The 72,089-nt window shown below is 42.2% G+C and overlaps 1 protein-coding gene across 2 annotated transcripts; it reads right to left on the bottom strand.

Moving 5' to 3' along the window:
* Nucleotides 1–14,324: 14,324 nt before the first annotated feature.
* CLIC4 (chloride intracellular channel 4) lies at nt 14,325–68,441 on the bottom strand. Of its 2 annotated transcripts, none has more exons than XM_084652160.1 (6): nt 68,244–68,441; nt 41,235–41,344; nt 32,649–32,774; nt 27,589–27,695; nt 19,662–19,843; nt 14,325–18,314 (listed from the first exon to the last, which is right to left on the bottom strand). In XM_084652160.1, exons 1-6 carry the CDS (start codon nt 68,313–68,315, stop codon nt 18,150–18,152), a joined length of 762 nt encoding a protein of 253 aa, XP_084508286.1. In that variant the 5' UTR covers nt 68,316–68,441; the 3' UTR covers nt 14,325–18,149. The 2 variants fall into 2 exon arrangements, with proteins under 2 accessions (XP_084508286.1, XP_084508287.1); XM_084652161.1 differs by lacking the exon at nt 68,244–68,441 and adding an exon at nt 63,592–63,666.
* Nucleotides 68,442–72,089: the final 3,648 nt, after the last annotated feature.

Genomic DNA, 72,089 nt, shown 5'->3' with positions numbered 1-72,089 from the left:
ATCCAATCAGCTAGCAGAGAGTGCTATCCTTGTGGAGGCAAATTCACCCAAGTGGTCTGCAGGTTTCAAAATGAACAATGTCACCTTTGCAAATGGACTTGGCACATTCAAAGAATATGTCAGAACAAAACTAAAAAAGCAGACTCACAAAACTACGATAAAAAGCAGCCATGGTACCTTTCGTGACCTGGAGGAGGAAAGTCAAGCAGCTTATGCTACCTATAGTAGACTAGAAACAAATATTCCCAAAGGAGGTCTCATTAATGTTGGATTGAATGTAAATGGGGGGAGGAGGGGAGTAAGATTTCAGCTTGTCACAGGATGTAGCATGATTATTATGAGCCAAGAAGAGTATGAGACCTTATGGATAGATAATGAACCACCTCCATTGCAGAAATGCAGGATAAAATTAAAAACAGCCACCAGAGAAGCAGTAAAAATCCAGGGAGACACCAGTGTGAAGGCTTGCCACCAGACCTCACTGAGGTATCGACCATTGCTAGTGGTTGCAGGCCCTAACTTGCTCGGTAGAGGGTGGGTGGCTGACCTTTCACTGGATTGGAAAGGAAAAGTGCATCACTTGAAATCAGAAGATGATCTAGTTCTGGAAACTGTTAAATACATCTAAGGAAGTATTTAAATATGAACTGGGCACTTTAAAAGATGCTCCTGCTAAAAATCTACAGAAACCCAAATGTCATGCCTTGTTATTTCAAAGCCAGTTCTCTACCATTTGCCATGAAACAGAAAGTTGAAAGTGAGTTAAAAAGACTACAGGCAACTGGTATTACTGAACCTGTAAAGTTGTCGGAATCAGCTACACCGGACAGCATCAGTGTTGATGCTAGCTGGCTCTGTAAGCATATGTGGCGACTATAAGTTGACTGTAAATAGGGTCTCCCAATTTAGAATACCCACTTCCAAAAACTGAAGAATTTGCAGTTTTAGCAGGAGGGCATTTGTTCACGTCTGCCAACAGATCATCCTGGAAGAAGGTTTCAAACAGTATATCACTGTAAATACTCACACAGGACTGCTTCAGTGTCATCAGTTACCTTTTGGTGTGTCCCCAGCTGCTGCTATTTTCCAAAGAACCATGGAAGGATTGATTCAGGGCATTACACACATGGATGATACTAGTCACCAGTACCACAGATGTACCACAGTGACAAAATTTAGCAGAAGGACTAAACAGGCTAAAGGAAGCAGGTTTGTGCCTGGAAAAGAACACATGTACAGAGCTGAAGGCTTATTTAGGGCATGGCTACACTTGCAGATGGAGAGCGCTTTGAGTTAAGACAGCCTTCGGAGAGCGCAGTCGGGAAAGCGCTGCGATCTGTCCACCCTGACAGCTACAAGCACACTGGTGTGGCCACATTTGCGGCACTTGCAGCGGCACTGGGAGCGGTGCATTGTGGGCAGCTATCCCAGCATGCAAGTGACTGCAACGTGCTTTTCAAATGGGGGCAGGAGGTGGAGTGTGACAGGGAGTGTGTGGTGTATATGTGGGGGGGAGAGAGAGTGGGTTCTGGGGGGGCTGAGAGCATGTCAGCATGCTGTCTTGTAAGTTCAGACAGCAGCAGACCCCTTTTCTTTCCCCCCCCACCTCTCTCTCTCCCTCACACACACACACAGCCTTCCACACTAATGGTTGCTTTGTCTCGAAGCAGATAAGCAGCCGGCTGTCAGAAACAGAGCTTTCAAAGGGCATATCTGCATTTCTGCAGCGATTCCAAAACAATGAGAAGAGAGTGGCCACATAAGGGGATTATGAGACACTTCTGGAGGCTGATCAGAGCGCAGTAATGCAATACCTCGTTCACATTGACGCCGGGGCGTTTCAGCCAAGACGCAACAAGTGTTAATCCTCCTGCCGAGGTGGAGCACCAGGAGCGCTCTACGTGCCCTGCCAGCGTGTACAGGGAGCGAGCTAGGGCGCCCGGGGCTGCTTTAATGCGCTCTAACTCGCACGTGTAGCCAAGCCCTTAGACTTGCTGAATTACTACAGTAAGTTTTTGCCAAGCTGATCAACACTTGTAATGCCTCTGTGTATGTAACTTAAAAGGAAATAAATGATATTGGAAATCAGCTCAGGAACAAGCGTTTCCAGATTCTAAACTATTGCCAAAGCCCTCAGAAGTCCGGGTCCATTAACAAGCTGACAAAGAGCTGATCTTGACTTCAGATGCAACTTCTTATAGAATTGTAGCTGTTTTGGTTCACTGGAAGGAGGCTGGGTCAGAAAAACCAACTGGATTTGCATCCCAGACTCTGTCTTCTGCTGAATATAATTATTCACAGTTAGATCAAGAAGGATTAGCTGCTGTCTTTGGGGTGCAGGAGTCTCACAAACTATCTGGGCGTAGGTTTACAATTTGCTCCAATCACAAACCTCTGATCGCATCGTTTAGTGAGATGAAGGCTGTGCCACAAAAGGCATCCCCCAGAATCCAGAGATGAGCAGTGATTAGAGGCTACGAATACAGCATTGTGTACAAACCTGGTAAGCAGTTGGGAAATACAGATGTGTGAAGCCATTCGTCTTTACCGGAGACGTGAAAAAGTCAAAAGCGAAGAGAGTGTGTTACCAATGGACTATCTTGATACACCTCCCGTGACAGCATCACAGGTAAAATCATGGACTGGTAAAGATCCAGTACTCAGAAAAGGGAGAGAGTTTGTGCTAAGGGGGTGGCCCTAGACCAAAGCTAATCAGGAGTTCATCCCTTATTATAAGGAACACCGTGAACTCAGTGGGCAAGACTGGTGTGTATTATGGGTGACCTTGGGCGAGTTTCCCCCTCTGACAGTGATGTTTTATGACCAGCAGAGGACGCATTGAAAACAGTATTCTATTCAGGTTTTTATACAGCCCTCCCTTGTTAAGCTCTTTGAGCTCTATGGCTCTGAGTATTGTTGCCATCGCATTGCTGGAAGGGACGCAGATACTCCATTGTGGTAGGTGCTGTTCACACACACCTACCACACAAAAAATGGTTTCTTCCCTAAAGAGTTTACAGTGGAAGGTTTGTGAAGTATGTATCTAGACTGTTCTGGAGACAAACATCCAGCCTGAAAAGAAATATTGTAACTTTCAGGGCTTATTTGGTCCTCATCACCATAGTATCCAAGCATCTCATCCTCACTAATGGATGTAATCCTCACAAACATCCCTGTAAGGCAGGGAAGTACCATCCCTTCTTCACAAATGGGGCTCAGGAGCTTGAGACTTGCCCCAGGTCATGCAAGTAGTCTGTGGCTGAGCTGAGTATGGAACTCCAGAGTACCAGGCCAGGGCCCATTCTCCTAGCCCATCCTTCCTGCCCACAGGGGGGTCAACCTGTCACCAGAAGCATTTCTCCCCTCCCCAATACTTAAGGCTTTCTGCACATGCTCCGCAGCTCCGGTATAGCAGGTTCTGTGGAGAGGAACGTGTGTTTGGAAAGCAGCTAAGAACACGGGACACAGAGCTGGGCACAATCAGCAGGAAAGCACTAGCCCCAGGATGCAGGCCTTTGTAATGCTCCCATATAAAATGCAGAGCCCCCTTGCAAGCCCTTTGAGCCCCATGCTGCTGCTGACTCCCCACTGCAAGTGCATCAGGAACATGGGGAAAGTGAAAGACATTTTAGGGTCCAGTGGCACTGGCTGATCTGGCCCTGAATTTAATGGATCAGATACACAGCAATGGCCTTTCCTTCCAACCCCGCCCCCACCCCCAGACACTTTTTAACAGGGGCAGCAGGAGGTATATTAACACCGGAAGTGAAACATTTTTGTGACACCTTATTAATATTCTTCTCTCCAGACGAATAAAAAAAAGCAGCTTTCGGCATTTGGGGTGGGCGAGGGGGGAAGCCATCAAATCCCTAGAGTAAGAGCATCTCTCGCAGTAATGGAATGACATGGGACTATAAAAAATGTTTCCGATTCCATCTGTGGAGCAGCATCACCCCACACGGCTCTGTAAGGAAGCTTCCCCGTCCCAGCTACAGCCTTTGGAGATATTCTACTAGCTTAGGGTGACCTCTAGAGGCCAACATGTTCTGGACATCTCCCAGTCACCCAGCCCGTCAAAAGTGATACGAAAAGAAGTTTGTAAGATAAATGCATGGAAATTTGATTCACAGAGGGGCAGAGCCTGTTCCCATTGAAATCAAATGAAGCTTTTTGTCACTGATGGGGGTAGCAGCAGACTCAGGCCCATGGAGTTCCATGAAGCCACCAGCCCAGCGTACGGGGAAGCTCAGTGGTTAAGGTAACCCTGCTCCTCTGCAGACTTCCTGTGGGTATAGCGGGACTTTCCTGCCTCACGGGGGTAAGTGCGGATGAACTACGTTACAGATAAGCGCTTGCGTGTGCTCAGACGCTATGGAAAGCCAGAGAAGTACCTCAGGCAGGAAAGGACCTCCAATGCCAGATCCTCTGGGTTTTGGCCAAGTCCGATTCAAATATTTATCCTTAAAGGAGCCTGTTTAATAAATGCTCCAAGCACGTCACAGGCATGAGGGATAGCTCAGGGGTTTGAGCATTGGCCTGCTAAACCCAGGGTTGTGAGTTCAATCCTTGAGGGGGCCATTTGGGATCTGGGGCAAAAATTGGGGGTTGGTCCTGCTTTGAGCAGGGGGTTGGACTAGATGACCTCCTGAGGTCCCTTCCAACCCTGGTGTTCTATGAGGAATATGTGCAATAGATGATCAGGACAACATCTGTCAAAAGCGTTGTAGAGGGTTAGGAGCAACTTACTGACTTGTTGGTCTCTCTAACAATTGATTAACCATCTAATAAAGCACCTCAGTCTTTTACTAACCCTTGGTACTGACCTCCTTTGTAAAGTGCTTTGAGATCTGGGAGGAGGAGAAGAGCTAGGTTTTATTATTGTAATAAACTATTTATACCTGTACCGTAGGTACGAAGTGTGCCTGGTAAGCCCATGCAACCCTCATGGACGCTCTAAGGTTACATCGACACTACGAGCTAGGGACGTGATTCCCCTCCTTGTGTACACACACTTGTGGGAGCTTGAGGAGAGCTAGTACAAATATAAATAGCTGTGGGCACATGGGCAGTAGCGGCTGAGGAATGACTGAGTTGCGCCAAGGAGGATTATTCAACAAGTCTGCTCCACAGGGATTGTTTTTGCTGCCTAAAAGGACAAGCGGGAGTGGAGGGAAGCAGCAAATACCACTTGCAAGGCTGTGGGATGCCAGGGAAGGAGGACTCTGGACTGGGCCGTTATGAGACCTGGGTTCTGTTCCCGGCTCTGACTGGACGTGACAGCATGAGCCGGGCACATCCCCTCTCCGTGTCTCTGTTTCAGCTCCATTGCTGTCCTGTCTGTTTAGATTGCAAGCTCTGCGAAGCAGGGAAAGTAGGAAGGATGGTCAAATCAAAGGGGCACTGGACAGGGACTCAAGAAACTGGAGTTCAGTTCCAGGCTAGGTAACGGACTTCCTATGTGACCTTGGGCAAGGTCACTAATACTCCCCAAGTCACAGTTCTCTATGTACAAAACAGGAATAAGATTCCATACCCCGTTGGACTTCTGTGAGGGTGAAATCCCTCACTGATTGTGAGCTACTCTGATACTGCAGTCATGAGGTCACAAGTACCTAGAGAGATGTATGGACAGCGCCTAGCACAATCCAGGCTCAATCTATAAATGCTATTGCATAAATAACCACCAGCTTGGGGTAGGCATAGATCATTCCGGCCATGAATAAAGTCACAGATAGCTTGATTTGAGGGCCAGGTTACACTGTAAACAAGGGTGCGATAAGCAGTGTGCTGGAGCCGGTGTTGTCGGGCTGGTTGAGATAAATGGAAACGCCCTGAATTGAGAAGCTTGAAATGTAGATTGGATGAGGACGAAAGTAGTTGGTCCTTACACCATCTGCAAAGCGATGGGTCGCTACATGAGCTGTAGGACGTCCAAACCAATTACGTTCAAGAAGGATAGATGTTAGTAGCTAGGGAAAACGTATGAAACCTGCATAGGGTATGCTAGGACTTGGAATTGTGGTTTCACCCGAGTCTGGGCCTGGCCAGGGTGGGCCTAGATTTGTTCCATCCTAAAAAGTTAGCTTGCATGATGATCTGGAGTTGAACTGAGTTTTTGGGTCCCAGAGACTAAGATGAAGTGTTCTCCCAGAACTGGACAAGATGTTCTGGATAAACCACATGGAAAAGCTCTTGGAGGAACACTTGGGACCCTCATTGAAGAGGTCAGAGACTATTACCAATCGGGAGTGCTACCTTGGCATTTCTAAGCAGAACAGTTTCCCACCCTGATCCTCATTCTTGGGGCACGCGGTCTCCTCCCAGCCTGTGGCTTGGCATGAAGTTGCGAGACTTCTACTGAGCAGAAGATGCGAGAAAATCGGGCTCCCATGAAGAGCGTCATTCAGGAAATTCCCTGGCAGCCAATCCAGCATAGACTCCCCTTGTGCAATACAAAATTATTGGGATGACCCGGATGCTGTGGAGACCTGTGTGTTCTAGGCTGGGTAGGGATTAGGCTCACAGCAATGATGTAATAAAAATGGAAGCATAACCTCAATTCCTACTTGACTGACAATGTGTCCCTCCACTAGAGGAAATATTCCCAGGCGTTATCCCTGCTGCTCCATCTTCCAGCATTGGCTTGGGGTGGGTTTTTTCCCCACCCCACCTGGTTTCCTCTGCTCTCCACCTTGAAATGAAGGGATGAGTAGGCCTTCCTTTTTGTTACTTGTTCTAGTCTGGCAGTGTGACCCAAGGCACCTTAAGAGTCAGGACTCCTGGGTCCTATTCCCAGCACTGAGGCTGACTGCGTGACCTTGAGCAAGTCACAGCACCGCCGTGCCTCAGTTTCCTCATATGCAAAATGGATACCCAACAGGTGGCCTTGTATCCTGCTCCATTAACCTGTGGAGAGGCTGAACAGTAGAAGACATGTATAGGAATTTAAAATAAGAGGGGCCCAGCTCTCCCTCCTCTGCTAAAAGCTTCCCCTGCCTCTCCCTGGTTTGGGTTAACAGCGCTCCCCTGTAACTCCCCGTCTGGTCCTTAGCAGGTGCCATGAGAGCTCCCCGCTCCTGTCTCAGTCTTTAGCCATGGGGTGTGCATCACCCCAGTTCACAGCAGAGGAGAATGAACCACACTGCTCCGTTGAAGTCCACAGAGCAAGGCGAGGCCCCGAGTGATGCACAGAGCGATACAGAGAGGGACCCCCAGCGTAGCTCTAAAGTTCAGCTCTTCCCAGCCCTGGTGGGCTCTAACCGGTCAGGACTTGGGCTGGCTTAAAGGCCTTTCACTCATCTTCCACTGCGACTTCAGCTCATTATGAAATCCTTACCGCAGGAGATGTTAACAGTAAAAATTTATGGCTCTGAGTTTCCCATTAACAGCCTTGGCTGGGGAAGCACTGGAGAGGGATGAAAGCTGCACCAGGCGAGTTGCATGTCAGGTTAAGACTTCAAAGAACTCTAATATGTCGGCGACATTCTGATGCTCCGAACTGCCCCCCCGCAACAGCGTGAAGTGCCAGCAGGCGCCTCTCCCAGCAGAGAAACAAGCTTAACCATTTAGAGACCCAGCCAACCAAACACCTGCTTCTCAGTCGCACAGGGGCAGCATGTGTTACCAACCGCACCCTATCCATCTCCCGCAGCTGCACTAAGAGGGAGGGCGCTTACCCCCGCCCCGTTCCTCTTCTTCAGTTAAGATTAAATAATGGCTTTACCACAGGATGAGAGCTCTGGGTGGAGGAGTCTGAGCGGCATTACGCCCCCATTCACTCTCTGTCTTCACGGCAGAGTTACTTCAGGCTCTGCCCCAGATGCTAGTGCTAACCCCCTGGCTGTCCACACACAAAACCCTCTCGCTCAAGTTTGGTAGCACTTTCAAGCTAGGCAAGCCGGGCCAGACTGGCCACCTTACACATGAGCTGGTTACCCATATACTTTGCAAGGACAGAGGCTAAGCCACACCAGTGCTGACAGTCCACCAGTGCCTTCCCACAATTCCCTCTGGCTGCCCAGGACAGAAGTTCTCCTACAATTCACTGGAAAAGAATCCGAGTGGCTCAGTTCTCTGCAGCCCAAAGCAGCATAGGGTGTGCCCTAAGAAGTCCTAGTGACTCAAGGGGCAAGTGCAGCTCTCATGAGGACACAGTCAGGGATGGCTTTCCAGCACGGCTACTCACAGCCAGGCAAAGGCAGTCTGGCTGCTGGGAGTGAGCTCTGCAGTAAAGACCTACCCTAACAGAATTACAGTGGGTGTCATATGACTAGGCCCTTTGGATCGGAACATACAAAACCAGAGAGCTTCAGCAAACTCCACTCCATTCCCATTACAACGTCAGCTACTTTGTGTTTTCAGTGTTGCCAGCTCTTGAGATTTCATCACAAATCTCACAATATTTGCTGTTCTCCTTAAAGCTCTGCCTCCTGGAGTCATGTGAATACATGAAAAATCTCCACTTTTTTTTTTTTTTTTTAAAGTTTCTCGCCCTAGTGGCGACAGAGTAAAGCTGGAAAACATGAGCCCTTAATGGCTCCAAACACTAGAAAATGAATATAAAGAGCCCTTGTTATTTTTTAAAAAAATGTCAGGTTTTTTCAAGGCTGTGATTCATGATTTTTGAATGCTCGGGGTTGGCAACATTAACTCCATCAATCAGCATGGCACCATCATTAACAGCTACCCATGAGTGCGTAACAGGATAGGACACCAACACAGGAGTGCAGCCAGCCCGGGTAAATTTGTTCACATGCTGGGGTCAAGGTTTTCAGAAGTGACTCTTGATTCTGGGTCCTCCCCACTTGCCACTCCTTAAAGGGCCTGACTGCAGAGGGAGGGAGCTCAGCAGTGGAGAAGTCTCACACAAGGCACCCAAAAAAAAATAAAGAATCACAGATCACTTGGTTATGCTGTTATGCGTGTGATCCTTAACAGCACGGCTGCAGCGGGACAGCAGAGAAAAAGCCAAGCACTGCCTTAATAAACACAGAGGACTCGAAGAAAAACCTCAATCACTATAAGAAACATTGTGCCTGGAAATTAAAACAAAGGAGGAGCCGACATGCTTGTCTATATCCATTCCCCCCCAATAAAACCAGGAGTCACAGTGGCTCGCAGCGTTTTCCTGTACTGTGCCCCTAGGACCTTGGAAAGGGTCACCGGGGAGCTGGTTCGCGCTGCTTGTTCAGGCCCAGGCTGTGCCACGTAGCATGGAGCCTGCTCTTTGTGTTTTTGAGGCACCTAACGAAAGAGGAGCGTGAACTGCAAAATTCAGTTGTGGATTTCATGCTCCAAAGCACAAGGGTTAAGACTGGATTGTTATTGGCCAGCTTTTACATTCAGATCCAACTTGCAGAAGGGTGGGTGCAGGGGGAGGTTGGCCCTGGCCCTTTGGATTAGCCCTCTCTCTATTAAGCTACTTCCTACTGGCATCCCTGGGATGTAGACAACTATCCCCATTTTACAGCCAGGGAACGGGGGCACAGAGATGCTGACAATTTGCCAAAGGCCGCAGAGCACAGCGGTTAACAGCAGCCCTGTGGTTAGAGCTCCTGGTTCCAAACCCTCTGCTCAAGTCCACTGGATCCTATAGCTTCCAGCTCGATACTGTTCAGGTGCTTTTGCCTGGCGGCATCACAGAGCAGCTGAAAGATGGAAAATCCACTGTGAGCTCCTTACATGCAGGACAACAGGCAAAATTCAGTGGAGGCTCTGAAGGAGGAACATGTTGCGGGGTTCTAACGCCTAGGGGAGCAACAGGGCCTGGACGCAGCCGAGCCACATTGCAAAGGCAATGGATTGGACTTCCGGGGATCAAATCCATAAGTCAACTGCAGCTGTGTTCCACTCCACATAATGCACAAAGCATCATGCAGCAGGGAATACAAGGGCCGTGCAGAGAGTGAGGCAGGCAAGGAGACAAACTGGACTTGCTCCATGGGAGAGGTACATTGAAGGTGTGGAGATAAAGCGACACAGCTATGCAGGCTGGAGCGTGATCACACAGTTTCCGTAGAGGAGGAGGAGGAGTCAAGACTCCTCGGCTCATACATTAAGGGCAAAATTAGTGATGGTTGAGATCCAGCTCCTAGTTAGTCTCATCTCTTGACTCTTGGTGGAGCTTTGAACTAGAGCTGTCTCTACCCCTGGACTCAGTTTCCATCATGGCCACTGTTGTCTGACCCTGAGCAAGTCAGTCAATCCCCATGGCTCACTTTCCCCTCTGTAAAATTGGGCTAACATTGCCTTACCCATCTCCTGGAGCAGTTCAAAGGTTAAGGTTCTGAGATGCTCAAACAAAGGACCAAGCCTGCTCCCTTGACATCCGACGCAGAAGGGATCCTGTCTCACGTAACCCATTGCTCTACTGAAGCATTTGTTATTCCCTACAGAACACTCTTGGTGTGTTTGGCAGAGTCTTGAAGAAGCTTCTCACAGCTCCCTTGATAATGTCACCACAGTCGAATAAACTCCACGTGACAAAGTTTCCCATTCATTCACAATTCAACTTTGCCCCATGGATTCACAGTCAGGGACACACCACCATTAGTCTTTCTTTCCACTCTGCCCTAGATGGATCAACCCTCTTGAGCACTCTGGTTGCCTGGAAGGAAAGGGACATGTCAACCAGTTTAACCTTCAAGCTCACTTACTGAACAATATTACTTTAACCAGAGCTTCCGTATGTGGAATCCTCATTTTAAAAACACTGACAAAAATCCTTCTCCCTGGTCCTACCAAGTCCTCTCTCTTAGCGATCAAAAGAGTTGAAATGTCCCCCGGAATCCACTTTATTCATTCAGTTGTTTTTGAAGTTCTCATGTTTGATCTTTGTCTTTAAAACTTTTTTCATCTCTCTGTCCAGTGGGAAGAACACAGGAGCTCTTCTCCGGATTCAAAGAATCATGAGCTCTTTAATCTGACCCAGGAATGCATCCAGCATCAGTCGACAGAGCTCGTCAAAAATGTAGCCAGACCAACTGCTGTAAAGCTACAGCGAGAAAGTTCCATTTAGCTGCATATCCCACATTATTTGTTTGTACATTGTGGGGACAGGCTAGGATGTGAGGCCTCTTAATTTCAGAAAGTGGCAAACACATTACCTCCAAAAATCAGGCCCCTTTAAGGTACCTTAAACTGGGCCCTCAAAAGTCAGTGTTTGTTTTTGGTAAACTTGGCTACCATACCAGATTGACAGCATAGGTAATTCTACCCTGCACATTCACCCTAAAGCATCCCAAATCACTTCAATGCTCTTTCTATATAGACACATATACACACCTACCGAAATGCAAGTGAATAGTCAGGGCATAGCAAATTACAAAACAAAGCGGGAAGTATGAGGAGGGAGTTTCTGGTCAGGTTACCAAACTAAAGCCCTATGCTCTTCTGAAAAGTGGCCCCAGGCCCTCTGGCATTCCTAGGGCAGTCTGGACTACTCTGCACTTCAAGATCTCAGTTGAAAGTTTTCCCCACCATCTAACCTGCAGGGAACTAGTTTTATTTCACTTGGAAAGCGGGGCTGTGTTAGCCAGGCCGAGCTCCCATCCTCTGGTTCCAGAGAGCATTTCAAGCCTGACACTTCAGATATCTAAACCATCCCCTTTGCTAGGCATGGATTTTTACATACCTTTAAGGGCAGCCTCAGTGCTCAGGAGGATACATGACGCCTTTCAGGAGCTGGAGAAGATAGCCTCTTGCAGCACTGATTGCGCATTACTGTCCTAGAGCCTTTGGACCTACCTACATACGTCCATCAATTTTATGACTGGCCTGAATATTGAAATAGATCTCAAAAAGTGAACGCAAAACTCTTCCTGACCAATTCTTAGCCACCCTCTGAGCAAATGAGGCAAACTAGCTCAAAAAGTGGGTTCCTTAGTCCTCCACCAGGGTGCAGCTAGCAGGCATTGGCAGGGTGTCCTGGCCCGGCTCGCTACTGTATTTTACTGCTGCTTATAAGGGAGTTCAGTGAAGGAGGAAGTAATTAGGAAATTGTTTCTGGAATTTCCATCGCCCAATTATTATAGCAGCTTTCAGCTATTAGTATATTTTAACCTCTCTGCAATAAAAACCTGGAGCCCTATTAAATGTACTAATTGCCAAAGGAATGAACCAAGACAACTCTGGATTTTTTAAAAAATATATATATATAAAAATGTAGTAGCCCTAGGTAAAAATGAAACCATTTTAACAGTTCATAGAAATAAACTAACACTGTTCAGCAAAAACTTCACATAAATAAGTTGATTAGCCCCCAAAAGAATATTTCCACACAAGAGGCGAGCACCAATGCAAGCCCAGCCATTGTGTGTAGCTTCAAGGTGAACCAGTATTCCAACAGTACCAAATCTCTCCTTGGCCAAATACCAAAGGCTAGTGGCCGGCTCAGCATGGGTCATTAGGCTTGGTCAGAACTGGCTGAAGTAGAAAAGAGAAAGGAGAGGACGACAATTCAAGCATACTTCGGTCCTGGCCCTTCCCACTAGCAAATGCAGCGACACTTGCAATCAAGTCATTGGCAAAACTCCAATTGACTTCACTGGGAGCAGGGCCGCATCCTTAGAGACTAGCCTCAGCTGCAAAGTTCGGACCCAAACTTGTCTGAAGTTCAAGGAAGTTGGGATCAGGACCCTCACTGAAACCAACATAGGGTGAATGCTGTGGTCAGGGGTCATACGTGACACATTCATGATGTGTCTTTGTAACTACCCCTAGCTCCCTTCAAGGTTTTAAGCTTTCCCTGCCCACGCTGACCATCTTCATGGCACTGTTTGCGGAGTGGTCTCCACAGCATCTGAGGCCAACCAGCCAGCTTCTTCGGGCTGGGACACTCAGCCAGGATTTTACACAGTAACAATCTAGACACCCATTTTTAAAGCATCGTAAAAGAGAAACAGAGGAGATTGTTAAATAAAGAACAGTTAAACAGACTGAGTGCAGCAAACAGCACTAAGCAAACAAGCTCATCACCTATCTTTTAAGTATTGTGTGGTGCATGGGCAGAAGTCTTCTGTTCTACCCCACAGATTGCTTGTTTCCCTTCATTCTGCTCTCCAGATTTGCAAGGCAGCATATGTCCCACTTAGGTTTCAAGGAAGTGCTGGAATCTGGTAATGTACAAGATTACTGTGGATCTCGTTAAGGCAAAAACAGGCTCTCTGATCTCCCACAAACCCCAAAGGATCTGGAGTTAGTTACACATTCTGTTGGGGGGGACTGCATCCTTTGCTGGACGACTCAAAACACCACAGGTAGTAAACTCTCTTGTTTGGATTACCACATTTTAATGCCATCAGTTGACCTAGCCAAGGTGAAGTAGATGAGTGTAGATCATGTAGTCTTAGCATGGATTTAGCCTCCAAATTCTTTCAGAGGGCAACCTTGGTATTAGAGAATGCAAACTACATCATACAAGGCTAGAACGGTCTTTCATTTGGCATGTTGAGTGTAGGTGACTGCATCCTGGAGCACGTTCTCCAGAACACAAATCTCCTTGTAAATCAGATGCGAGATATACTTCACACCCCCATAGTGAGCTAGATGATGAATGGCTGGCTTAGCAATGCCCTGGATTTTCTTAGAACCTTCCTATGGAAATTGACGACTTACGACCAGACTTATTGACTAGGTATTGACAGGTTACAGAGCAAAGAGGGAAGTTTTCAGGCTGAAACATTGCCAAGCAGAAGTCCTGAGAGGTGTGTGGTTGAAACTCAGAACCAAAGTATCCCAGCTTGGGACCCTAACTCTCTTCTGTAACAAAGTATCAGTTAAGCCTCCACAGTTGAGGTTGAAATATTTTGTTGGAACATGATGAAAAATGGTTTATTTGGTTGAAAAACCAAACCATTTTCATGTTTGACTTTTTTTTAAAAATTTGACTTTTTTAAAAAAGAAAACTACACAGTGAAAGTTTCTTTTTTGGTAAAATGTTTTGTTCTTCAATTTTTGAAAACCAAAGTCTTTTAAAAAAAACAAACCCCCACATTTTAAAAAAAGTTTTCTATCAAAAAATATTTTCCATAGGAAATATTGACAAATGATCACTTTTAAAAGTTATTTGTGGAAAAAACTGGCATTTTAAAACTTGTTCTAGTCAACACTCCGGCAGAGTGGGTAAATATTATACCTAGTTACAGAAAGATAGACCGAGGTTAAATACAACTTGCCCTAGAGGTCACAAGACCAATGGCAAAACTGGGAATGGTATGCCCTATCACTGGCTTTAACGGTCAGACAAAAATTGTGTCTACAGTAGTGCATCACAACGCACCCTCTTGAATTGTGGGAATATGTGCGCACACAAAACCATCCAGATCTGTTTGGTAGTGAAAATATAATTTTATTTTTAGCTGCCCGCAATATACTGGTATATCTGTAAAAGATGATCCATAAGCATACTACAATAAATTGTATGGACTTGTCAAGTATTTCTGCATACCATGCCCCAATTCCAGATGTCCAGTTCTCGGAGTTTGCATCTCTCCCCACTTCGTCCCACCCACATACAAAAAGCAAGAATTAGTGTCACAAGCTAAGTGGGCTTACTTTGGATAGATAAAGTTTTGTTCTGAAGATGCTCATTTAACACGTTCAAATCATTATCTGAATGGCAGAGTGTACATTTTGCTGTTCTTAGCCACTGTGTCCTACATGGAGATAGATATCCGTGGGTTTGGCTCAACACATTGTTTTTTTCAACGTGTCTATTCCTTTGATATGAAAAGCTAATTTGCTTCTTTAGCATAGAAAGTTGATTGCATCTTTATCTTATCTCAGAACTGCACAGAATTCTTTTCAATCAGTTTAAACAGACCCGTTCCAGAAAATTACCAATTTTATGGGAAAAATATAATTATGCAACTACACAGCTGCAGTAGTCCATGTGGGACTTCGAATGCCAGAGAAAAACAGACACATAGGAAATGTTTGCAGTGCATGAAATCATTTCAAGGGTTCACATGCATCCCGCTCAAACAGTTTTGCACATGCAGGAAGTCTTTTCCAGAAAGGAAAACTTTGTTTAAAAACCAAATTCATGTGTATACCTTGTTCTCCAGTCAAAGTGGGAGGGAATGAGGACAGGGAGTTTCCCATTAATAAGGGTTACTGTAAGTGCTGGTGATTGGGGTCAGACTGAAAAATACAGATAGCACAGATGGCTAATCCCGCCACACACCACCCTGCCAACGCCCTGCGGTTCTGACCTGGAGTGACTACCTGTAGAGGTGAAAGATGTTCAGTCTCCACTAAGCTCTATACGGAGGGTGCCAACAAATGGGACAGCTATAGTGATGCAATGCAATGGGAAATCAGAAAGACAGCCACTCATTTCACAGAGGTCAGCAAGCGGCCACCACATGGCATATCCCCTTTCAGTTACTAACCAACCAGAGGCTCATTTGAACTGTGACTATATGGGAAAAAGCTCGTTTTTCATTGCCGTCCAATCTCTGACACTTAATAGCTCATTGTGTTAAGACAAGCAATGCATCAATGGGTGCCAGAGACAGCAGAAGCTTTAACTTGGTTCCCAAGCTTTTAACCATGTCAGCCATTAAAATTACTTCGTTGTAGCACATTATATTCAACATCCGTGTTTCGAGGATGATAATTAGATTTTTCAAGGGAAATTACAAAGCATCTATGGTTTATACTAGATTACAGGCCTGATATTTTAACAAGGTAAACGTGTACAGGCATGCTTTTTTTGTGGCCAATTACCACAACTGAGTCACTGTATATACAAATGGTTAATTATGATCGTGTAAATCCAGTTACCCAGCACACACAAGCTGTGTGCATACTGAGTGCCTAATCGGTTTACAAAAAAATTGGGCCTGATCACTAATTAAACAACTCCAAAGGGCCATCCTGATCTAAATTTAATAGATTAATTTCAATTGACTAAACCGATTCCTATATTCCATTTTTAGTTGAGCATCTTAAGCTATACAAAGGCAAAAAAGCACCAAACCAATAAACTCCCATTGTTACCCTCCATGTATTAACAACAAAACCAAACTAGGTTTTAATCTGACAAAAAATGAAATAATTCCCCTCTCTGGACGTAGCATTGGCAAGTATTAAACCCCTAAAGAAGATTTTTACTGCTAGACAAACTTTATTCGTGGTGTGAATGGGCCTTTAGGATACAGTGAATATAAGAAGGCTACAAATCATTTTCTAACCAGGCTGCTCTGTAGATTTTCCTTTCAGTTCCTGAACGCCCCTGCAATAAATCATAATAGGGCTTGATTTTAAGCATATCGATCGCTGTCTTTGAAAAGACAGGTAACAATTGAGAGTTGTTACAGTAATGGAATTCTAGACCTAAGAAGGCAAGACAAAGGCACCATAAGCCACGTATACAAATATGGAGTACTCTATCACTTATTTCAAGCTAACTTTATGGATATATGAAATAGCAAAAGCAGGATGCTTAGAAAGTCATGCTGTTTTTCATAAAACTAGTGCTTACCAAAATGTTAGTGTATAAAAGTGTGTTTCTGTGAGCATTTTCATGTTATTGCAGTAGGTTTAATATTGGAAAAACAACCTACAAGGAATAGCACTTTCCAGACTTCTAAAATCAGTTAAATATAAAAAAGTATCATTACAAAAAATATGTTAATGCTCTTTGGAGTAGGGGGTTTGATGGCCTCTAAAATAACCTAGTAATTTATTTCATGCATCAAAACGTTGCCTTTTTGTTTTAAACAAGAAAACTATTCCCTGGTGTAGAAATATTTGAAAATTGCTTTTTAAAAAATTGCAGTGCTATTCCTCAGTGTTGCTGCAGCAAACCTAAACGGATAGTAGTGCAATGATTACGGTTATGCAAAACTGTCGTCCAGGTATGTAGACAAGTGACAGTCAGGGGATAAATTAATACGTAGGAAGGCTGGCACTTCACAGAGCATTATTTTTAAAGAGAAAACAAGAGGGCTTTTCTTTTAGAAAAATGCATACTGTATGTTAAGGCAAATATTCGCTTTTAAAGGTCACTTAAACATGCTTCAGAAAAAATATCTTTAAAGAAATTCTCAAGATTTCTACTCTAGTTGCTGTGTGTTCAGTCTTGCATTGCTAATCATTGCACTCCTAGCTATCATATACAGTAGCTATTTTCAACTAGAACCCTAAACTTTACATGTACATTGTTTACGACAGCAGTTTTCCTAAATAAATGTTACTAAGACGACCTACATAGAACAAAGGCTCTTTACTACCAAAAAAGCAGCCACTTGCAGTTCTTAAAATGAACCTATGGTGGATGTCTAGCTCTTTTGGTTTCTTCATGATGTGCCATCAAAATGACCTTCTGCTAACTGTATCTGGTGAGACCCAAAACTCCGTTCAGACAGCACCGTTTGTTTTTTAAACTAGTGCTCATCAGGCTCCAGAAGGCCCATACCTAAACATTTTCTCTGACAGGCCCCTAAACAAAATTCAGACCAAGATCCCAACTCCTGCAGTTTGGGGCATTCATATCTGGGTCTGTGGTGGCCATATTTCTGGGGTCTTTTGTTTGTAATCCAACAGTATTTTGTTTTCTTGTTAAAAAAATTGCCAAGTATTCTGCAAAAGGCTTTTTTGGAAATAAGATCCTTTGGTATACGGCTGGGATAGACAAGCAGGTACAGATCAATATGTTGTAGATAACTATTTTATCCTACATGCAGACCTTTAAGTAGTAGTAAATTCCAAAATACATAAATATTTCTTGTACCATATACCAAGAGAATATTGTGGACCAATTAGTGAATTTCAAAAAAGAGTGTCTACACAGAAATGGACCAAATGTTTGCAAGTTTAGCTATAGTTAATAGATAAAAGAAAAGGAGTGGAGAAAAATAACCCTTTATCCTGGGGTGTCTAGAGTACCCCAATGCAACATTAAACACAAATTGTATTAATGATAATCTTCGTATTTGCTGCTATAGAAGGTAAAGAAAAACAAGCCTCATTACTCCTGTTTTGCGAACTTTAGGTAATTACTGTACCTGCTCTATCCAACGTAACATTGAATAACTGCAAATTCATGCAAAATAAATTGTTATTTTATATGCAAAAGAGCAGTCTGTTAGGAGAAGCATTCTGTTATGGAATATGTGAGAAGTCATCTCTTTTGCAAGTGCTGATTAATTAGTGAGTCTCTTGGCTACATCGCTGTAAGCTATTTCAATCTCTTTGTCTCCGGGACAAGTATTGGTGAATTCATCCCTGCTATAGGCATTGGTCAGGTATCTCCAAATCCCTGTCATTTCCTTGGGAATATCAAAATTGCGATATTTTTTGGCAACCACCTAAAACAAAAAAAATATATACAATGACTACTTCATGTCCTTTAAGTTACATCAATTCTTCCATTCTTTGTCATACTATCCTCACAGAGTATAAACCCTACAATGTAACTTCCATTAAAGGTCAAAATCAGTACATCTTGCCCTTCTGGTATGTATGTAGACCTGGTGGTACACTATATGCTTCAGGAGGACTTGTGGCACCTTAGAGACTAACAAATTTATTAGAGCATAAGCTTTTGTGGACTACAGCCCACTTCATCAGATGCATAGAATGGAACGTATAGTAAGGATATATTACTCTCTCTCTCTCTCTCTCACACACACACACACACACAGAGATGGTGGAAGTTGCCATACAAACTGTAAGAGGCTAATTAATTAAGATGAGCTATTATCAGCAGGAGAAAAAAACCTTCTGTAGTGATAATCAAGATGGCCCAGTTTTTCCGAGGACAACGAGCAAACTAGTACTACAGATTAACTATTGCTACAGCCAGGCATATAAATTTAACCTGGGGCTCCATCTGCAGCGTGAGACTGCCTAGAACAGTGCAAGGGAAGGGGAACAGAAGTCAGACCATGGTAATAAAGAAGAGAATAAATGGACACAAATCAGATGTCAAGAATTTTAATATTCATAAACCAGTCGGAGAACACTTCAATCTCTCTGGTCACTTAATTTCTGACCTAAAAGTGGCTATTCTTCAACAAAAAAACTTCAAACACAGATTCCAACGAGATCATCACTACAAAAGGTCCCCGTCCCCCCCTCCTGCTGGTAATAGCTCATCTCTAAGGTGCCACAAGTACTCCTTTTCTTTTTGGTAATAAAGAAAAATCTTCATTTTTGCAGAGTTATGCTCTCCCATCTCTTTCAGGTGTGTCTAACTTGTCCTCTGGTCCTATATTTGGCATTGTGCAATTTACTTGTATTACTAAGGCCATTTTCTGTACAGACAGAAAAAACATGTGCTTAATGAAACATGGAAAAACTGTAGTCATATGGTTCTTCTTTCTTCTTAAAGTCTCATGACTTCCTTGTTTCTACAGCACATTAAAACCTGGCTTGACTTGGGCCACAAATCTTTTTATCTTAGTTATCTATTAGGTGTCACAGTAACTAAGGTAGGCACAGAAGCTTCACACACATTTCAAGAATCTTTCATTAAATTATTATGCAGTGTGTTAATATTGTGATTACACTTAACGAAGACTTATGTATTCAGTCTTATTTACCAAGTTCCTTGCAATGGGATGGGATCCAGGATCTTGTACATTTTTTCTATTATATACACTATAAGAAATGTAACTGAAATGACTGTAGTCCCTCCCAATAAAATCATTTACCTTGACAATGTGTAGTTTAGGTAGCAGGTTGCAGTCTGCTAATGTCATCTCATTGCCATCCAGAAACTTGCGGGTAGAAACTGTGATATCCTCCATGCTGTTCTCATCTATCTCATCAGGGAGAGGAGTGTTCAGGTACTCATCCAGTTTCTGCAGAGTTTTCAAGAGGCTACGTTCCAAAGCTGCAGGAAAGGAATACAGTTTTATGTGAGAACAATAAAGAGGAAGGAAGGAAAGAAAGCAAGCCATAAAGCAGTTTTCAAAGAGTTATCAATCTATTCGCTATTGATATCTATATAGGAAGCACGTCTGGTTCTTGCATCCTCTTCCTGATGTAACGTAAGAGAATTGGCTAAGCTTAAAGCACCTCAGTAATGCACGAAGCAGGGATTAGTTTATAGACCCAATCTGTATTTTACAATTCATGTTTTAAGAAAAGTATGAATTCAGGACTTGTATATTAAGTGGAAAGAAGTGTGTATCTACAAAATTCCAATCTCCAGATTTCACCTTTTTACTCATCTCCTTGTACCTACTGCAGTACAGCAGATGCACTTTATAATAGTTACTTGGCACTTATGTAGCCCTACACACCACTCAGGCTGCTTACATGAATGTGCACTGCTGTGATACCCACGGCAGTGCCAAACCACTGAAATAGACATTCAGTCTCCTTTGCCACAGCTATCATGGCAAAGTCCGTCTTAAATCAGCGTTAGTGGTAGCTGGTAGCATTAGACACCGAATTGAAATCTGTGCTACCGACCAAAACAGGACAAACTGAAGTTTAAGCGGAAGTTCAATCTTAGGTCTTGTCTACATGGAAACTGACACAAAATAACTAAATCAGCTGTAATTCACACCTTCAGGATATGTACGTCCTGGATAGGTATGTCAGGATAGGGCTCTCTATTCCAGAACAAGTGCATCCACACAGACGTACACTCAAGTGACTAAAGGTATAAATTAACAGCTGATTTAGTTATTTCAGTGCCAGTTTCATGTAGACAAACTCTTCGCTCTTCCTTGTTTTTGTCAGTTTGACATAACTTAAAATCATTAAAATATAACCTGTAAGGGTTTATTGCTATTTAAGGTCTGGCCTAAATACAAGCTTGCACCAGTTTAGTTAAATCACTGCAAAACCCTGAGTGGACACTTCTTTTTCATTTAAGAATGGCTTATGTCATTTTATCTTAAATCTCTTCCTAACCAAAAAAAGAAAAGGAGTACTTGTGGCACCTTAGAGACTAACCAATTTATTTGAGCATAAGCTTTCGTGAGCTACAGCTCACTTCATCGGATGCATGAAAGCTTATGCTCAAATAAACTGATTAGTCTCTAAGGTGCCACAAGTACTCCTTTTCTTTTTGCGAATACAGACTAACACGGCTGCTACTCTGATACCTAACCAAAATAAGTCACACAAGATTTACTCTGATTTAACTAAATCAGAATCATACACACATAGGACTGGAAGGAACCTCAATAGGTCATCTAGTCCAGTACCCTGAACTCAGGCAGGACTAAGTATAACCTAGACCATCAGTGGCAGATATTTGACTAATCTGTTCTTTAAAACCTCCACTGAGGGAGATTCCACAACTTCTTCAAGTTACTTGTTTCTGTGCTTAACTATGCTTACTTAGCATTAGGAAGTTTTTCCTAATGTCCAACCTAAATCTCCCCGGCTGCAATTTAAGGCCATTACTTCTTGTCCTGTCCTCACAGAAGTTAAGGAGAACATTTATCAGCCTCCTCTTTATAACCACCTTTTATGTATTTGAAGATTTTCATGTCCCCCACCATCACCCAGTCTTCTCTTCTCCAGACTAAAGAAATCCAATTTTTTCACTTTCTTCATAGGTCATGTTTTCTAGACCTTTAATCATTTTTTGGTGCTCTCCTCTTGACTTCCTCCAATTTGTTTGCAGAATTGGACAATATTCCAGTTGAGGTCCTATCAGCACTAAGAAGAGTAGAATTATTTCTCAGGTCTTGCTTACAACACTCCTACTTATACAGCCCAGAATGATGTTGGCTTTCTTTGCAACAGTATTACATTGGTGACATTTGGTTTGTGATCCACTCTCACCCCTAGATTCTTTCCTGTAGTACTCGGTCCCAGACAGTCATTTCCCATTGTGTTTGTGCAACTGATTGTTCCTTCCTAAGTGTAGTACTTTGTATTTGTCCTTATTGAATTTCATCCTATTTACCTCAGACCATTTCTTCAGTTTGTCAAGATCATTCTGAATTCTAATCCTGTCCTCTGAAGTACTTGCAACCCCGCCAAGCTTGGTATTGTCTGCAAACTTTACACATGTACTCTCTAGGCCATTATCCAAACCATTTATGAAGATATTGAACAGAACCAGACCCAGGACAGATGCCTGCAGGACCCACTCAATATGCCCTTCCAGCTTGACTGTGAACCATGGATAACTACTCTCTAACTATGCTTCTCCAACCAGTTGTACACTCACCTTATAGCAGGTGCATCTAGGCTATATTTCCCTAGTTTGTTTATGAGACAGTCATATGAAACGGTATCAAAAGCCTTACTAAAGTCAAGATATATCACTTCTACTACTTTCCCCCTAGCCACAAGGCTTGTTACCTTGTCAAAGAAGGATATTAAGTTGGTTTGACATAATTTGTTCCTGACAAATCCATGTTGACTTATTTATCACCCTATTATCTTCTAGGTGCTTACAAACTGACTGCTTGATTATTTGCTCCATTATCTTTCCAGATACTGAAGTTAAGTTGACTGGTCTATAATTCCCTGGGTTATCTTTATTCCTCTTTTTATAGACAGGTGCTATATTTGCCCTTTTCCTAGACTTCACAAGTTCTCAAAGATAACTGCAAATGGCTCAGACATCTCTTCAGCCAGTTCCTTAAGTATTCTAGGGTGCATTTCATAAGGTCCCGCCAACCCGAAGATATCTACCTTGTCTAATAGTTCTTAACTTATTCTTTTCCCATTTTAGCCTCAGATCATACCCCATTTACACTGATGTTCACTATATTAATTGCCCAATCACTTACGGTTTGTTTGTTTTTTTGGTGAAAACTGACACCAAAAAGGCATTTAACATTTCACATGTTGCTGCGTTTTCTGTTATTGTCTTTCCCTCTTCATTGAGAAATGGGCCCATCATGTGATTGGTCTTCCTCTTGCTTTTAATGTATTTGTAAAATGTTTTCTTGTTACCCTTTCTGACCCTAGCTAGTTTAATCTCTTTTTTGCCTTGGTCTTTCTAATTTTGTCCCCACACACCTGTGGTTTTTTTGTAGTCATCCTTCATAATTTGACCTTGTTTCCACTTTTTGTATGACTCCTTTTTTGAGTTTCAGGTCGCTGAAGACCTCCTGGTTAAGCCAGGGTACTCTCAGTTTTGAAAGCACATGTTAAATTTGTTGCAACTCTGCATGCAGGTAAGTCTGAACTCTTGAAAAAGCAAATTAATCAAAGACAACAGCAGAGGGCAGTATAGCCCATAAAACCAATGCAAACCTAGTTCTACAACACTGGTTATATTGGAGGAATTTTCTCTCTTTTCTAAATGTAAACACTGCAGAAAAATAGTAGGATTGTGTGTTTTACTTACATTCTCATGCAACAACCATTTAGGAATAAAAGAAGACTCCTTTGATGATTCAAGGGTCCAATCCTGCATGGCTCATGGCTTGTCAATCTCAAAATCTGGGGCGTTATCAGAAAGCAGTAGCAGTTCCCAAATATTACTATTTACTTTTCACATGGCAAGGTTAAAGCTTTACGCCTTTTTAAAAATGATGTAAGCCAAAGTAGTGCATGTAAATCAAAACCTGCGATCTGAACATCATATCTGAACTTTCCCAGCATTCAGGAAGTTTGCAGCTCACTTCCACCATTAGTCCAAAGCAGCTGAAAATCTTTAAAGAACACTAAGTTGTATGTGCAATTTGGTACTGCATGTTCAGGTGATCAGTATAAAAAGATATTTAACAAGATCTCCCCCTTTTACCCGGCTAAAACTTCTATACATTTTATAGGCAAGTTTCAAGTCTGTGCAAGTTTACAACCAGCCTCCTCTCCCCCACAGACAGTATTTATAATGATAAGCTTTTTATAGAAGAAATGGAATTGCTCTGTTCTAGTTTATTACTACTATATGTTGACCTAGTTATTTGAATGTTTACTATATGAATATATTGGTTTAGTTTAATGGAGAGTTGTAGGAAAACAAGTAGGAAGGAAACAATGGCTCAAGATAAGCTACTTCTCCACAAGCCCTTGAGGGTGAAGAGACAATGCTAATACAGGAAAAGCCTGGGAACCAGATGATTAAAAGGATGAGAGTTTGAAAAAGTCTCCCTCTCAGGAGAAGGGGGGAGATGGGACAATCAGATTGACATGCAGACACATGCTGGGATGTCTGAAGAACGTAGGGCTACCTAGCTTACCATCAGGAGACAATAATATAGAGACACGTTTAAGACTTTTAAACTCCTCTTTTCTCTAAATGCTTTGTTCCTGCTGTTAAAAACAAACACCACTTTGGTTTTCAGAAGGCTGTTTGATCAGGAAAAACCGTAGATGCTAGAATTCAGTCCCACCTGCTGAGTAAGCGCTCTCAATACACAGGGTGCGGGAGCCCAGAGCCCTGTCTAGGAGTGGGATAATTGTGGAATTCTACCCAGGATAGGTAAAAGCATTTGTACTGACACCCGAGGGGGTGCACAGAGAGCGTCCAAGGAGACGGAAGCGCAGCTAGCCCTGTGACCTGCCCCTTCACGGTTTCAAAGTAAAAATAATTTAAAACCATCTCCTTGCTTGTTCAAAGTAGCTCCTTAGGCTGTTGGAACAGATTTTAGAAACCTTATTTACTTCTAGACATTTATGCCTTAGTTTCACAGAGTGCAGTGCAAACAGCACACAGACTGGTCAGTGTCAACTGTACATAACGCTCACGTTAACACAGGGATGCTCTGGTTACATATGCTATAAGGACAGTTTAAAGTAATAAAACCCAAAACCCAAATTTTACTAGAGTTTTAAGAAATCATGGGTGTATTTCAATTGAATGCTGCTTGAACACAGCATTGCCTAACTAGGATTCTCTTAAGAAATGCTGAAATCATTTTGTTGAATCCTGTATCTTGAATTAAATGATATTTTAAAGTAACAGCTAAGAGTCCATAGACCTTCAACAACAAAATCCACCAGGGAGACACTACTGAACAGAATTGTTCTGAATATTGTTTTCTTGAACACAGCTGCTATAATAGGTCCCTAGGGCAGAAGGTTGCTTGGCAACTGGGAGTTCTTATTTACCAATAAGTAATTTAATCTAAGGTCTACATGTTGCAAACTGAACAACCCATTGTGCCTTTAGTCCGGCTTGGTTATGTCATTATGAGGTTAGTGAGGGTAGACAGTTATTCCTGGCAGCAACAATGCAAGTATTAGACATAGTTTTACTTAAAATTATGCTTGAGCAGCAGCAGTAAACACTCAAAGTAAAAGCAGTCAGTGGACCAGATAGCTTCTAGTCTAATAGTAAATAAATTACTCTATAATACACACTTTCAAATCTGGTCAGAGTCTTCTGGAATGAGTAACCATCCTTGTTATCAAGTCAGTTCCTTAGCAGTTTCATTTTAACCAAGATTTGGTGTCTCTTGTAAAAAAAAAAAAAAACCACCACACGCCCCCCTCTTTGGATGTCAACCCCAATAAACAGGAGCCAGCGTGTGTGTCGTAACAGAAGTCATGAGCTAGTATTATGCCATTATCCAACAAGTTTGAAAACGTACCCTAAAAATTAACGTCTATTTTATAAGAGTAAAAAATATTTAAAAAACAAGTGTATGCAATTGATTACAGATCACACTAATAGTCCAGATACAGCACAGTAAGTGCACTAGAGTATCAATAACTGAAAGGGGCTATCAGACATCTGCTCATTAATGTGCTAGCGTATGGACTGGTAGCAAGTGTGAGTGAGACTGTTTACCTAACCAGCCTAATTTCTTGCTCTTTTGTAACTGGCATTTGCATTTTATTTACTTTTTGTGGCTTCTGGTATGTTTGCTGTCTTCACCTAAAAATATAACCCATGAAAACTCTGCCACAGTGGCAGAGTGTGCAAGTTAGATTTACAAGCCTCCAGCTGGCAGAAGCTACCTGGATGATGTAAAGGATGCAACTGACCTTTGAACAGCAGGATACCAACTGGGATGACAGCAGCTTGTATTTGCTAGACAAAGGATCTAGACCAGAGTTAGCTCTAGGGAAGAGCTGCTCAGAGAAACCAAAGGTTGAAACAAGCAGCAGCAAGATACAAGACAGAAAGGAAGAGAAATGTGAATTTACAGATGTTTAATATTAAACTGATACTTTAATTTCATGAGAAAAGCTGCAGGGAACGTTAATGAGTCTATGATCATTTTAACTCTTAAAATGCTATCCAGTTTCCAGTGGCACGGCTCTCAAACTGGAAACTTATAGCAGTGGGGGAAGGGAGCAAAGGTGGGTTCCAGAGATGGGACGGAGTGAGGCCTTCAGGCGACTGCAGGAAGGCATTGAACATTTTCAGCACTAGTTTATGGGAAAGTACACTCATTCTCAGAGTTAAAGGTTAATTAAAACTCAGCTTTTACACACAAGTCCTTAACTTTATCATGGACAGCACTTTATCATGGACAGCAAATCAATGCATTTCACATGTCTGCTTTTCAATAAATTACTAAGAATTACTAATGCTGTCCAGGTCGGTTTCTAATGAATTTTTGTGCACAGTTTAAGAGCCAAAGTCTGCCTCTACCCATCTGGGGTTTGATTTTCAGAAGGGCTGAGCACCAACAGCCTCAAATGAAATCAACAGGAATTGGGGATACTTAGCATCTCTGAATATTAGGCCAATAGTTGCCAGTGGGGAACCCAAAGTAAGCTTCCAGGGTAGAATACATCTCTAAATACACAGAATATTTCAAAGTAAATGTGATTAACTATAAAGGAACACTGTCAGTTTAAAAGTGTGACCAGCTGATCAAGACATCCTTAAGTTTAGTGTACATCTGACTAAAAAGTCAGATATTGAAATGCACTATCTACGGAGTCAGTTTACAGCATGTCACAGGGAGGCTGCATAGGGGCAAGCTGAGCATTACTGCACATTTCAAAGAAGTTGCATGTCATGGTTAAATTCCCAAAATGAATATTAACTGGTCTGGTTCTCTCAAGGTAGACACTGAGTCATTGGTTCTGAGATCATTAACCCAAAAAACTAAAAGCCACCTGCTCAAACAAGGAGATTTTGATTAATAGGATTTCAGATTTACAGTCAGCTATTACAAACTAAAATAGCTTTGTTTGTGTGTTTTACACCTCTAAAATGCACCAGCAATTAAGGGGCAGGTCCACTAATGGTACCAATAGTAAACAAATGAATTGCAAATAAATCCCTCAATTAATAGGACCATCAAATTAGATCAGAATTAGTAACAGACATTGGCTTCTCCCAGGAGAAAAAAGGAAGTGAGGTTAAGTGAAAGTAGTGCTGTCCCACATTGCATGTGGGGCCCTCAGAACTGTCTACAATACCTTCGTTTGCCCTGAATTAGTGTCTTTACGTAGTTTAAACACACCCATCAAAGAGGTGATCTGGGTAGCCCTGGACTTTCATAAAACAAAAATCAGATTTAAGGGATGTCTAGTTCAGGAAAATTATTTGTGAACATCAGCAGTGCTGCCTGGACACAAAACCTCTACCATACCCTGTTCTACCTTGGAGAAAGGACGAACAAAGATGTAAACAGAGAGGAGAAAATAGTACAAAACTATAAGCACTTAAAAAAAGACAGCTTCAATTGCCGTCCCCACAACCCAATGAAATACCCAGGCACCAGAGATTAAAGGACTGAGGTCTCCTACCTTCATTGGCCTCTGGTCTGGAATTCTTGATAAATGCAGAAAATTTGGCAAAGATGTCCATTCCAGCGGTGTTTGATTCTGGGTGCTTTGGTGAAAGCTTTAAGTACCTAAGCAGAAAGATGCAATTGTTTGTGGGAAAATATTCCAACAGCAGTTCTTCTGTAATATTCAGCAGAAACAATATGACCAGTCAGCCATGTATTTATTAGCATTAAACAGGCAAAGAAATGTATACACTCTACTTAGGTTATTAACACATTATCAGTGGTTTTCGACTGGTGATCAGCAGACCCGTCAGTATGCAGACTATGTCTCAGACTTCCAAAGAAGTCTTTACCTCCATTTGAAATTTCATAGGGGTCCACAAATGAAAAAAAAGATTGAAAGCCATTGTTCTAGATTATGTGCACCTTTTAAAAAAAAACCCACAATTTAGTCATTTTCAGGCCCAAAATTTAGGTTTACAAGATCCAAATGGAAATGTTGGTAGTGTTTTTTTAAAACAAATATCAATAAACTGTGTTGATTTAAACAGTTGCAATGTTGCAATGAAACAGTGCCATCAGAATCAGAAAATAAAACTGACTGCCAAATGTGAAACTGGCTGTTCTACTTTCACTGTAAAACTCAGTGATCTGCAAATACTGAACAGCATAAACAGTGAAAGGTAAACTCAATTTTATTAACTTAAATTGGTATCAACAACATGCAAGGAATTTTAAAAAAACAAATTATGTTTAACCCAAGTGCCTTCCCCTTTAAAATGTTCTTTAGACTTATCTCAATGTGACTAAACTATCTATAACATGAGTCAGGACCTGGAATTCTGAAGAACTTTAGTGCTTATTTCTGCGATAAGGATTACCAGAGGACCTGCCAATTCCACTGGAGAATATGAAAAAAACCTACATACAGCACGTAAAATGGGTATCCAGTTACACCGAGGGTCACAAAGCTAGCATTTCTGAGCTGGCTGTGGGTTTTAGTTACATGTTCACCAGCAGACCTTTAACATTTTATGTTATTTACATATTTGTAAAGATCAGGAGACTATAAAATGCCCAGCTAAGCTTTACAAACAAAAATGTTAATGCACAACCCTGTGCAAAGGGAAACACACTGCTCTCCTGAATACTGAGATCTCTGTCCTATTGCTCCGTTCTGTGAAGTAGGGATATTTTTAAAAGGTTCCCTGTCACTGTGTAACTGGAATCTCTTGATCGATACAAGCAATATTGTCAGGGCCTGCCCAAGGATGTTTAGAGAGCCCTGAGCAGGGGGAAAAGGGTTGAGTGTTGGAACAATGTGGCAGCCACCCTGATTGCCCACCCCTTAGGCTGGCCCTGAATATTGCTATGTCAGTTACATTGAACAAAGAATAGTGCTCATTCTTGCCTAGTTAATGACAGGCAAACTTATACTTATTTAAGTCAAGACTGCACCGATACTTTTCCTAAACATGAAAATTGGAATATTCAGTCAGTGTGAGACTTGAAGCATGTACATGTTGACTAGCTTTCTAGATTTCTGCTGAAGTTATATTTAAAGATTTTCGGTATTAGTGCCCCCCTTTATTTTTTCCCTAAAATAAGAACCAAATGTGTTCATATTATGTATTACTTGTCTGCTGCCTTTTTTGAGACTAGACATAAATTTATCGCACTAAAAATGTTTGTTTTCCATGTTTCTCTTCCCAAATGATACTGGTTACTCAACTGAGATTCAGTTGGTTTTAAAAATTGCATATATGCAGTTTTTTCAACTTTCATCTCCCAAAACCAATAGCCACGAGACAGAGCAAATGACTACAGTCTTGTATTAAAAAAAATAACTTTACTAAGTTCTGTTGTAATGTAATTTGATCAGGAGCATCAAAACTAATTTGAAAATGGTTTATAAAAACCATGTTAAGCAATTAAAAAATATGCCTATCAAATATCTCTGTGCAAAGTAAACAGTAATACTGATGTGTGGGAAGTGTTTTGAAGAGAATTTGTCACTGTTTAATGTTAATCAACTAGTTTAAATGAGAACTAGGTTTGAAGTGACTTTTGGAACCCTCCCACAGGGCCAAAAATGAGTAGTGGTGTCCAAATGCACCACTACCCACTCCTCAGTTGTTCCTTTCCCCCAGAGGATTCCCCGACTACTCACTGAATATCAAAATAAGGGATTTTAATAGCAATTTTTAATTCCCAGATCCCTCCCTCTCGTGGACTAGCCATTGAGACTTAGGCTATGTTTACACTATGGACCTTACAGCAGGACAGCTGTACCACTGCAGCTGTGCTGCTGAAAGGTCTCTTGTGTAGCCACTTTTGTCGGTGAAACTTATGTCGGTTGGAGGGGGGGAGGCTGTTTTTTCACACCCCTGACCAACAAGTTTTGCTGACAAAAGTGCTAGTGTAGACAAAGCCCAAGGGTATGTCGACATTGCAGTAAGAGGTGTGGATGCAGCGAATGCAGACATACACAAACTAGTTTTGATCTAACTAGTTCAAAAACCAATAGCGATGAAGTCACGGCAGCATGGATAGCAGCACAAGTAAGCCACTTCAGTACATACCCACGTCCTTGGTGGGGTTGCAGAGCTCAGGCTGCCATGGTGTTGTTGCTATTGTTGTTTAAGCTAGCTAGTTCAAAGCAATCTTAAATAACGTCTACATGTGCTGAAGTCACAGCTCTCATTGCAATGAGAGCCTAAGGGCGAGCTCAATGATGTCAACTACCTCAGAGTTTGGATCAGAGTTTTTGATTTAACCCATTATACACAGAGGCCATTCCCAGAAGTTTATCCTAGACTTTGAACACCTTCAGAGTTGACGGTTGAGATCCAGGCTTTTACTCAAGCCCACCTTTAACTGGAGACCACTCACTGTCCCTAGACGACTCTAAAATTGGTGCAAACCCCTGCAGATTATACATAGGGTTCACACATTAGGTAAGGACAGCACTTACAGTATGTTGCACAAAAAGGTAGTCAAAACTCAAGAGTGGTTTACAACATAAAATCCAATCAGAAAAAAATTAGATTAAAAAATAAAAGGAGTACTTGTGGCACCTTAGAGACTAACCAATTTATTTGAGCATGAGCTGTAGCTCACGAAAGCTCATGCTCAAATAAATTGGTTAGTCTCTAAGGTGCCACAAGTACTCCTTTTCTTTTTGCGAATACAGACTAACACGGCTGTTACTCTGAAACCTGTCATTAAAAAATAAAGTTGCTTTCTGATCAACAAGAGATGGTTTTATTAGTGTACAGTAAAACAATCTCACTGGTAATTGATCAGTCCCTTTTGACCTTCCTTTTTTCAGATGACTGAATAAACACAATGGCTCTTTTCTATTCCAAGAACAGCTTAAGATGGACTGGTATGTTTGATGTTCATAGTTCTCAGCTCGAAGAAACAGACTTTTTGTAACCTTAACTTTCTGACCCTTTCCTATGTGGGATAAAAATATCTCAGTTCATTTACTCTTACATCTACATAGTGCCTGTTGCCCCAAAAAGATATGAAAATGCTCGCAGATGTTAATTTAATTCAAAACACTCTTAAAGCAAAGTGTGTGTTTGGAAAAGAGAGAAGACTTGTTTTATGGACAGTCAAGTACATTATCTGTCCCAATGAATTTTCTACTTGTAGAGAACTGGACAAGTCCTGCTCCAGATTCTCTTAAACCACCCTGGGGTAAAGACTATAATTACACACTTCTGCTTTCTGGAGCAAGCATATACAATCAAGCACATGGCGCTTTTAACATAATAGAGGGGGATTACAGTGGAAAGCTGCCCCCCTTATCACTGCAATCCAGTGCTCAGGGAATGGAAAATTGGGTTTGATATACAGTACAATAACTATACACAGCCATACAGTCTGCTTTGCTCCATTAGTCCTGCCAGCCCAAGGGAAAAGAGACATTTTTAAAAACATGTGACTTAAAAACCATCTGTCCCAGAAGATACGTGGTCATTGACCGCAAGATTCCGAACAAGAGAAAAAGAAAAGTGTGATGTTCCAGAAATCCTTCCTCTTCCTGAAGGCTCAGAGGAGAGAGAGCTCAGCTAGCCAGAGACGACCCATGTCTGATCAACACCACAGCCTGCCAGTTGGCGTGTAAGGGGTACTTGATACAGGTTCCTGCTCTCGCACTACATAATCTAATGAATAAAACATGTATTCACATTTTTCCATCACAATTTTGACAGGCTTAAGGCTCAACCTTAGCCTCACGTACACATTTAGAAGCGGGGAGCCTATCATCATGCGTGGCAAGATGGGCCCAAGCCACAGAAAGCTACTGCCAACTTGCACATAGATATGATTGATTCTGCAAGGTATACACAATGATTATCCTTTTTCTTATTCAATAAGCTAGGAAGGAATGAGGAAAAGCTTTCTAATGGAAAACATGCAAGTCACTGACATTTACCATCCTTAGGTTAAAATGAAAAGTTCATTTCAAGTAAACGGCTGAATGCCATGTCTTTTACTTCTAGAAGAATGTCTGCAAATACAAAATCTTGCAAAAGACCATAAGGAGATCACCAGAAAATAGGTTTCCCTAATGATTTAATGTTAATGCACAGATATATAGTTCTGCGAAGTGGGGCCCCATTTTCAGTTACACGAATACAATCTTATTAGCAAGGCCTACGTATCCTGCCTCCCTTCTAGCTCACAGCCCCACCCTAAACCACCAAAAAAGAAAAATATTCAGGCTCCAACATGCATGTACAAAATGGTAACCGCTGATTACAGATAACCTCTAGTCTATTTCCACGTTGATTTCTTCCTAAACAAATGGGTATTTATAAAATATGTGGCTTCTGGATGAAATATTTAAGGCCTCAATCCACATTATGAAGATTCAGATTTTAGTTTGTTGATATGGAAAGCATCTTAAACTTGGTTAGCAATAATACTTGCACTATTTATTGCAGGAAGCTTCTCCATAAATAGGAATTTAAACAAAGCAACACCAACAAACCTGAGGCCAGACACCCATGCTACTGTTACCAAATAACCTGTTTCCAAATACATTTTCCACACAATACTTACTTGGGTGGACACAAGACATCTTCAAGGAACTCTTCAATCTTGTTCACATCTGTTTTCACCTCACTATTGTAGGTAATAAAGGGTGGATGAGTCCCTGGAGCCAAGTTCTGTAGGTCTGCTGGTTTCCTATGGTGCAATGCAAATATGATACAAAACAATTTTAAAAGGAACAAGTGAGCACAGTACAACCATGATCCCAGCTATCAATGCTACCTCTGATTATAGAGGTACTGCCTGAGGCCAATCTCTGCATGCCAGCTCTGCCCCTCCAAGAGTTAACACGAGCATCAGTGGTGAAACTGTGTTTTCAGTAAGCAACAGCATATGAAAGGGAGTTCAATGCCTTGCAATTTCATGACAACTACACTAGTAAAGTTTTTAATCTCAATGTATTTGTGGTACTTCAAAGTTTGCTTTAATTCTTAATTAGCTGTTTTCAGATCTCCTTTATAGGAATAGTAGAATACAGTAGAACCTCAGGAATGGAGGTTGTTTGTAATTCTGAAATGTTCGTAACTCTAAACAAAATGTTTTGGTTGTGTTTTCAAAAGTTTACAACAGAACATTGGTTTAATACAGCTTTGAAACTTTACTACGCGGAAGAAAAATGCTGCTTTTAACCATTCTAATTTAACTGAAACAAGCACAGAAAGAGTTTCCTTACCCTTATCAAAAAATTTTTTAAAAACTTTCCCTTTATATTTTTAGCAGTTTATGTTTAATACAGTACTGTCCTGTATTTGTAGTTTTGTTTTGTTTGTTTGGGGTCTCTGCTGCTGCCTGATTGCATACTTCCGGTTCCAAATGAGGTGTGTGGTTTACTGGTCAGTTGGTAACTCTGGTGTTTAACTCAGAGGTTCTACTGTATATAGTTATTTTGAGATGTTCAGGATTGTAACTTCTTTCCTCACTGTCAGGTCTGTTTTACCCCCAATGTATGTTGGTACATAGAGCAACCTGCATAGAACCTGTCTGCATCCCTAATACCTCTACCTCTCCACATCCAAATTTTTCCTAATGGATATAAATTAAACCAGAAATAAATTAACACACCACGCATGCCATTCTTTGCCAACAAAAAAAACAACAACAAGCAGTAAGGAGAAAAGTGTGCCCTAGTAACAATCTAAGAATAGGAGGCTATTTTTTTTCTCTAAGTAAATATTGAGGAAAGTAAGATTTTCCTGGCAAGAACCATGGACTTGTGGTGGGAAGAGGAGGATATCACTGACTGGCACAGTCATAGGTACTTAGATTCTACAGAGATGAGCAAGGAGGCATCAAGTCTTTTTATAAAGAGATTTGGTGACACCTCTTGCTTTCCGGGATGTCTACCCACAATGTCTCTCACGCTGTATTTATCAAGCCTAGCTAGTTTATTTTATGGGCACTTGACAGCTGCTCCTTTTCCCTTAGTTGGTAGTGGTGTAGAGGTGACAGCATGTGACATTGCAGGCACACATCTAAAAAGCTGTGTGCCAGCTACACGTGCATCCGTCCACTCACATTCATTCTGACTCGCGTAATTTATTCCTTTCAACACAAAGTGTGTTTGCACATCTGCAATTTCATTTGTAGCATCAGACATAGGGAAGCAGAGGGACATTTAATGTTCGAGTGCAGAAGTTGAGAAGTTCAGGCACGGGATAGGAATAAAGGATGCAGGCTCTGAATCCAGTCTCATCTAAAAATAGTTCCCTTTAAATTCTCTCCTATAAGAAACCCCCATAGAATGCAATACTTCCATGTTAGTGTGACAGTCTTAACTCAAACAGGAATTACAATACTATGTGTCAACTTTTCATCAGTCTTATAGCGGAAGTTAAATCCTGGACTGAAGCCAGTGATTCTTTATGGTCAAGAACAGTTTTCTCTGGCAAGCATAAATAGGAATTTGAGGTTATTTTCATGCTCTAGATTATTTTAGGGTGTAATTGATAACATGATTCTCAAACCAAAACCCTTGTCCACACTAATCAGCGAAACTATGCTAACAGCAGTAAGTTTAAGGAAGATTGTTTCCAACTCGTGTGGAAAAGCACAGGGGTGTGTGGATAACATCTTTAAATTTAGTTAATCAAGTAACTATAGATATGCCAGTTAGTACTGCAGCAATCAGACAGTGTAAATTCCTACAGAATTTAAACAAGATATGCTAGATTTCATTCCCTGGCTACAACACAAACCCTTTAACAAAGGAAGTAGCAATAGCCATAAAAAGGCTCTAAGGCTTTGGCAGATGTACACAGGATCATTTGTACTTATGCTATAAGCATACCTATGAATTACATGCAGCTGAAATTACATGCAAAACTAAACCAGAGACTTCACTCTGTACTGTCAGTACTCAGACACCTCAGTGTTAAGATTAAACACCCACTTTTACTCTGGTGGCATTTTAGTGAAGATGGTAGAAGTCAGATATTGAGGCAAATGTGGCAATTTTAATTTTCCGAAGTAGTTCTCACTCATTGCAGAGTGCCATTCCTATTTGTCCTTTCCACCCACTGTTTTATGCCAGAGGGCTCTGCGAGTCAATTCATACCTTAACTTTGTATTAAAATACAGCTCTGTACACCCGCAACAACTGCAGGAAGCCATCCTGGCTCCCTTCCAATTTTGCACATTGACTAGATAAATAAATGCAGCCAAAACCACTTGCAATAATGCTATCAAGGAGAAGGTTTAATTTGAGAAACAGACAAGACTTCACACTAATGAAATATCAAAAGGGAAGGTTTCTACATGATTTCAAATGACATTAAAGTAATTTATTAGCTGCACTGTGTCCTTAAATAAAATGGACATATGAAAACAAAGCATGTGGAATACTGTATAGACACCTGTGCAGTATAGAATATTGGGTCAACAGCACATTTCACCCAAGGATCTCAAAGCAATTTACAAACAAAACCTCAAATGCTGTGATGTTTGCCTCCCTCCATTTTGAAAATGAGGTAACAGGCACAGAGTTTAAGGTCCAGTAAGTACACAGCCAGGAACAGAATGCAGGAGTTATGACCCACAGTTTGCTATGCTAACCATTAGATCATACTTATCTTAGAACTACAAGCCATAACCTCAAAGCCACAATCTCAAATGCTATTTGATTATCTATGGGTACATCTACACTGCAGCTGACAGCATGTTTCCCTGCTTGGGCAGACAGACATGCACCAGCTCTGCTCGAACTAGCATGCTTAAGAGAGCAGCGTAGCTGGGCAGTGGCTCAAGCCAGCTGAACAAGTACGTATCTGGTGTTCTAGGCAAGTTTGTATTCCGGCAAGTAGCTGGTGCTGCTGCCTATGCTATACCTGGCTACACTGCTTTTACTGCACTCGCTTGAGGAGAGATAGCATGTCTGCCTACCTGAGCTGGGAAGCACCTTCCCAGCTGCAAGGTAGAGTTACCCTATGAATGCAGTGGCATGTCCTTAAAAGAGCTTATCAGAATCTTCTCAGGCCACATGGCCTGTCTTCACTCCTTTGAAGTTCAGGGTAAGAGGCCAATGGTGTGCTTTAAAAGCTGTATCCCAGAAATTACAGAAAACAGAATTTGGTTATAAATGACTTGACTGGATAGCAAAGTGGCCTAGTATTAGCCCTTATATGAAAATTAGAATGAAAGTTTTAGTATATATCGTGCCTAGGCCCTAGGGGCTGCAACAGAAATCTTTAAACAATTCTTGTCTCTGTCACTGAGCTTCTAAAAAGTCACCATATAGATATCTACTTTGATTTGCAGGTGTGGGCTATACAAAGTTTACAGCTCAGATCTATGTTAGGGCTTGTCTACATGGTGCCTTACTCTGCACCAGCTAGGATGCAACATCTAACGAGCACCAGTGTGTTGCACACTAACTGGCCCATGTTTTTGGAACAGGACTACATTAATGCACATAAGCAAACTGTTAGCACGCACTAGCATGGGCCAATTAGAATTTAAACCCCAGCTGGTGCAGACTAAGGCACAGCGTAGACAGGCCCTTATTAACAGCAATTTGTCCATTTAATTATCTGGTGACAACAACTGAAATCTAGTCTGGATATTTACCATATTTTAGGAAAGTAATCTTGTCTGAACTCAATGGTTAACATGGACTATGGTAGGGTGTAAATTTAAAGCACAAAAGCTGCTCCTAATCATGTCCAAGTGTAGACTCTTTTATTCCAGACCTCTTGCTTCAGAATAACTGTCCACACACGGAGTTGATCAGGAACAACTCTGTGTGTACACAAGCCCTTAAAGTTGAATAGCGTAGTAAAAGCCGGGGTAGTGGGTTAGCATGATTGAGTGGTGTTTATCTGATACATGCTGAAGCAAAATCTCCAAGAATCACTGGATAAATACATTGGTAAATAGAAAACTTTCCTCCACCTTACACAGGCTATTGAAGATGTGATTTTATGTATGGGCAGTCCTTGAATGTTTAGGGGTGGAGGTTAGTTATGGATTGGGTGTCAATTTTATAAATTTGAAGAATAGTCTAAAAATAGAATCTCAAAAGTTGTAAACTAATGCTTCCAAACAGGATTTCTAAATTAAATTGAACACACACTTGCCTTGAATTTTATTACAAGCTTAACAGTTTTTACACTGCTCCAGTCATCAGAACAAGTTAAATTTCTGCACATAAAAAGTTGTTACTGAAAAGGGAAAGAATAGAGCCTCTGTCTTTGACTGCATAGAAGCAAGAAACATTTGGTCTTACTGAAATGCTGGTATGTCTCATTTAATTCAGTCTGTGTGCATATTTTCTCGTGCCCCTAGTAACTAATAGTTGAACTGAGAACTGCAAAATATTCTTTTGTTTGCACATTACTATATTTAACACAATTTAGGAAAGGAAAATACACATCATAAAAAGTAAATCAAATAAGACTCAGTTCTTCTGGTGTATCCCAAAGTTACTTATTTGTGAACTTTTGTACCAAACCATGACCTGCTAAGACAACTACAGAATTGAATTAGAGCTCCCTTAGATCTTTCATTTAAGGCCAAACACTGACCTTATAGTGTCAAAAGTTAGTTAATGCAAACTAGGCCTGCTATTGTATACGAATTGTATTGTACTGTCAAGCAAGAGGATAGTTTGCAAGTATACCCACAATTTCTAAGTTAGTGAGATAAATTAATGAGTGAAAAGTTCTCAGCACCTAACTTTCACAAGTTTGTGGCTGTCCATAACGGGACAAAACAGGAGTAGCAAAGTTTGGAAAGTGAAGCTTAAGAATATGTACAGCATGTTAAACTTGGGGGGGGGGAAGTATAAAAGAGCATATGATACTCATTGAATACTGTATTCCTGGAAGCCATTCCTAATGGCACTATTATGAATATGGGGACAAATGCCAGCACCCGTTCTTCTCTTGGTAAATGGTAGAAAACCTACATGTAAATAAGGCTCCAATTTAATCAAAACATTCAACTACTCTTATGTGCCAAGCAGCACTACTGCTAGACACTGGTAATCCAGGCACATTGATTAACAAGTTAACAGCAAAATGTTAGCCTTATTTTGAACTTTTTTTTTTAAACAAAGATTAACTTGATATCCCACCACTATTCAAGATTTTAATTACTTGTAGTGACTGCAGATGTGTCCCTCTATCACAGAGCACACATCCATCACTATAAGGTCAGGTACAAAACAATATCCCAGCTGGTTTTCTCTAGTTCTATTTCTCAGTTTTGAATCTACTTTGCATTTTTTCCCCTAAATCAAAACCTAGAGAACTAAAAGGAAAGACTTATTAGGATGGAGAGAGGATGACTGCAAGAGGTTTAAATTAAGTTAAACCTGAAATTTCTTTCCATTAATGCCCAGATGCGAAGGGTATACAGAAACAATGCAATCTGAACAGAAATCTTTTGCATTTCTAATTACGTGTCTGACATGAGAAGAAGTGACCCAGATACTTCTGATGCTTATAAATACATAATGGGTCTATTAACATGGTCCTCTAATTTTTTTTTTCCCAGAAGTTGCACTGGGTTTTTAAAGTACGCAATCAATAACAGCAATGAGAGCCCAGAGCTAAAACCCTGTAGAAGCCTGTTTTGGAGGGTCTACAAGCCACACAGTTAAATGGAAGGTTCAGTACATGTAGTTTATGTGAGTTGGAAGCAACACCAATGTTTACAAGGAAATCTTATCCAGCCCAAAGAACTTTATAACATTGCTACAAATGCAGGCATGACAAAGACTTTTCTTTTAAATGTGTCCTGTTTCATGGCTGTATGAAGGAACAGTGAATACCTACACTGGATCACCAGTATGGAGTTAACCTCAATCTGTGGTGCTAAAAGGTTTCTGTTCCAATGCTAGCAATATCAACAAAAGCTAAATCAACTAGTTTGTTATTAGAAATAGAGTTCAGGATGTCTCATGCTGGCCTCCTTTTGCTAGACTTTTTAAAAAAGCTCTGACTGCAATATCCACATACTTCTTTGGTTTTACTCTTAGGCAAACACAATACATTATGTTCTTTAATATTACTTACAAACTTAATTTTTCCTATTGGGAGTAAAGTCTAGAATGCCATAGGCTTTCCTTTCTTCTGCCACTTCAAAGTTAGCTAAATTGATAAACATTTGTTTTCAACCCAGATTAGTTTTATTAAAAAACTTACTTCATACCACACACTAAAACAACACTCTACTGAACTTAACATTAGGTAACACAGTGGGCAGAGTCAAGGCCTGGGAAATCAGGATACCTGGTTTTGTTTCCGGCTCTGTCACCATACGGTTCTGCATGTCCATTGAGCTAATCATTTCATTTCTGCACTACCGTTTCTCCATTTACAAATGGGCATAGGTTGATACAGACCTGATATTTGTAAAGTGCTATATAAGAGCAGACTATATTACATTGGATTTCTACTCATTCTCTTATTGGGAAAGTGTTCCTTCTACCAATGTAAGTTTGTGAAAATGCCATCTTTGTTTTTATTATGTGATGATAGCAGGGCTTATCTTAGAGATCTGAAAAGGAGGATTCTAAGAGTTGCGTCCCACAATCTGCAATTACCCAAAAAACTCATGGGTAGTTTGCCTGTAGGTCAGATGATCTTTAGGATCCATCCAACGATTCTTCATTTGGCAAAATTCCTTTGCAATGAATTATGAAGCAATTCTTATTTGTACAAGACCATATGTAAACTACTAAGTTATGCAGTAAGAGTACATCATTAAAAACCAGACACAATCCAAATGCAAGGGCCATTCCATGCTGGGTTCTTTTCTGAATTATAGATTTTCATAATCTGTCATTACTGAATGTTCTGCATATTTATTATCCTGCAATACAATATTCACTTTCAATGGCTAATTGTAAGAGACCAACTTATCAGTGTGTTCTTTAAAGAAACTGGATTGGAAAAAACGCATCTGTTCTAGGAAATATTAAGGGTGTGTGCCTTGTGACAAAATATTTTTTAATTATACTGAGTGATTTTCTGTGTGGTGTGGTACAGAAAGGCTTTCCAACTTTCACTGTCATGCAATACAAATTTTCAGGTATGCTGGGAGCTAAGGAAGCTATAACCACATTGGGTCATATAATTCCCACTAAGATACACTCCATTCACCCCTTGTTAATAAGAGCCAGGAATATATAAAGTGATCTGTGTGACAGAATATACTTTATTTTGTATCCTATTTATGGCATGCTTCCCAAAGGCCATCTGTAGTGTAAGTGTATATTTCTCTCCTAGCTCACGGATACAATATTTGATTCTAGGTTACTGTCCCGTTTGTCTCACTCTAACCAGAATTGTGTTGAGCCACTCATATTAAAAAGGACAATGCCTTTGAGGTTCAGGGCATTAAAGATATTAACTCGACTCGAAGCTGCAAAAAAAAAAGGAAACTTTGCTGAAAATTTGACAAGTGCTACATTTTTTGTGTCATGTGTGACAATTTAGTCATATAGATACAATTCAGTGTCTCACACAGGAATATGGTTGTTCTGTTAATGAAGCACTGATCATCTAAGCCTCTGTGCATGGCAAAAGTTTTCCAGATAAATGATCAAGCAAGCATAGCACATTAAAAATAAAAAACAGGAAAGATAAGAGTAACTGAGGCCTTGAGACCAATCTCCACATCTCAAAAAGGTAAGTAAATATAGGAATTTGTTCAAAACTGAAAGAGGCTGAATCAGCTTCTCAAACTGTGTATGGATTATGAGCCAGTTATCTATAGTTCTTGTTTAAGTCAGTGTCCTATGTTACTTGTTCAGTTATCAGTTAAGGCAGCATCCATTAACATGTCTTCCCATGCGTTAGCTTTGCAGAAGCCATCATTGGACATTAAAGCTGGCTTTCAATAATGTAAACAGATGTGAGAACTCAAATCAGGCAAGATCTTGCAACCATCATGCAGTGACAGACACCGCCAAATTAGTATTCGACCATAAGTGCTTTAGAGAATATACCCATGGCACAGTAATTGGTGCAAGAAGTCAGTCATGTTTGAAATAAGATGTACTAAGTAAAATTTGGAAGCCTTAGACCTACACAACACACATCAGATTGAGAAATGAAGCTACTGTACATTTGGCAGAGAAACAATGTTTCTTACCTCTTCAAGTCAACCGTTGTGACACTAAACACTACTCCCTTGAGCCACAAAATCATGAAAAGTCTCTGTGAAAAGGGACAGTTTCCTATGCTTTCACCATCACTGCCAGCCTGTGAAAGAGAAACAGGTCATTAATATCAAAGGGTAGCAGTAGCTGCACAATCCATTCATTCAGTGTCTCTCACACACACACACCCCTCCCATTACTGGAAGCTCCTGAAATAAAAGCAGAGACTCAGTAGTAAGGTCTATGACTAAGTTTTACTCATCCTGTCTGCACCATGCCGGTACAGACGCTCCCCAGGTTACGCAAGACCTGACTTACACTAATTCACACTTATAGAAAAAGCTCCGTAAGCCAGAAATAGGATTTTTGAGTTGCGGAAATTTTTACTTAATGTTTCCGACTTACGCAAAATTTGCATTACGCAAGGCTTTCTAGAAGGGAATGATTGCGTAAGTTGGGGAGCATCTGTATTACGCACCATTAGCAGCTCCCAGAGTCTCATCCTGACAAACACTGGCTCAGAGCAAAGACCGCGAAGGATTCTCTGGGAGCAGTCCTTTGACTGTGCAAAAGTCCTGCTCAAGTACCCGGAGGGATATCCTCAGATATTACCATACAATACCCAACGGAGGGGATTCCTCAGCATGCTTTAAATGAATATTTCCAGGATTGTTGCGTTTGCCATCCTTAGTATAGTGCATGAAAAACAGATTTAAAAGCTTTATTAAAAAGCTCTCTCTTAGACACCCCGTGTCTTTCCTTTTATCCCTTAACCCTCTGTGGCGGGGGCTCTATCAACCCTATTGCACTGAAGTGGTTAGTGGTAGAACTTCCAGGCGGGCTACACTGGGGGTTGAATGTACGCGCCAAAGTATTCCTTGCGTTTAAGAATATCCCACAGAGTGTTAGACGCTGTCCACACGGGTAAGGCAACATTCCTGTTCCAAAGAGCTTACCATCCAAGCTGAGCAACATATGAAGGATGGGAATAGAGGGATAAGCCATACCATCAAAAGGATATATTGGGCTTCCCAACTTCCCCTCTAAACAACTAACCTTGGTGAGTTAATTTCTCACGGGAGCCATGGAAGAAATATACATTGAAGATAAGGGAGTTGCTTTAGGAGTCCGTTTCCACGTGGAAGGCCGTCTCAAATATAAGGTTTTGGTTTGAATCCAACACAGACTGGTAGTGACTGAACGTTATCACCGGACGGCTGTTCAGCCACCTGCATAAAACCAAGTTGGGGGTGGGGGAAGTCTGTGTCCCATTCCCAAAGGACAGATGTTTATCTCACAAAACCATCAGAACAACTGGAACCGCAACTGACTTCCCCAAAGGGGGCGGGGGGTAGGGGGGGAGAACTGTATGAGCCATTGACATTGAATCCCCTCATCCCAAGAAGTCACAGTGAGGAACAAACAGGGCAGGAAGGAGAATTGCAATATATGCATTTTAATCTCAAGAGTATAGAAGACTTTCTACTCTCCCTCCCATCTGGCAGCACCATGCAAACCCCTATTCTCCCATGTGCTGGTGATGTGACTTATAAATACATTCAGGTAATAATAATATAAATACATTTACACTGTAAGACGGTGGTGAGCATTAAAAGGAGCATGACAGACACACTGGCCACACACATCTCCATTCTAAATAAGGTGCCAACCATGGGAAAAGCTACAGCTAATAACTCTTAAACTATTAGCTCTTGCCCAGGCACTGGTTTGTTTTGCTCCCAATGACTCAAAGGAAATCAGCAGTGAGGGATAATTAAGGAGAGGTGTGAAGTGCATGCCTCCCTTGGGAGCATCAACTTGGATGCCTGAATCTGTTTTGTTTGTTGCCAAGTTGCTTTTTATTAGACATTTGTTGTGACCTTTGTACGATGATTCTTTGCAACAAAGGCAGGACTGGCATTTTAGCAGAGATGTGAATTATACTGAGGTTTTGCATACTTGCAAAGCTGAGTAACCCATTTGCTTCTCATTTCCTTCAATGACTGTTTATGGATATTTTTAAACAGTTTTTGATGTACTTGAAAGATGAGCTATTTTTATGTATTAGATGAATCATGAGCTTTTTAACATTAAGTGGCAACTAAACTTCTTCACATGAACACACCTTTTGATGGCAACATTCCAACAGATCATTCTTTGTGGATCTTTCCATTTATTTCCCTTCTTTTGGGGAAAATTGCTATAATAATGTTCTACCGCATTTCTGCTACCCCTCATCGAGTGAGAAGTACTGCAGTCAGCCAATTGCAACTAGTGACTTTGAATCTCAATTATATTGTGGATCTTTTGATGAAAAGCAAGATTCACTATCTGCAGTTATAAGTGACATCATGGTAAATCTATTAAACATTGAAAAGTCAGGTACTTAGAACACTTGACCAGTAGTTCAAGAAAAAAAAAAAGGCCTAAGTGTTAAAGAAGTCTAGAAGCAATCTTAAGGTTTCATCAATCTTAGGGCTTTATGGTCATTAAATTCCTTTATTTTTAAGGTAAGAAATAGAAGTACACCTAAAGTTGACCATTAGAAGGATTCAGTTTTTAAGTTTGAAAAAGTTTTATCCTACCTACCTCCATAGAAGTCATCTAATAAAAATAAAAGATCATTGAACTGTTGCCAATTCATGACTATCACAAGTCCAGCTAGATTTGGAGTTTTGCTTGAAGTCCCAGCTCCTGGACTAATTACTATACAAGAATCTCAGTTTTTATTTTGAAATGTAAGTTTCTAGCCCTCATGGTTCTGTAGACAAGCTTGAAAATGTGAAAATGTCTAAAGGCTCAGAGACTAGAAAGCAACTGAAAACAAAATGTTTTTTTAAAACCTCACGATAAACTAATCTCATGATTTTGAGGGGCCTAACTCATGATTTTTAACACTCGGTATTGATCATAGTGTATCTGCCATCTGGGAACAGGCTACAGTAGAAACTCCTCCCCAGGGACTTTCCTCCATTTCATCAGATTAGTCACCTGAGTTGAGAAGCAGATGGAAGTTTTGCAAAAAGCTCTGCTACTGTAATATTCAGTAATTGTCCTGGGCAGAGTTTCTTCATATAGATCCACTTCAATGAGGTTTATAAGCTTAGAAAAGCATCCTCACTCTGGGAACTCTTATGAACACTAAAGATGCAAATACGCTGTAGGAACTGGTACCCAAAAGACCCACCAGGTCCCGACAAGCTGCAGCACTTCTGCTCTACAGAAACAGAGTGGTTCTTGGACTCAGTGGTTCTGATCCTGTAAAACTCAATGCCCGCATCACTCTCAGCCTGCAGACTGCATGAAGTTCAGAGAGTTCACAAGTCAGTAAACAACTGCAGAAGTACCAGTAATCATTCAAACATTCCAAAACTCCTCAGAGGCACAAGCCCCCAAATAAGGACACTTGAACAAACAGAGTTTGGAATCTGCAGACCAAGTCACTTTTCAGACAGGATGTTGCAAAAGAGTCAAAACATTCTGCAACTAGTAAAATACTTATGAGACAGTTTTAAAATCAGAAGTACCACAGGAGCTTCTGGAAGGCAGCCACTAGAAATTTCAGGTGGAGTTAACTGATTTTATTTTAAACACACACAAAGCCAGAAAGGAGTCACAAATCTGGTTTATAATGGAGACATAGCTATTGCCTTAACTGCAAAGCTTGTACTAGGACTCCATCATCAGAGCTTCGTAATGATACTAAACTTCAACAACCCCTTTTCTCAGCATTTCTCCTCAAACACTAGTCTTGTTACCACAAATATCCCTTTTGTCAGGCTGCCCCATTCTTTTGAATTATTTGCTACAGAAGGGACAGAAGACTGTTTTAGTCACCTTTCTACCATCATCATGTAAGATTTCAAGGAAGAGAAAGACAAAACCCAGGCTAAAGAATTGCAGATTGTGCCTCCTTAGTATAGCTCAAAGTAAAGTATTCAGTACACTGGAGATACTAAATTTTACTGTATGCCAGTGGGAATGTAACGGCTATGATACTGAAACATGAAAAGTCTCTGTAAACAGCTCACCCCGTCCCACGACAGTAATCAGCAAGGAGCAACTCCTAAGGGAATGAACAGTATACTTTGGTCAGAGAATACTACAAACTAGCTTCTCACCACTAACATTTTCATTTAAAAGTATTCGTTCCTGTAGGTCCCATTGCACTAGTTTAACTGTTTGATTTCCCACGCCCCTTTGGTAGGAGAAGAATAAACTAAGCAGAAGGCCCATATAACCAAACTATGCCAAAATACTAGACAAATCCACAGAGCTATTCTACTGTGTACATGTAAAAATTGTCCAACACTCTATCAAATGACCTTCAGTAATAAAGTTATATATAGATGTTCCTATATCATAACATACTGGTGAGAATGGATTGTGCCACCAGGATCAGCACTCACTACGTAGCCAGTTTCAGATGAGAGTGCTTCTTTATGGATAGAGGGATCTCTAACACATGCTATTACCTTGGCAGTTAAATTCATGTCTTATGCATTATTGCTACTGAGAGCTTTTGCACAGATATAGCTTCATGAATGCAGTTCCAACGGGGCAAACCTCTACTGTGGATGCATGCCATGGTAGACTTTACACATAGCTGTAGTTATACTGGTGCAAAAAAGTATTCCTGGTCTACCCAAGTCTTACCATGTCAATAACGCAAAGGAGTTCCAGGATCGAACATGTTACACTTTACCGAGCACCACAGCATTTGGGCTAGTTTTTACTTACAGCAGTCTCCCTTTCAAGATTTATTTTGCCCAGTACGTTCAAGATTCCAAGGGTCTAGAACTATTCTCAATTCATTGAAAAGCTGGTAATAGTCCTTCCTCTTCACTTTTTGCAGAGGGTCTCAATCTTCCCTCAACTAGTAAAGAACCTGTTTCACATAGCATGTTTGGCCAAAGGCCTTCTCTATATGTGGACTGGGAAAAACCTTCAATTACACAGCTTTACCTTGGGCTCTAGTAGATGAGGCAATCGCTTGGACTTTCCTACATGCCTTAAATGCATGGAAGATCCCTCCCACCAGATGAAGCATATTCCTAGCCTGAATGCTAGTCCCAGTGTAGGTAACTGAATCCACCATCTACTGGCAGTTTCTTCAAGGCTGTCCAAGATACAGGATTGCTAGTTAAATCCCATCACTCCAAACTGGCATTCTGAGGATGCAGAAACACAGTTCTGATGCATAACAGGCAAGCATCTGTACAGGACTTTATTTCACAAGTTAACTTGGTCATCGTAAAAAATTAAGTCTCACTTCACATAAGGAAGGGATCTGAGCATTGGCCTACTAAACCCAGGGTTGTGAGTTCAATCCTTGAGGGGACCATTTAGGGATGTGGGGCAAAAATTGGGGGATTGGTCCTGCTTTGAGCAGGGGGTTGGACTAGATGACCTCCTGAAGTCCCTTCCAACCCTGATATTCTATGATATGCTAGTCTAATGACTACAAGAGGGGACTGAGTAAGGGCTCATAAGCTCATTTGTGTGCCATACAACTTGTGACTTTGGACAAGGTCACTCCACCTCTGTGCCAAAAATGTAAGGTTTATCTCATAGGTGTGCTGAGAAGATTTGTAAAGTGCTTCGAAATGAGATGAAAAAGCCAGAGTTTGCTAAGTGTACCAAACTAGAATGGCCAGGTTTGAAAACTGATAATTTAAAACAGCAAAAAACATTTACAGCAAAGAGATTTTGAAATAAAAAAAAAAAAAATCAAAGGATTGGCTATGAAAATGTCAATCTGCGCGAGAAATTACGGCTCAAGAAAAGGTGCCAAGAAACCATTAGCCTTGGCAGCCTCTGCTGCCTGTCAGCCTGATAGAAAGGAGTAGTAACATTCAGCTCCAAAATGATGTACTCACAGGGTGCAGAAAAGAATTTTAATGTTAATGACTTGCAGATGTAAAGCATTTCATATCTCACAATCTCTAAAAATTTATCAGCTGTGAAACTGGAACTGTTTCAAAGAAGCTTGGTGCTGGATGGAAGGCCATGTCTTCCATCACTTCAGTTTTAATTCCACTGTAGAATTTCATGCACTGATAGTGAAAGATTACAAGAGCTGCAACCGGAATAGACAAATCTCAAGTGCAGCAAATAGTTTTGTTTAATAAGATCACCATGGGGACAGAACTAAGATTAGTCAGTTTGGAGCCCAAAGCAGGACTGCTTTTATATCTAGCTCGCAGGTCCAAAACTTAGTTAAAAGGATCTTAGTTAAAAACCACTGAACTGCACCAAAACAAATCTTAGACATTTGAAACTATTCCAATCATTATTTCAAATATTTACTCATAAGCATGCTCTTAGAAAGCAGATGCAACATTCTAGGTAGTATTACATTTAATGGCTACTACGATATCGCAGTGCACAATATATAACTTATGAGGCTGCTCCCACCCAAAAAAGGTGAAATAGATTAGAAATACAGTATTAACTTCTATTAGTCACTTTCCTCTCCCACCCCAAGTGCAGTATTCAAATAAATAAGTAACTCCAATAGCATCTGCTTTCACTTAGCCTGTCTCGGTTTTCTGTATGATTCGAATCAGATGAGAAATATTACAGTCCATTAAACAACGTCCTGTGATTTAAATAAAATCTAGATCCATTTTTTTTAAAAATCTGCAGCGGAGGGGCTATAAATCGAATGCATGTTTTTGTCTACACACTAAAAATCTTGGGACATTTTGGAGTAAAAATTCTGAGCACATTCTGGAAAATGAAAGAATGTAGTGAGAATGCCAAGGAACTTTTGGCTTCAGTCCCGTTGAGCTAAGGAATTTTGCTATGTGACTGTTTGCATGAGAGGGCCATTTTTACATAGGCCTGATGTTTGACATATTTTGGGGGTACGGCATGTGCGATTTGTTACAATGAGAAAAAAGAGGAGCTACTCAAGTGGTATTTTGAAGACAAAACTTTGAGACAGATCTGAATTTTAGTTAGTTTTTCTTTCCATAATTAAAAACAAAGCATGTAAACAATTCTGGCAGTCAAACTAGCTTCACTCTGAACAACATTGGTAGGAGAGTTCTAACAGTCGGCAAAGTCCTCAAACCATTACATCATAACTGCACATTGATACTTGTGCTCAAAGCAAATGTTCTGTAGTGCACTGCAAAACATGGTGTGTAAATCAGTGGTTCTCAACAAGGGGTCCGGGGCCCCCCGGGAGGCTGTGAGCATGTTTCAGGGGGTCCACCAAGAATGACTGGTGTTAGACTCGCTAGGGCCCAGGGCAGAAAGCCAAAGCTCCACCACACAGGACTGCAGCCCAGAGCCCCAAGCCCTACCACCCACGGCTGAAGCAGAAGCCTAAGCTACTTAGTATTGCAGGGCCCCCTCTGGTGTGGGGCCCCAGGCAATTGTCCTGCGTGCTACCCCCTAACGCTGACCCTGGCTTTTATATGCAGAAAAACAGTTGTGGTACTGCTGGGCCACGGCGTTTTTATAGCATGTTGGGGGTGGGGGGTGACAGTGTCTCAGAAAGAAAGAGGTTGAGAATCCCTGGGTAAATAATTTTAGTTGTTAAATAAGTACTGATTGTCTTCACTGCAACAGGATGTTGTGCTGAAATACAACAATAACCCTGGGAAACAATGTAACAGTACTTTGGAATTCTGTAGCACCTCACCTATGGACTTCAAATAACAAGAGTGAAGTCTCAAATCTGTGAGCTAGATCTTTTTATAGATGGGTAAATTGAGGCATGGCAAGGTTAAATGACTCTAGTCACAAAGCAGATCAGTGGCAAAACCAGGAAGAGACCAGAATTCAGCTCTCAGCCCTGTGGCTTTAACCATTTGACTATATTCCCTCCCTATTCAAACAGGGAATTGCAATGCTAAAATTAACTAATAGAGTTAAGCCTAGATGCCCTAGTTTTGCTCCAGACTATATTTTGTGGGGAGGGAAAAAGTAAGGAAAAGAGGGATTTCAGCACATTAAGTTAACATCTGAAATCAAGCCCACTGCTCCCCACCTCCATAAAATGCAATGACACTTACTAGCTTGCCGAAGACACCATGAAATTATGCATAACTGAGATCACGCTGCAACATTCTATGGCAGCTTCAGTGAGCCAAGTACCACCAATTCACTTCACATTAGGGAGGAAAATATTAAGTGTTGATTTATTTCTGTGCTGAATTACATAAGAATGGCCATGCTTGGTCAGACCAAAGGTCCATCTAGCCCAGTATCCTGTCTTCCAACAGTGGCCAATGCCAGGTGCATCAGAACAGGTAATCAAGTGATCCATCCCATTGCCCATTCCCAGCTTCTGGCAAAGAGAGGGTAGGGACATCATCCCTGCCCAACTTGGCTAATAGCCATTGATGGACCTATCCTCCATGAATTTATGTAGTTCTTTTTTGAACCCTGGTATAGTCTTGGCCTACACAACATCCTCTGGCAAGGAGTTCCACAAGTTGACTGTGCATTGTGTGAAAAAAATACTTCCTTTTGTTTGTTTTAAACCCACTTTAATTTTATTAATTTCATTTGGTCTATTAATTTCATTTGGTGACCCTTAGTTCTTGTGTTGAGAAGTAAATAACACTTCCTTATTTACTTTCTCCACATGTCATGATCTTATAGATCTCTAACATACCCCCTTAGTTGTCTCTTTTTCCAAGCTGAAAAGTCCCAGTCTTATTAATCTCTCATCATACGGATGCCGTTCTATCCCCTAATCATTTTTGTTGACCTTTTCTGAACCATTTCCAATTCCAGTATATCTTTTTTGTGATGGGGCGACCACATCTGCACACAGTATTCAAGATGTGAGCATACCATGGATTTATATAGAGGCAATGGAGGAATAATAATCTGCTTGGAATCATTTAGCACAGATCTGATCTTTTATTTAATGCTTTGTCACTTAACTGGCAAACATAAAACTAATTTTAGTAAAGACTCTCTCAGAATCATCACGCAAGTAATAAATGAAAAACCATGATGTAGGGCTACTTCTAATGGATATCACTAAATCATGCCAGTGTCATCAATTGTAGGGTTTGTATCGATAGTGGACAAATGTGTTTCTTTCAAATCAGACCTAACTTTGCACAAATAATTTTAACAAAGGTTTAGGAGAACTTCATACTTGCAGCACTCTTTCCACTCATCCATTAATCTGAGTCACCACACCTTGGCATTTCATTTGTACAGTGAGAGAGATTAGAGGCAAGGGTTATCTTTTAACTCTCATGTTGTGCAGATAACATGACATTTTTCACCTGCAAGTGAATATTTTACTCATTAAAGATTAAGGGATCACTAGCTCCGAAAAACTTATCTTGTCAAGAAAGGTACGCTGCTGACACCCGAAGTGTAACCTTGCCCCTGAACTACAATGTAGTCATGCCCCGTTTAAGAGATGACACTGACAACAGCCTGGATGCTAAGCTAGAAACTTTTCAAGCTACAGCAGATTCATTATGGTAGATGATGCGCAGTTCTGTGAAGAGAAATTTTTATATTTCCTTCAAGTTGCTTCTGTGCTAATTTAACACTGTTTAGAAAAAAATGGCAAAACAGGCTCAATCGCTTTATAAAGTAACTGACGAGTACATTAAAATAATCTATAGTATGTAAAATCTTAGTAGAAAGGGACGGGTATTCAAACATCATAGCTGAAGTCTTTATAACCACCTCTGCAATTTTTTTTGGCATCATTTTATAGAAGAAAGGAGGAGCAAGAGAGCCAAAGAATGGAAGTAGAAGGGAGAGTTTTAGCTCCCCTGCCCCCCCCCCCCCAAATAAAGCTAACAGGAGAAACACTATAACAATTGGGCAAATATATCAGCAGGTATTGTTAAGAGGGCAATGAGAACCAGGACTATCACAGCCCACAGCTTCATTTTTTAAATTACTGACTGCTCCCCTGTCAAAGAGTTTGGTCCAAATGAGAGGGTAAGCTGGCTGGGGAAAAAAAAAAAAAAAAAAAATCTACCACTCCACTGACAGCTGGCTCAGAAGCTAGGACTGGATGACGGGATGGGTCACTTGAAATTGCCCTGTTCTGTTCATTCCCTCTGAGGCACTTGGCACAACCCACTGAGAGAGACAGGATACTGGGCTAGATGGACCACTGACCTGATCCACTATGGCTATGCTTATGTTCAGCTGTGAAATATCTTAGATTTATTTTTCCCCTTCATATCCATTCCTACCCCCCCCCTTTTTTTTTTTTTAATAGAACTGGATAGCATGTGGTTCTTCAGCTCAGCAGGACAGGAACTGGAATATAAAAGAGCAGTGTGGAAATATGTAGGAGGAGTTTGAAGGCCATGTAACATAATGAGGAACTTATGGAACCAGAGTATCATTAAATTTGGGGTATAATTCTGGACTCAAGGTAGAATTGTTTCAAATAGCAAATCAGTAACAGGGACACGCTATGAGGCAGAAATAATAAGGTCAAAGTGCATGCAGTGGGATATTTAATATATCCCAGCCTCTGGCTCTGTAAATAAAATTGAGGCAAAGGGCAGAATGTTGGAAGACCTTGCACAGGATTATTTCCTAATTCATCAGTAACTAGCCAGGGAAACTTTCCCAGATTTGATATGCCAGAGAGCAGAGAAAATGAGGTTTGAAAGAAGCGGGGTGGGATTGGGGGTGCAAAATAGTAAAAAAATCTGAGTAGTCTATTGTGAAAGAAGGTAAATACTGAGGCTGCTGGATACATTAGTGAGAGAACTCCCTGCCCCTTGAATAAAAAATTTAAATGGATTTGAGGACTCAATAAGTTTCACCTCTGGAGACTGATGTCACACAAATGACTAAACAGAGCAGGAAGAAAACCTGGGCTCTGCAATACTGGGACAGCAGAGATGTTGCCAGTCAGGATAGAAATATACTAGAGAAGTTATGAGGAAACCAGCATGATGCACCAGGTACTGGGCATGCTAGCAGAGTTAGCTTGAACTTCATGAGCAGTAAGTTTACCCACAAAAAAGTTAAATAAAACACTGGATCCACATAGGATTATAGATGGAGAAGCAGTTTTAGACGGATTAGTGAGGTAATTCATGAAGTGATCAGAGGGGAAAAATGTATGCAGCTTTTTGAAAAATCCCACAGAGAGATGAAAGGGTATGAAAGATTGGTTTAGAGGTCCATACACAAATACCTAAAACTGTCCAGTACTACTGGTTCAAATCCAACTTGGACCTTTATCTTACCAAGCTGTATAAATAGAGTTCCATATAGTTAACCATGTGAGTCTTTCAGATAAAACATAAAAACTAGTGTCCATGCAAGAACTATACAAGATTAAGCGTTTGCTATAGCACTGACCAAAATGTCCCATGTCCCTACTGTTGTGCAGCATGCTGTGTGCCAGTTATTTGTTGTTCTCTGCTGAGAAATGGCTGAATCTCAGTGACATTATATGCACTGTGAATAGTTTGCAAGGCATTTAGGATCACTTCAAGATGAAAGTGCTCTGTCTAAAATATTAATGCAGTGTCATCCAAAAAACCCAAGTGTCCAATTACAGTGGCAGTTCAGGAAAGCAAAATGTATTCTGAATCCAACATGCAATGCTCCCACTTGCTCACAATTAACTTGCATATTTCCAGGATTTTCTTTGGACTCTACACTTTGCATGGAGTGGAAAATACAGTAGGCAGATAGATAGAGATACACACACACACACCATGAAAAGATGGGGGTTATGCCCAAATAAATTTGTTAGTCTCTAAGGTGCCACAAGTACTCCTTTTTCTTTTTGCTGATACAGTACAGACTAACACGGCTGCCACTCTGAAAAGTGGGAAGCTAGTGACCAACGAAGTTGATATTGCTGAGAGCCTGAAGGAATTCCTTGCCATAATATGCAAGAGAAAAACTGAAGGTCAGGACAACAAAGAGGCCTAGTCCACACACAGAGCTAACAGCCAGCAAGACTTCGTTTCACAAGGCAGAGACTTCTCGGAATGCCATAAAGATCTTCTTGCCAAGTTTCAGCCTAGAGCAAATATGTTTTACTGCAGAGTTACTGTGAACTTATATTAGTTACTGAACTGGTAATCAGAACACTGGCAAGCCCTTAACAACAGTGGTAGATGCAGGTCCTGCTATAATACAAGAACTCAGAACATCTAAGTTGTGTGTCTCCAAGATGCACTGAAATGGAGCAGTTGAGTCATTCAAATTCTAAAATTGAAGCTGTCTATTTTAGATCCACTTTACCAAAAGCACTGTTAGCCCGTTTTCCACTCACCTCTCTCCACTGCAGATGTTCTGTTCCTTATATGTATGGGTGTAACACAGAGCTAGAGAAGCCAACTGCAGGCAAACCATTAACAAATGGAAGTGTGATTCTTTGGAGTTAAATCAATTGCTAATGAGCAAATCTCTCTAAAGGAATCACTTTGGAGTGAGCCCGTTGTATTTCAGTATCTGTGCAACAACAACCTTTTGAGGATCCCACCACTGCACCTTTGTAATGGTGGCTTCTACAGTGTGATATTAACTTCCCACCCACATTCCATTTCAGAACAGCCCTCCCCACTTTTAAGGCCTTTGTAATTAATTTTTCAGGGAGGTACTGTGCTCTAGTTAGGGAAATAGTCATTGGCAACATCCTGCCTACCTCCTTTCCTGCCTCAGGGAGCAGGGCCAAGGAGACCCAATTACTACAATCTTCCCCCCACACCCAGCCAAGCTCCCCAATGAAGCAGTCGATAAAGGGGTGAAACAGGAGACAGACAGTTCCTTTTGCCTCTAGCTTTGCTCAGCCTGACTCTTTCCTTGAAGCCTGCCATGGAAACAGCTCTGAAGGGGAAGCAGAGCTGAGGGGAAAGTCTGCCCAAAAAGCAAACCTAGTCCAGAGAGACAGCTGGGAATTAGACACATCCAGCACAAAAAGTCAGAAATTTTAACTTGAATTTGGAATTTTCCCTCAAAAAAGAACTGGCCCACTGCTGTGGAGGCAGATAAGGGGTAGGGTGGGGAGAGAACACGTCACTCAGCTGGTGACTGTGACTGACAGTTCTACTCCCAAGCTGCAAGCAGGCTGAAGTATTATTCACTGTAAGTGAGCTATAGCTCACGAAAGCTTATGCTCAAATAAATTAGTTAGTCTCTAAGGTGCCACAAGTGCTCCTTTTCTTTTTGCAGATACAGACTAACACAGCTGCTACTCTGAAACCTGTAAGAGCTACGTGGATCTTAACATGAAGAAGAAAGTAGTACATCTACAAGAACCAATCATATGGGGATAGAACAGAACACATTTCAGAACATTTCCCTCTAAGCCAGCGTTCTTCATAACCTCTGTGTGGCAGGGTATTAGAGCTAAGATTTGGTAAAATCAAAACATTCACTAACTAGTTTATGCTGTTTACATTTCTTTGTTCCAGTTTGGGAAGTTTCCTGCAGTACACGTCTGTCATGTTTATGAGATCCAAAACTCATTCCTCTGATATCTTTTGTCCATAGATAAGACACATTCAGCAACTGCTTAGGACCAAAGTTGTTTATCTCTTGAGGGCAAATTAACCAATGGGAGACTCTCAGCAAAATCAGACCAAACAAAGGCAAATCGCAGTTTCAAGATGCGGAATATCTGAAAACTTCTATAAAAGCATAAAAATACAGCAGTTTGATTAACTAAATATTAAGCAGAAATCAAGAAAAACCACAGGAGAATTGGGCTTATATAAATATTTAGTGAGACTGTGTCTAAGCACACTCAGGTCTGTTTCCGGTATTTAGTACAGAAAGCTTTATATGTATTCTCAGCTCAATCCACAAAGTTCTAAGCACAGAGTACAGTTATAACTAACAAGTTTGGGCAAAAATTGAGCTCTCAGATTCACACTGCAGGTCTGATGAAGCAATCTGGGTTTCTTGTCTTCATTTGCCGCATCAGAGCTATTTGAAAAAGAACCAATAAACATTAAAAAAAAAAGTCTGGGTGTATAGATGTTTGGAAACATATCCTACTGAAATGCCTAATATTAAACTCTGGAAGTTGTGTAAAATAACTTACTATGTGAGAGCTTTAAATATCTAATTCTTCAAATTTACCTCTGCCCACCATATTCCTTTTCCTGGGCAGACATACCCAGAGCATATTACAGACTATTGCCAATGCAGGAAGGGCAGTGCCACTACGTTATGCCATTTCCTCAAAAGTCCTATTTTCTATTAAAAGAACCAGAGCAGTATAATTATACACTAAACGCATCCTACATTACCAGTTACTGAGGAACACAAACTGGTTTAGTATTCAGAAAATGAAATATTTCCAAAATTGCAATCTAATTTATATAAGAAAGGACAAAATTAGTAACTACAGGTATGTATTATTCTCAAGCCAATTTTACCCAAAAAACCCTTACAAGAGTGAAGGGAAACAAACATTTAGTTCAAGAGTTTCCAAATAGGAGAACTAGCATATTTACAGTCACTTCTATAGCTTTCTCCTTCTGCAACTTCAGAGGAAACACACCAAGGAATGAATGAATCAATCTACAGCAGCTAGACTATAGCCTCCTCTACACACAAAACTTGTATCAATTTAGTTAAGTCAGAGCAACCCCCTTGTTTGTGCACTTAAGTCAATTTAAGAGTGACTTAAGTTAATTCCATATAAATTAATTCCTTATTGCCTTAAGCTAAATTGATATAAGGTATTCTTCAATCTCAAAAGTGAGAATTCTTATCTGTATAGCAAAGATCATCAAAAGTAACTTTGGGCAAGTCTCAAATATTCAGAGCCTTTTTAGGCAGACCTATCAAAATGAAAACAAAAAATGGACAAATCTGATAACCAGAAGTTATAGTAGGGCTAATAAAAGTACATTAACCAGACTGTAGCAGAATTTTGTATTGATTCAGTGAAACTGGAAGGGAAGTGAGAGGGACTGAAAGGCTCAAAAGATTGACAACAGGATCTGGAACATTTCTCTTGCAAGTTATTAGCTGAAACCTGGCCTAGGTAAGAAGTGACAAAAGATTATTGCTGCCTGATGACACACTGGTGGTCCTATATGAAATTAGTTGGTGATCTTTTTAAGTAATCCCTGGCCACATCAGTTGGTATTCTTCTGTGTAACCTCAAAAGCAAAGGAAAGAATGGAGTGAACTACCCCTCCCTCTCTGTACTTAACTATCACCAATGTAGGGATAGGAATCTCCACCTTAAACCCAACATTACACCTTTCAAATAAACCACCACAATACAAAGAGATATTACTAGTAACCAGTATGAACCAGAATTGATGATGCGATTACTTACTGTCTTTAGTTCCTTAGAGCTCTGCAAGAAAGGAAAGGTGAGACTTTTTTTATGGTTCCAGAAGAATTGTGTTTGCCATTACCCAATTCTCAAAGTGCAATTCTGTTAAAAAAATCTGGGGTTTTCATGGCAGGATATTAAAATATATAAGTTGTTCTTATTTTGTTATTCATCAGGAACTCATCCTTATGGGAATCAGCTAAGTGGTCAGGTCAAAATCTACATTACATACAGGTCAGTCCTTCAGTGGACAAAGGAATGTAATCACATGAATAAAAGCTTGGATTGTGTGGAATATTCCACATGCATGAAGTTTTCTTGCCTTGCCACAACACCTATTAAGTAATGGCATGAAAAACTGGCACATCAGATATTCTACTGGTGTCTCTCCTCGGCAATCTCTACTTGTTGAGTGCAAATTCTCTGAGAAAATGAGCCAGGCTTTTGTTACAAAAGAATAAAGTAATATGTGATAAAACTGACTAAAATCCACTTTGTGTAATAGGTTGACATAAAATGTTACAATATTTTAGTGGAAATCTAAGTACAAAGTTAACTGCACTCTGGTGAGTTTGTTCAACAAAGTGCTTGGAATTCAAACTTGCATACTTAGCACAAGAGCTTGGAACAGCTATTGTGAGAGCTTTTCCCCCCCTCCCTTAAGTTTGGTAGGGTACAGCATGTGCTCTGGCTACAGCACAAGAGACCTACTCCCTAGCTTTGGCCTGGCCTCCTCACAAAATACAGCAATGGCTCATAAAACTGTAGTAGAAAGAATCATATCCCCAGCCACTGGACTTCAGAAACATGAATAAAGTTGACAGTTAAAGGTTTATAACTTGGTAGGTGTGCAGAGTAATGCAAAAAACCTTCTGAGTATTTTGTAAACTAATCTATAAATTAAGGGGAAAAAGTTGGGTAAATTAGTGGAGTGGAATGGTAAAAACAAAGCACAGAAGGCAAAAACTCTTGGAAGAGCAATTTTTGTTCAAACAAAATATAAGTTCAAGTCATTCAAGTTGTCATGTTAAACTGTTTTCATAATTATAATCCTCATGGATCAGGAGAGTTATAGGCAATGGGGAGTGCTCAGGTGACACTTAATGTCATAACGCTAGGCAAAAGTAGAAAGTTGAGGGGGGTCTGATATTCTGATAAAGCCAGAAGAATATGACTAAACAATAGGATTCCAAAGTCTCACAGTTGCCTTATGCTTCATATCAGGAATGTGCATGTGAAAAAAATAATTCAAGCTGTTAAAGCCAATCAAAATGAAGCACTGACACTGCACATGCTCTGGAGTTTTCCATATCTGTAGGGGGAAAACAGCAGCATCTTAGTTGACAAAGCTCTTTTTTAAACAGCCGGCACACTAGTAGATTCATTTGGAGCCATCTTTTCGAGATGGAAATCTGCAATCATATCTTCAGCATCTGCATGCACTCTACTCGCCTTAGAATAGATTATGGCAAACCTATTTCTCATCTACTGGAAGCGAATACACCTCAAACCCATCATTAAAACAATTATCTGTATGGCCTGTTCTGCTAGAGAGAAATATAGCCTAGCTCTGAAAGTTTTTTTTTTTAAAAATACTTGCATTTGTTGAACTTCTCTATAGCCACACTGATTCTTTGTAGAAACTATTTCCTTTAAATAAAGGAAGCTCAACATGCAGACCAACAGGCCCTTGCCAATCTGGTAATATTTTAACAGAGCCAAAAATATAAAAGGGGGAGGGGAAGGAATCTGAAGCCGATCCAGTAGCACTGACTGATCTCATTAGGTCTTCTCATGAAATTATACAGATGTGACTTCACTCCTGGGTTACACTCCTATATTTAGTTTATACCTAATATGGACATTTAAACTACAGAACTGAAAACCATTTCCTTTCCTTGCATAAAGAAGGCCCCTTGGCCCTTTGTCTAGCCAACAATACAAAGATTAAGTTTGGTCTCTTTAGAACACTGCAACACAAAGAGCCTTGTAATTAATGTGGAGTTTGGTTTAATGTTTTAAACTTTAATATAAGCAAATGCAGCATTCTACACACTGAAATCAGACTGTGCCACAACAGCAAATTTTTACTTGAAATGGAAGATATTCAACCTAAGTTTTATAGCTACTCTCCTCTTTAGCAAGAGACCGATAAAGGAGTTTAACAGAACCAAAGACTAAATTTCTGCCTGAAGTCACAGAAGTATGAAAGTTAATCAGGAAGTTTCCTGAAGATCAAGAATATGTTCAGGCACTCCGATACCACTGTGATCAGCACAATATAAGTGGACTGCCTTTTTGAGTACTAAGTGTTTCAAGGGTGGAATAGATCAAATGGGAGCAATTTTACAAATTAAGTTTATTCACAGTTTCTGAGTAGCTCCAAGAAAAACTTTGAAAATAAAACCTATTAATAAAGATCACTTTATATGTTTTCCCATCATCAAAGTGCTTTACAAATAAGTTGGGTTTTGTTACAAATATAGATTTACATCAGTTTTCTGTGCAAACTGTCCCCCGACAGAGATCTTGCTGCAGTAGGGCATCCAAAGCAAAATTACTAACTCAGTTTAGTTTCACCTATATCCTTGGTCCAAGCTCAGTCCTTCACTCCCTAGTCCAACAGAGTGAGAGTACCATGAAAGCCATGTTTTGGCCCAGAACACCGCCCCTACATTGCTCAAGTGACCCTCTTTGGATAATCCAGGACAAAAGGCCAACAACCTCCAGAAAAAGTTGAATGCAGCCAACCTCAATTACAGGGGACTGGTTGATATAGAGAACCTCTACCCAAAAAAACATACCAGTTACTGACAGGTATACAAGTTCCACTCAGACTTCATTTTAAGATTAAATATCCTTCTAAAAGATGTGTTTAGCTCAATCAGGATTTATGGGCTTGATGCAGGAATCATTAGGTGAAATTCTATGGCTTGTGTTTTGCATGTCAAGCTAGGTGTCATAATTGTCGTCCGGGTTGTAAAAATGTGTCTATGAACCCATGAGTAAATTCTCACAAGCCAACCAAACAAGAAATGTTAACACAAATTCAAGTCCCCAATTGCCCCTTTTGAAAGGGTTAAACTTTTTAAACAAATATGCAACCTCATGAAGTACAAAAGTCATTCTGTCTCAGAAGCACAGAACTTACTATTTAACTAGCAGCTGCACTAACAAACGCAGATGTTATAATGAAATGCAACTCAGAGCTCGCGCCTTCTCTGGAGAATGAGAAGCACTCAGCTCATGGGTCTAGGTAAAGAAATTAGGTTCTGCATCTCCCTTTTTGTTGTAGTAGAACTCTCTTTGCTAGTTCATTCCAACTCAGCCTATGCATGGCTAGTGTATTCGATTCATATAGCTGTCTGACATAAGCTACTTCCAGTCTCTGAACAAGGTCTGAGACACTGGGGACAAAACACAAGAAAGGCCTGCAGTGGAGATGTGAAAAGCTAGCTGTAGAGAATGGGGAATTTTCTTCTCTGTCCACCCTGGGGATAAGTATGCAAAGGAAAAAAAGGAATCATTTTCATTCCAACTATTCTTATAAGGAGAACTGTTTCTTCCATCAGGTAGTCTGACTGCCTCCTCCACAAGTTAGTTTATGCTCGCTATCCTGCACTGCTCCGGTTCTCAACCAGCGGTCCAGGGCCCCTGGGGGGACCGCAAGTTTCTGGGGGTCCACCAAGCAGGGCTGGCATTACATACATGGGCATTACAGGGCAGAAAACCAAAGCCCCACTGCTGAAGCCTGGGGCCCAGAATCCTGCCACCGGGGCTGAAGCTGAAGCCTGAGCAACTTAGTTTCACTGGGCCCCCTGTGGCATGGGGCCCCAGGCAATCGCCCTGCTTGCTATCCCCTAATGCTAGTCCTGGCTTTTATATGCAGAAAAATAGTTGTTGCAGCACAGGTGGGCTGTGGAGTTTATAGCATGTTGGGGGTGGAGGGGGGGGGCCTCAGAAAGAAAAAGGTTGAGAACCTCTGCTGTACTCGACAGCGACATTGAGTCACTTCAGGTAATCATTACCCTTGCAGCCTAACTTCTTAGGATGCTAATACAGTACTGTCTTCAGGGTACTGTCAATGAAAGATTATCTGAAACTATGGACTCTCCCACTCACTTCTAAGGGTAACTCATGAGTTTACACAAACATTCCTCACAAGTGTGCTACTTTCCAGCAGTCAGCTAGCGTCACCTTCTCAAATACTTACATTCAACCTCTGATGTCGCATTCATAAGTACTATATTCCCATGATTCTGTGCATTCCCTAATATACTTATGATTAGGGACAATGACGTTAAAAAAATGCATCTCAAACATCAATGGATTCAGTCTGCCATAGCCTTTGATGTGCTTTTCTGTTTACTGATCTCTATTAGGTGGATGTGCTGAAACTCTTTGTTCTACTGAGTGTCAAAATAGTCACAAGGTTTGTGTACACAAAAGCTTTTCATTTCCCCCCCCTTTATTGCTTATACAGTACTAATAAAGCTCCCAATACACAGGGTGAGATGCTTCCCATCTGAAGAGGGTTTTCTTGGCAGTCGCCATGTTCATATAAAGTGTTTATGGTGTAAACTGTTACAGCGTCTTCAGAGGATGTCAAAGCAAAAGTCTGTTTTCCTCACAAGATATACTGTAGATATCAGCATGGTCCTATTTGTAGCACTTGATTTTGGGCCAGAAGACAATGGGTTCAAATCCACACACAGCCAATGCTCTCAGCACTGGGGGGAAATCAGTGTACTGTCAGACATCTTCCAGTTGCAAAGTGAAACAGAGGCTCCCTTGAGAAACTAAATGCAGATTTTAAACTTGAAAAAGCTAAGATGTTCATAAATGGAACTGCCTAAACATTAATTATAGCATTAAAGGGGAATACCTACCAGAAATAGAATTATTGGTTAAAACAAGTACAACAGAAATTCAGCAAAATGTTGCAAGTGACCTCCAGTCGAAGAGAAGCTAATTCACATGTGTAACCATTATTAATGGTTAATTGTTCCAAGTTTTTAATCCTGTTTTCTGCTGGTTAAACATTAGACAGAACTTAATGTTGAAACTTGAAACTTTTTGAAAAAAGCTGAATATTGTACCAAGTATCACAGCTCTGCTTTTTTTGTTGTTAAAAAAAAGATATTAGAAAACAGATGCAGATGAGAAAACAATGGGGTTTATGGTTATGAGCACTAATACCTCCTCCAAAGCAAATGACAGTTTTTAAAGAAATATGATTTGCCTGACCAAAGAAGGGGAAGAAGTCCAATGCCAGTTTCTAATGTATGATTCATTATAATCAATTGCCTTTGAGGACATGCAAGACATTTAATCCTCAGTGTATAAAGAATCACTTATGCTTTGCCAATATTTGCTCTCAAACACTGGGAAACCACTCCCCACCTGCCCCACAAATAAAAGCAGACAAAGAAAAGGATCACCAGGTGAAGAGGAACAACAAGATGTTTGTTACCCATAACACAATGTTTATCTTTACACCAAATGTATTTCAGATGTAGGGTGAGAAAATTTTCAGGTGCAGAGGTTATTACAAGATTATCCTTTGCTGAGAATACTGTACCTAGAGAAATGACTGTGTCTAATGAGATTACCTTGTGACGAACCACCCCGACAAGATCATCTTCTTAGGACATTGCTTATTTACTGACTGGGTCTTGTTTTGATTGCATGGTTTTGCTGTCAAAGCAAACAAGTATGGCAATGACGCAGTTTGAAGGGTGACCTGTTACAATCAATATACAGCTATCATACCACCCATGAGATGTAAGATATTAAATGAACTAGGGATGGGCCTTGTCAAAATGTGACTAGAAGACAAAAGAAAACACTGAACATTGGCAATTCAGTGTATTCCTCCCTCTCACTCAGCACTGAACCAATGCTTCAACATGGGGCATTTGCTGCTAGAGGCGCTCTTACACATATGATAAACGCAAAGTCTTTGGCACTCATAGTTATTAAAGATCCCATAGCACTTTTTTTCAGGAGTAAGGATGTTAGTCCCAATCTGGCTACCTATAATTTACCTTCTCAAATGCTCCCTGTAGTTTCAGTGTAATATGGCATTCCCCTCCTTTCCTAAACTGTCCGGGAATACTGATGTGCTCTGTTTTCACCCTGCTGTTGGGCAACCTTCATCCACAGCTCTTTTGCATGCCATCTTAAACAAACCCTACAGTTTTGTGTACTCTGTCATCAGGTTTCACAGATGAGTGCTTTTATTTGACTAAAGAAACATTAACCCAACACTTAAAAAAAAAAAGAAAGAAAGAGAGAAAAAAAGTAAAATCCAGACAAGACAAACTGAACTGCAATTACCACAGGCTGCTTTATAAGAGCTCTAATCAAATCACATTGCCTGAGTTGCTATGCGTGATACCCCATGCTCGTTACATTTCAGTCTTCATTACTGTAAGATGCCACTTGGGTCTTTTAAAAACATTCCTGTTAGACAATGGAAGCAGGCCTCTCTTATCAATAATACACGTGAACAAGCTAGGAAGCTACCCTGAAAGCACATGAGGAATGAGATACATCACTAGTTCCTCCAAATCAGCTCGTAAAGAAAGACTTAGCAAACATTTGCATTTATAAGTTAAAATGGGCTGCAGGCAGCCCATCAGCGGGGTTAATGAAAGACAAATTATACAAATACTAAAATTATTCATTACCAGAGACCACCAGCATAAATTCCACAAGCAACACCATACATTACTCTTCGCACATCACATCAATAGCTTTGTACAACAGAAACTGTTTTCCTATCTCTACATCTAGTGCTTACTTTTCAAATATGCCTCAGCACAGAAAATACAAATATGAATTACAGCCCCCAGTATAAATACTGCCTTGAGAGGAACCCTCAAATTGTTTTGATTGTTCTAACAGCTTTTTACAGTTGTACATGATTGAAAGCGAACCATGTGCACACATTTTCCTCTAGACAGTTCTGTCACTGATCACAACCCAGTAAGATGGTTTTAAGACCTAAATTTTGGGAATATAGCCAGGCTGACTAATGCTTCATAGATTTCTGAAACTTTAATCCATACCTGTATTTTATTTCAGTCCAGCTCCTGCAATCCTGTGTATGCAGGTCATTTGGCAAAGACTTCATGAGCCAGACTTCTTGCTTGGTCAGAGTCTTTCCATTACATTACCTCAATTTTAAAAGCTTCACTGTGCACAGGTTGAGCAAAAGATTGTAGTATTCACTTTGGAAACTGATTACCTAGGTTCCCTATTCAATGCTATCTTTTGGTTTTACATTTATTAACTGACTGCAGACAATGTCCTAATGTTTTTTAACCTATTCCACACACATGGGGCTACATCTTCTGATTAACTGGAACATATACACCATGCTCCCTGGTTATGGAACATAATGCCTGACTACAACACCAAATTGGCTTGCCATTGAGGTTAAACTAAAAACTAATAGGTGTCTTATTTTAAACGTTCTATTTTATTTGATGTTAGCTTGTATGGAAATGACCACCTTAATAGTCCTGCTATTTCCTACCAGCTGGCTCCCCACTCAACAATAACTGAGTGACAGACTATTGTTCCCAGAGTGATTTAAGCACAATGCGGGATAGGTTACAGAGCATAGGAAGTGGAAATGGCCTTTTAATCAAGTTGCCAGAAAAAACTTTTCCTTCTCTCCCTACAAATGCAGGATCTTCCTCTAAGATTTCCCTGACCTAAAAAACATCAGGAAGGGCAAGATAATGCCCTGGACCAGTTACTAGCTTTTTTGTTTGTTTTAAAAAAAGCTGATCTTGACTTTAAAGTGACAAGATGGATGAAGTAATTTCTTTTATTTGACCAACTTCTGTTGGTGACATACACAAGATCTGGAGCGACACAGAGCTCTTCTTCATGTCTGAGGACTTGACTTTAAAGGCAGATATCATACCCCCTGCTGGGAGTTGTGAGATGGTAATTTCATAAAATTGAGAAGGAGAGATTCCTAGTGGTAGGCAATACTCATGTATAGCCCTTGATGCGGTCATTCCAAATTCATGCCAAAAAACTCTGTAAAATAGCACACATGTATTCCATATACATATAACACTATGGAATGAAACAGTATAATGGAAGAGGAACAGTAAGTTCCCTTAAGGGGTCCAGCATCCTTCTTGGTACCTGATTATAGAACAACCAACATGTCCTACATGCAAACATTTCTGTGCCTTCTTTCATAACCCCTTATGCATGGGGTGCCCTCCTTAACCAGATCCGCAAGGTCACTTCCCTCTTCTCCTTCAAACCCCACCTCAAGACCCGTCTCTGCCCTGAAGTCTATAAGAAACCAGACAATTAATAATGGAGAGTAGGGTAGATATAGATAATTATATAAATATGTAATGGGCCAATTTATCAGAAAAAATGCAAAGACGGGTCTGATGTGGTCGGGACCTGTTGAAGGCAACTGTTTATAGTTGACACACATTTGGTAGGGAAAGGCCCATCTATTGGGTCATGATAGAGATAAAGTTTCACTGGGGATTTTTATGGAAATTTGCTGCTATTTCTGTTGTATTGTTATTTGTCAAAGTCACCCAGAGTAGCAGATGGATGCAACAATATAAATCTCAAGAAATACATACACAGATATGTATATATTTGGCTTTATCCCTCTTCCAACACTTCATATTCCATTTGTTTTTGACTGAAGTTCTTCAGGACAGACGCTATCGGGTTGAATTTTCAAAAGCACCTCAGTGACTTAGAAGCATAAGCCCACCATAGTCAGTGACTTAGGGTGATATTTTCAATAATTTCATAGGTTTACCTGGCACAATAGGGCTCATATCCTCATTGAGACCTCTGGGTGCTATTATAATATTAAATAAACATTACAGACAGTTGTGACTAACATTTCAAATTGAAATTATCTATATTTTACTGTTTTATTGTCACCATGTGAACTGTGCTTCTATGATTTAAAATATTTTGAACAAAAAAGGCAAACGAAACAGGAATGCTCTGCTGCAGTGTCTTCTCTAGGTGGTTACTGGTATATCCTCTGGTACAGACTTGATACAAACTTTTAAATAATAGAAAGATCTTAGCTTTTCTTTTTTTCTTTTTAAAGTGGGCCACTTAACTTCAGCGCAAACTCAAGAAGGTCTTGGTGGAAGCTTTAACTCCTCAACTCTATCCCTGTGGCTGATATAAGCAGTTTCCAAAAAAGAGACTAAGAATCTTGCATTATCCTCTCTTGGCAGTGGACAGAAACCTCATCTGAAGGGTTAAAAACGGTTTTTAAAAAGCAAGTCCCCCGAGGCATTTTTCCCTTGATGAATTTAACCTATGGGTAAACAAAAAAAATTGCTACTTATTCCCCACTTCCCCCCGAATCGTCTTCCCCCCTTTGAAGCAGAAAGGATGATGCTGTTGCATCACCAAAGAGCCCTAGAGGAACCAAGATTTTACATCATACAAATACAAAACATTTGAGAACCATATGGCATTTGCATTATTTTATGATAAATGCAAATACAGTGCAACACCACACACTTCTCTCCTTGTCTGGAAGAAAAATTAGTTGTGTATTTAAAGGCCTATTATGTTTCAGTCAAAATAGTTAAATTGTTGCACAAGAGCAAAAGCTTATTAATGTTCCCGGATATTCCAACTTATTCCAACAAAGTGTAGGGAGGTGAACTGTGGTGCACTTGTGAGGCACTGATATATGGAGAAATAGAAGCTATTCCTTGCCATTTCAATGTTGAGCACATTGTCTGCTGTGAAGAAATTATAATAACAACAACTGCTAGCTCTTCCCTGTTTGGACAATTTTTCTGTAAAGTATGTACATATTCTTAGTATCTTCAAATATGTCTGTGGTTTGTATTATCATTTGCTAACTATATGTACATATTTACTGTAGGTCACAGCTTCAAGACCTTTATGTTTGTAGCTTCCACTTCCCAGGAAAATTTCACAAATTGGGACACACCCTCTTTTTTAAATTGAAGACTGCAGAGAGTGCCCTGTCTCCAGTTGTCTCCAGCCCTGCATGCAGGAAGGAGGGCATTACCTGCAGCCACTGAGGACAAAAGTATCTTGCAGATTTAAGAAAAGGCTTTGAGGAAATTAAGTAAAAACAAAAAATTCACGTGCCACTTTTCACACCGAGAACGGGTGAGTAACAGATTATTCACTGTCTGCATAACACAATGATTTCACCAGAGCATGCCTTCAGATGCCCTAGCGTCGGCTCTCCATCTCTTTTTTCAAATCCCAGCTGAAGACATCCCTTCTCTGTGCCGCTTCAGTAAGGGGCTGAGATAGAACTAATTTGATTATTGACTCCGGGGGGAGGGAGGGGTTCCATGAAAACCATAAAATAAAGTTACATTTGCAACAAAGGGGGGGCGCATTAATAAGGGACCTCTAAAGAGTGAAGCTCTCTCCTCTCTTGGGGCCGTTTCCTCTCTCCCACTCCAGAGATCCGGGGAGTTTCATCCAAAAAAAACCAAAACCTTTCCCCCTCTAAACTCTGATCCCTTTATACAGCGAGCCCGTGTGCATCCAGCCCCAGCCCGGCCGGCATGGCGAGGGAGACCCTGGGCGAAGGAGGAGGATGTTGGGGGGGAGAGGAGAAAGGCGGCAACGGGAAAACCCACGGGGAGGGGGAGGCCTCGCCCAAAGGCGGGACGCGGGGGAATTCCCCGCTCGGAGCCGAGCGCTGCCCAGAGGGAGCCGCCCAGGGATGGGTGAGCGGAGCGGGACTCACCGGGGCTGGCCACGGCGGCTCCCTCAAGGCGGGGGGGGGGGGGGTACCGGAGGGGAGGGCTATCAGGCGGGGGGGGGGTTGGGGGTGAATCACCGAGTCCGGGGTGGGGGAGGGGGAATTCAGACTTGGCGCTCAGGGAAGGGGGGGCGCCAGAGTGGGCTGGGGGGGTCCCAGGAGGGGACTGAGGGAGGATCCCGGGGGGCGGCTGGTCTCCCTGGGGATGGAGGAAGCTGAGCGGGGGTACGGGGGGGCTGATGGGGGATCCCAGGGGCTGGAAGAAGCTGGGGGGGGGTCCCAGGAGGGGACTGAGGAGGGATCCCGGGGGGCGGCTGGTCTCCCTGGGGATGGAGGAAGCTGGGGGGGTCCCGGGGGGCTCCCAGGGGCTGGAGGAAGCTGAGGGGGTCCCAGGAGGGGACTGAGGGAGGGTCCCGGGGGGCGGCTGGTCTCCCTGGGGATGGAGGAAGCTGGGGGGGTCCCGGGGGGCTCCCAGGGGCTGGAGGAAGCTGGGGGGGTCCCAGGAGGGGACTGAGGGAGGGTCCCGGGGGGCGGCTGGTCTCCCTGGGGATGGAGGAAGCTGGGGGGGTCCCGGGGGGCTCCCAGGGGCTGGAGGAAGCTGGGGGGGGTCCCAGGAGGGGACTGAGGGGGGATCCCGGGGGGCGGCTGGGGGGGCTGAAGGGGGGTCCCTGGGGGCTGGCCGGTCTCCCTAGGGCTGGAGGAAGCTGGGAGTGTCCTAGGAGGGGGCTCCCGGGGGGGGGTCCCGGGGGGCGGCCGGTCTCCCTAGGGCTGGAGGAAGCTGGGGGGGGGTCCTAGGAGGGGGCTCCCGGGGGGGGTCCCGGGGGGCTGGCCGGTCTCCCCGGGGCCGAAGGAGACTGAGGGGGGGTCCCGGAGGGGGAGGGGGGGCCCCCCCCCAGCCGCCCGTACGGAGGGGGAGGGGGGCCCCCCCCCAGCCGCCCGTACCTTGACGAAGAGTTCGATGAGCGGCTCCTTGTCACCTTCCTTCAGCCCGTTCACCGGCACCGACAGCGCCATGCTCCCTCCGCCCGGCCGGCCGGCAGCGCCGGCTCGCTCCTCTCCCCCCGCGCCCGGACCAAGAGACGCCGCCGCCCTGCGAGCGACTGAGCGACTGACTGACCGCCCCGCGCGACGGCCTCAGCCAGCGGCGGCCGGGACGCCAGAGGGGGCGGGGCCTCAGGGGGCGGGGCCGGAGCAGTGAGTCTCTATGGGAGGGGGCGTGGTCGGTGGGCGGGGCTGAGACAAACGGGTGCCCCGCCGGGCGGACTTCAGGGGTCCCAGGGGGAGGGGGCGTGGCCTATGGCTCCCGGGCTTGAGTGGGCCTCGGGCTGCAGCTCCGAGGGGTGGGGCTTGTGGTGCAGCTGCGCTGGGGGGGCCGCTCCTCCGAGCTCCGCCTGGCACGGGGGGGGGGGGAAGGGAGACGGGGGATCCCTTCAGCGAGAGCCGGGCTGGCTGTGGGGAGGAAGACGCTGCTGGGGGAGAGGGAAGCTGCCCCGGGGCGAAAGGGGGGAGAGGTCGCCCTGGGGGGAAAGGGAGGGGAGAGGGAGGCTGCCGTGGGGAGAGGGGGGATGGTGGGGCTGCCGTGGGGAGGGGGGGAGGTGAGGGAGAAGGGAGGTCGCCCTGGGGGGAAAGGGAGGGGACAGGGAAGTCACACTGGGGAGGGAGGCTGCCGTGGGGAGAGGGGGGATGGTGGGGCTGCCGTGGGAAGGGGGGGAGCTGCCGTGGGGAGGGGGGGGGAGGTGAGGGAGAAGGGAGGTCGCCCTGGGGGGAAAGGGAGGGGAGAGGGAGGTCACCCTGGGGAGGGAGGTTGCCGTGGGGAGAGGGGGGATGGTGGGGCTGCCATGGGGAGAGGGAGGGAAGGTGGGGGGGAGCTGCCGTGGGGAGAGAGGGGGAAGGTGAGGGAGAAGGGAGGTCGCCCTGGGGAGAAAGGGAGGGGAGAGGGAGGTCACCCTGGGGAGGGAGGCTGCCGTGGGGAGGGGGGGAGGTGAGGGAGAAGGGAGGTCGCCCTGGGGAGAAAGGGAGGGGAGAGGGAGGTCACCCTGGGGAGGGAGGCTGCCGTGGGGAGGGGGGGAGGTGAGGGAGAAGGGAGGTCGCCCTGGGGGGAAAGGGAGGGGAGAGGGAGGTCACCCTGGGGAGGGAGGCTGCTGTGGGGAGAGGGGGGATGGTGGGGCTGCCGTGGGGAGGGGGGGGAGGTGAGGGAGAAGGGAGGTCGCCCTGGAGGGAAAGGGAGGTCACCGAGGGGAGAGGGAGGCTGCCCTTGGGGGGGGTAGGAAGGGGAGAGGGGGGTGGAAAGAGGCTGCTGGGGGTGATGCCCACCCAGGCTGCACATTCTCACACACCCACACACGCCCATTCCATGAGAAATGCTCCCACCGCACCCTGGTCTAATTCTGGATTGTTATTTTTGCCTAAGATTGTTCTGGGGAGGGGGGCACTGCGGAGCCCGCTGCTGCTGGTGCGCTGCCCAATGACCTAATGTCTGGGAGCAGCCACCTCATGGGGCTGTGCTTGGCAAAGAGGGGGCAGGAAACCAGCACCCTCCTCCTCCTGCCCCAGACTGTAGAGCTGCTGTTATGGCCTGTGAGGTGAAACCCAGCTCACCAGAGCTAGGCAGCAGCCCAGCCATCCACAATTTATCTGTCTGATGAAGCCAAGGAAACTCCCCTCTTCTGTAACTGGCTGTAAGTATTTGATGACTGCCCAGCCCAGGGAACATCTGTCTACATGCCTGTCAGCGAGGAGGCAGGCCTCTTTCACCACAAAAGAAACATCTGGAGCAGGAGAGAGAAATACACATTACCTAGTCAGGAAAGAAATGTGGAGGAGATTTTTTGTCTTGATTTCTCTCCCATAGTGGGGCCAGGACCTGAGTCGCCCGGGAGAAAGTTCACAGCAGATCTAGGTTAAGCAACAAAATAAAACCACACCTTCTGCCTTTTCCAGTTTATTTGCAAGGTTTGTGTACAACCAGAATAGCACAGCCTCTGATCACACTCTCTCCATGCAACTGAACAGTGTGTAGTCTCCCGACCAATTATGAACAGAGCAGCTTTGTCATATCTTCACCCCATGCCCGCACTTTCTGTGGCCCAAACCCTTTTAAAGAGTCAGAATCTAAGTAAGCACAGCTGTACCAAATTACCTCCACTCAGTGATGCTGCCCCACTGGGACATCCCTGGGACGGGGTGCAGCAGGGCTATGTGGCCCTCCGTTATGTGACCTGTACATGCTGTCATACAACTTTCCAGTTTGTACTCAAGGAGGTTCATGCAGCAAGACACTGATCAGAGGAAGAATATTATGAACAGAGTGTGCGGTGTTAATTTAATAGCCTCCCCACCCCCCCAGCAGGCATTTTTGAGTTGAGCAAAATGTGTCATCTTAAAAAAATGTTTTTCCTTTTTAAATGTACTTGACCAAATTTTCACCGAGAGGGGGAAAGAGGCAAGTGGTGTTTTCATAGACTCAGACTTTAAGGCAGAAGGGACCATCATGATCATCTACTCTGACCTGCACACAGCAGGCCCCAGAACCTCACCCACTCCTGAAACAGACCCCTTTAACCTCTAGCTAAGTTGCTGAAGTCCTCAAATCATGGTTTAAACACTTCAAGTTACAGAGAATTCACCATTTACACTAGTTTAAATCATGCCCCAGGCTGCAGAGGAAGGTGAAAAACCCTCAGTGTCTCTGCCAGTCTGACTTGGGGGAAAATTGCTTCCTGACTCCAGATATGGCAATCAGTTAGACCTGAGCATATACCTCGGAAAGAATTTTCTGTAGTAACTTAGAGCCCTTCCCATCTAGTGGCCCATTTTCAACAGTTGTGGATTTTTGTTAGTGGCAGTCACTGAAGGACTGCATGCCATTATAGGCAATCTAACTGCCCTTTTCTACAAGTAATTTGATGCACTGGTAGCAGGGTTCGGCAGCTGACCTGAGAGGGTCTTTTCAGACTGATTTCTATGGGTCCTCTGCAGCTCTTCTTAACTATTTAGAGTCTGTAGGAGGGCTTAACTCCCATTAGAGTCAGTAGGAGGGCTATTTATTTATTAGTTTGCAACGATTCCAAGGAATCCCTGTAGTTCTTGGAATGAGACATTCTACATTAGAAACTGGTGTATCAGTGTAGGGTTATCAACTGGCTCTTCTGTGGCAGCTTAGTCCAGGCGAGGATGTAGAGAGGCCCTATACAGAAACCTAGGCAGCAGATGCTGTGTATTGTCAGTCTGGCAGCTAGAGGGAACCACAGGGTCTAGCTATGTCTAGGGGCTTCAGTGGAGAATCTCCGTTTGTGTTAACTGCAATCAATTCTCATCTCCCTATACTTCAAAAGACCCTGGAGGCAGATATTGAGGAGGGACGAAGTTTACTCCCCTAGAGAAGATTGGAACTGAGACACCAGCATTGCCAATTTGCAACGCTGTATCTTTATGAACTAACACTTCAACAACAGGGCTGAGGGAGTGATTCATGCCACTAACCAGTGGAGGACGGGGGAGTCAGGGACTTGTTAACAGGATTTGGAGCCTTTCCTTGCATTTCATATCAATCCCAGGTTGGTAGTGGCTGAAAGTCATTACCATCTGCTGACAGCTTGGTGGCCCCTGATGAACTGAATTGGTCAGACCAGTTCCCAGCAAACTCACCCACACCACAAAACCACCACCTCTATTGGTGGCTTCAGCTCAGAGGCCAAGGACTGACAAACACTCATTCCAGAGGTGGTTCCTCTGAATCGGGACTAGGACACACTGCGACAGGGAGTGCACGGAAATCTCCTACTGCCC

The sequence above is a fragment of the Lepidochelys olivacea genome, assembly GCF_965140295.1.
Source record: "Lepidochelys olivacea isolate rLepOli2 genome assembly, chromosome: 19".
NCBI lineage: Eukaryota > Metazoa > Chordata > Testudines > Cheloniidae > Lepidochelys > Lepidochelys olivacea.
The sequence above is the reverse complement of the archived record's forward strand: the minus strand, read 5'-3'. Positions and strand labels throughout refer to the sequence as shown.

Bases quoted from the DNA above. Each gene is read 5' to 3' on its own strand.
- CLIC4 (XM_084652160.1), bottom strand. From the start codon at position 68,315: ATGGCGCTGTCGGTGCCGGTGAACGGGCTGAAGGAAGGTGACAAGGAG. The intron at 41,345-68,243 runs GTACGGGCGGCT...TCTCTTTCACAG, and splicing joins TCATCGAACTCTTCGTCAAG to GCTGGCAGTGATGGTGAAAG. The intron at 18,315-19,661 runs GTAAATGATTTT...TTTTTGTTTTAG, and splicing joins CTAAACTACACATTGTCAAG to GTGGTTGCCAAAAAATATCG.